Genomic DNA, 70,018 nt, shown 5'->3' with positions numbered 1-70,018 from the left:
AATCCCAGAATAAGTTTTATTAATCAAGGTAGGAAGCCAGACGCTGCAGCCATCACCAGGAGAGTTCTTTCTCCCCATCGCCTTTATCCTGTCATTTGTTTTGTTTGAACTACTTCAACTACAAAAGAGTTGAACATGCCTGAAGGTACATGGATCAAAGTAGTATGTAGAGGAAACAAACCTGCTTTAAAAATAAAAAGGAAAATTGTTTTAAAAAATTAAATTAGTGTGTATCACTTTCTCTAAAGCAAGGGAGTTCGCCCTAAGGAGTATATATCCAAAATGCCCTTTTCTGAACATGCGATTTAAAATTATATTCTCTTAGAGATTTTTTTCCTCCTTGAAACAACTCTGTGGTTTTGAACACTATGTTAAAATAATCCCAAGGAGCTCTGCTTCTGAACATTTAGGTCTGGAAAATCCTGTGTGAGGTGTAAGATTCCGGGGTGGTCTTTACAATGCAGATATGTTCCCATTTCTTCGAGTTGTGAGCTAAGAGAGATCCCTCTTATGAGAGGTTAAAGTATGCAACCTTGACTCCTTTCCAGAAGAATCTTGGCATTTCCCAAGTGGACTCATTTCCATTTTCTGAGTGGATCTAGTCCTTGTTCATCACTGAATAAAGTCCTGGTCCAACTCTTCGTCTACATTGCATTTTAGGAGAGGATCCCAGGCCCCTCTGATTGCTAGTATATGTATCTCCCCTTGGATCTATACATGATTTTTCAGAGGCGTTTCAGTATGAGGTTGGGATCATACACTTGAAAAGCATGAAATGCTGAGAACTGCTGCAGTGATGAAACAAAGTGCCTTTCTTAGTGGTTTGCTCCTGGTAGCGCGCTAGCTGGCCCAGCCCACGGGAAAACTGACCTGCCCTGGGCCTGGGGTCTGGGCTGGGGATCCAGAGACTGGAGATGGTCTGGTGCTCCAGGCTGCAAACCCCAGGTTCAGGCTACTGCTTTACCACTAACTGGTTTGTGTGTTTTGGGACAAGTCATTCAACTTCCCGGGCCTCAGTTTCTTCCTTTGTCAAATAAAATTCTCTCCTATTTTAAGTGCCACACTATAGGTGAAGTTCCATGTCGTAATTTCTGTAATCATTTTAAGAAACACATTCTTAGCACTTCCATGTGGTAATTTCTGTATCCATTTTAAGAACAAGGTTCTTCACACCGTCCACACTTTGGGATAACTGGGTAGCTTCTGGTTAAATCAGAATCCTTGAAATTTGGCCTGGGTATCAGCAGTTTTAAAAGGTCTATACATAGGGGCACCTGGGTGGCTCTGTGAGTTGAGGCCTCTGCCTTCGGCTCAGGTCGTGATCTCGGGGTCCTGGAATCGAGTCCTGCGTTGGTCTCTCTGCTCAGTGGGGAGCCTGCTTCCCTTCCTCTCTCTCTGCCTGCTTGTCATTTCTGTCTGTCAAATAAATAAATAAAACCTTTAAAAAAAAAAAAAAGTTTGGGGCGCCTGGGTGGCTCAGTGGCTTAAAGCCTCTGCCTTCGGCTCAGGTCATGATCCCAGGGTCCTGGGATCGAGCCCCGCATCGGGCTCTCTGCTCAGCATGGAGCAGAGAAAAAAAGGTTCTTCAAATACTGATTCTGATGAGAAGCCATGGTTAAAAATTGTTTTAATATGTAGGGTGTGTGTGTGTGCGTGTGTTTAAATTTTAGTGGGTGTTAAAAGAGGCAGGGTGTGCTCAGAGCTGCTTGTCCTTTATAGGAGGGGCGTGCAAGCAACTCGGGAGTGCGCCTGCTCTCAAATGAAAGAGAAATGCTTTGGGGACAAGGTGTCAATAGGCGGACATTTTCATCACAAAAGAAATGTGTTCTGCCTTCTCCTTCAGGCCTTCTGTGTTAGTAACGCGGCGTTAGGACCCAACACGTCCCAGCAGCGTCATCTTTGCCAACGCTGAGAAATTGCTGCCCTCTGTACAGAAGACGAGTTTTTAAAGCACCTAAATAATTGTCCAGGGTTTGCCTTTGATCCACGATCATTAATATCACTAATAAGCTCTCGAAAAGTGCGTGTGAATCTCAAGTTCACATGTGGCAGGGCAGTGGAAGAATGAACGCTTTTAAAATAGTTTGGCTCCGAAAGCACATCTGAAATAACCCTGTGGGAAAATCAGGAGAATTTCTCATCCTCCCAAGGATTACCTAGGATGAGATGCTGACCTTGTGTTTTAAGTTCAGTTACATTTCTTAAAACCTCATTCATTACGCAGCCTGATTTATTTTAGTGGGCGAAGTAGGCTGTGGGAGAGGACTCCGGTGAAGTAGAGTGTTCTTGTGGGCCTTTTGTTTTCGCCACAGTCCCCAAAAGATCATCTGTATTTCTTTAAAACACACATGCAGGCCAGCTTCCTCACGAGATTTACTACAGCTTTTCTCTCAGAAATTAGAGCTGAAGATTCTCTGGTCTTCAGGCTTCTAAGGCGATCAAGCCCCAGAAGGCCGAGTGTGCACGGGGTGAGCCGAGCGCTGACCTCTGCTGGGGAGAGGTCAGTTCAGCACACAGGACTCAAAAGGGAGGAAGAAAAAGCAACTCCTCAGCAGGGAGTTTGACTTGCTTCAGGGCAGAAGAGATTTTATAAATAAGTTCCCAGTCTCCCACGCCCTCTCACCGGCTCTTCTATGACTAGTCCTGTCTCCGCGCTTGGATACACACGCAGACACATGTGCACACGCACACATATACAGATGTATGCACACACACTGGCGTGTGGACGCAGATGGAGCTCTTACTTCCACTTGCTGCCTCATGTCCCTCTCCCCACCTGCCCCGGGAACTGTGGGTTGCCCTGGCAGAACCTTCTCCGGAGGAGGCAGGTGATGGATTGACTGGGAACTTTTCTAAGCCCAGTGGCTCATAAGGCCTTTTCTCTTCCTCCTTAACATGCTCAGCTGGTGAGAAGCATGCAGAAGGCTCTTTCCCAAACCCACTGTGGGTGCCCAGGAGGATTAATACCAGCCAATCCATTCCTGTTGTCAGAGAGAGAAGGTGGAATGGTGTATTAGGGTGACCTCCAGCCTTGATGTGGCAGACTGGGATGTGTCCCAGCAGGAGGCGCCTAGAAGGCCCTCTGTAACAATGCCAGAAGGAAGCATGGCTGGTGAAGCAACAGCCTGGCTTTGATTTGTGCCTTCCCCTTAAAATGCTGCTCCCCTGATGAGCCTTTTCCCAGTGCCTTCTGCTCGCCCGGTGACCATCTAGAGCAGAGTGGTGACTGCATGGGCAGACCCTGGGGCATCTGGTAAAGTGTCCTCTGGGGCTCCCCAGGGAAGAGTGCCCATCAGTATGAAAGCACTTCTGGGAGCAAGATCTTTCCATGGCAGAGATTCAGGGGATCTGCTATTGGGGTTCCTGTTTTGATGCTAATTATCTAGCTGGAAGAACCTTCTGGATCTCACCTAAAACCTCTATACAGGCTCAAAGACAAGAATACTGTCCATCTGTGAATTTTCCACATCAAATTGGCTCTGTTTTCTCTTGAAGATAGTATTCCTTAACACCGGTTTATCAAGTTATGTGTTCTGGATCCTGGTTGGATCCTGGTTGGATCCTGGTTCTGGATTCTGGATTCTGGATCCAGCCCGATTTGGGCTGTTGTTCTGCAAGTTTATAAGGTCTAATTCAGGCCCTGGTTAACACTTCAGGAAAGCTTGCTGAACTTGAGAGAAACCTAAACTTTCTGCCACTGGCTCTGCATGTTCATCTAGGCCAGTTGCCCATGAGGGCAGACTCAGGACAGGGGAGATGGTACAAGAGAAAGTTGGGCTTGATACTTAACTCTGACTCAGTCCAGAGCAAATGGCTGGCTGAGGAGGGAACTTCCTTCGAGGGAAAAGCTGCTTGGTGGTGGGGAGGCCATTACCAACTATTTCTGGGACGTCCGGTCCTCTGAAAACCTCATCAAGAAAACAAGTCAAACATCACATTCCGTAAGGAGAGAAAACTGACCCAAGACCTTGTGCCCTAAAGTCCTTCCAAGGCCAAGCACCTGGGTTTACCTCGTCTGGCTCTAACTATATAAAAGGGTAGGGAGGATGGATATGGAAGACAGAACCATGTTCGATTGCTATTATTTAGAGGCTGTCGAGAGCTGCCTACACTGGCAGACCACACACTTGTAGAATTTAATCAGGAACCAAGTTTTCGGGGCGCCTGGGTGGCTCAGTGGGTTAAGCCGCTGCCTTCGGCTCAGGTCATGATCTCAGGGTCCTGGGATCGAGTCCCGCATCGGGCTCTCTGCTTGGCAGGGAGCCTGCTTCCTCCTCTCTCTCTCTGCCTGCCTCTGTGCCTCTATGCCTACTTGTGATCTCTGTCAAATAAATAAATAAAATCTTTAAAAAAAAAAAAAAAAAAAAGGAACCAAGTTTTCTTGTGGTCCTATAGTTCATTCTTGTCTTGAATACACTTCTCTTTCTGTTGCACTGATAGCAGGCACTGAACTGATTTGGGGAAAAGCCAATGGTTTGTGTAACCGGAACCAAGACCACCACATGACGGAGCCTGGTACAGCTCCCGTTAGAGGAGAATTTCGCTGTTGCTGTGGAACAGCCACGCGCTTAGCACCTTGCAACATTGCAAATCAATGCTCTCACAGGTTCTGACACTTTTTACCTGGATCCTCTGCTCTGGGTCTCATGAGACTCAGATCAGGGTGTCGGTCAGGCTGTATCTTCATCTGGAGGCTCAACTAGGGAAAGACCCATTCCCAAGCTCCCTTGGGTTTTTTGACAAAATTCAGTTCCTTGCCATTTTAACACTGTGGACTCCAGCCTCCTGTTGGTGATCAGGGGAATTCACTCAGCAACTGGAGGCCATTCTCGGGTTTTTGCCCCATAGCCGCCTTTGTCTCAAGTATGGAGAAAGCCCCCCCCCTTATGCTGAACCTCTCACATTTTGTGTCTCTGACTTCTCCTGAGACCAGCCAGAGGGGAAAAAAACCCTGCTTTTAAAGAGCTCCTGTGATTAGGTCAGCCCCACTTGGAAAATCTCCATAATTTAAGGCCAACTAATTGGAGACTTTAATTACTTCTGCAAAATCCCTTCACAGCAGTACTTGGATTAGTGTTCAATCAAATAGCCAGGGCCCAGGAATCTCTGGGGGCCATCTTGGATTTTTGTCTACCTCCAGATCCAATGGCCCTTCCTTAGCTCTTCGCAGAGGGAGGCCCAGTTTAGTGGCAAGAACAGAGACTATCACTGGAATCTAGCTGGATTCCTTAATCTCTTAGTGGACTCTACATCCTGTCCCACAGAACACTTTTCTTTCTTCTTCTTACAGCCCTTTTCATGAATATGAACAGTGGCACACATTTATTATCATCATTTCACTGATGAGGAAACTAAGATGCAAAGAATTTTATGAACTCTCTGAAGTTAGTAAGTAGCAGAGCCTAGAATCCAGGTCTGTCCAACCCCAAAGGACAGAAATTCTGCTGTTGGGCTGCAGCTATGTGAGCTTAATACCGCAAAGGCAAAAAAACAAAACAAAACAAAAAAACACCATGCCAGAAATCGGGAAGGAAGAGCTGTGATTGGAATCAAGGAAGTCTGGCTCCAGAGCATATGCCTTTGCCACTCAGCAGACAGCCTGGCTTTGCATACCGAGAAGGTGAAAGCCAACAGGCTGCTCATCAGGCCCACGTGGAGGCACGGCACCCTGGAGGAAATGTTCAGTAACTCTTTTGTTGAATGTTGTACCAAGAGCTCCCAGGACATGCAGAAATACTGGGGTCGTGGCTGTGTAGGGAAAGGAGGTTTGGAGAGGTCTTGCCCACCCGCTTCAGACCTCTTCCCACTCTCTTTCCTTTCGCTCGCACTTTGTCCTTAGTTTTGTGCAAACCTGTAGCTGTTTCACATTTTTGCTCTCCCTTTCTGCATTGGGCCTTGCTTCCTTTTTAAAAAACACTTCCACACACCATCCTGGCAAAGCCGGAGAGAGAGCCCCTAGAGAGAGCCTGATTGTTAACGTCCTGAACTTGGAGAGTTTATGTTTTTAGTCTCCAGGTTGAGGTTTTTCCTAGTTGTTCAGCGTGGGTGCCTCAGCGCATAAGAAAATTTTTGCATAATATGTAGTTCTGGCTTATCCTGACACGACAAACAGGTTAAAGTTGACTTGTGGGATATATTCCTAATCCCTCTGTGGTGGGTGGGGAGAGCACGGAGGAGTAGGCTTTTTGGGGTGTTGGGTGGAGGAAGGAGAGCTGCCCATAGGCAGTGCCAGGAACTCCCAGATCTGCCTGTGCTGGCCCAGCTGTGCACTGGACAGGGTGAACTTCATTGCATTCAGGCTACGTGGATGTTAGTATTGTTCAATGCTTGGATGATTTTTCCATGAATAATCTGGAAGTAGCCTGCCGGGGGGAAGCAGGGGTGTTGAGGGAATATGGGATGAAGCCGAATCACAGTTGCCATCACCTGACACTGGCCAGGACCCTCCCAACCCCCTTTCATACATGGAGACCAGCACCAACGTCCTGAGAGGTGTAAGGAGTGTGTGCGTGCGTGTGTGTGTGCACATGCGTGTGTGTGCCTGCGGGTTCGTGCACAGAGGAGTAGGGTGTAGTGAGTGAGGCTGTCAGTTTCCTTTCTGAGCCTCTTTTCCTTCAGTCTTATGTTCTAGTTCTGTGAAGCAGAAACTGAGAAGGAAATCTGAAGCTGCCCAAGAACAAAGGAACCACCTCCAAAGGGACAGGGCTTAGTCAGCCTTTGGTTCAGAAAATACCTGTTGCTATCAGATTTATAAAGATGTCACTTTTCTAGGCGAAACCTGCGGGAGGCACCGCTCAGCCTGGGGACAGTGTCTCCTTGGCAGCTCTCTGCAGCCTCCCTTGAGGCTTTGCAGCCCCTTTTTGTTAATCACTGCTCTCCCAATTGTGTGCCTTTGAAATTCACACCAAAGGCAGGATCTGGACATAAATCTGGCAAATCCCCAGAAACTACAGCAACCCAAGCTGCAGGAGCTCGAGGTTCTAGTCTCGGCTGTTGCTAACCCTCTGTGTGGCCGTAGGCAAATCCTCCAACTTCACTAGGCCTCAGTTTCCTATCCTGGGAAAATAATGTGGGTTGGAGCCTTTGATGGGTAAGGTCTCCAATTGCATCACTGTCCAGTGAGTCTAAGACGGAGGCTTTTCAACTGCGCATGTCACGGCCCTGATGAAAGGAAGCCTCTCTGCACTCTTCAGGGTCAGAGTGGGAGCCAAATCTTTCGGTTGCCTGAGTAGTCATTAGGAAGCCAGCTGCAAACTTGGATTCCCCTCGGGGACCACAGAGCAGCCCCACTGGCCCTGCTGGGAGAGCTTCTCTTTAAAACAAAGCTGTTTCTTTCATGTTGCTGGCATCTGCTTTTGCTCTCCCGATAACTCAACCTTCAGGTGCCCTGGTGAGGATACTGCAGGGGAAGGGGCGGGGGCGGGGGGCGCGGTCAGGGAGGCAGCAGGCAGGTTCCTATTGGTTGGAGAGCCTTCACTCTCTCCAAGTTTTTTTCCCCCCGCCCGACTTGTGCGTATCACAGGTTAATACCAGACCCATGCCTAATGATACATAATTTAAGACTTGTAAAAGTTGCCTGGGACTTGAAAGAAACACACTCTAAGCCAGGAAGGTTGTGCCCGGCATGCAAGAGCAAGTAACAGAGGTGGAATTTATGTCCAAAGCAAGAGAGCCACGCCCTTTTGACACGCACTCAAAGGGTGCCATGCGGGCGTGCCATGGGACCTGGGGTCCCGTGAGCATCACCCCCACTTGCCCTTACTTTTAACCACCGTCGGAAGGCAGCTGTTCACAAAGGGAAATTCGTTATTTTTAATAGTCCCAGAAATGTCTCATGGATTTGAAGTGACGCAACAAGATTGCCCTAATGGTTTCTAACCTTTGTTTTTAACACTTCTGGGGCCGACACTCTACAGAACTGCCCTGGGGCACCCTTCTGCCTCCAGTACCCAAGCTGTCTGTTGGCATTGCTGGAGACTGACATAGCCCAGGCCGGGATGTTTAGCTGCTTGTGGGGTGGAAAAAAAAATGCTAAGAAAAATAATTGTTGTTTTTGCAAACTATCTATTTAAAAACAGAACCTCAGGAAGCAGATTTCTGTTCCAATGCTAGGATGAATCAGAGCTCACAAAGTATAAATACACATTAGCAGGAGGAGGCTTCCCATAACCCAGTGCTTGTGTGTCTTCCCAGACCAGGAACCTCTGAACTGCTGCTTCTTATTCCCAGTAGAGGCGAGGAGCCGCAGCCGAAGCGGAAATGATAGAAAACGTGGCCCAGCCCAAGTTGCAAGCTTCTGTAGGTCCATAGGAATTATTTTTATTTATTTATTTTTTTTACTCTTTAAAGACAACTGGTGTTTAGTGACACACTCGCTCACTTTTGGACAGACAGGTATACACTGTTGAGGAAGGTGGGAAACCCATGCTCTTGTTCCTTGGACTCCTGGGTACCTAAGAATTCTTACCAAATAAGTTAACTTTGACTCACTGACCCCTCAGATCAGCCAATAAACATGAAGCACTGAGACCACAACTTGCTCAAGGGGCAGTACAATTATTTTACTTAAAAATGATGTCAGGTGGCAATTTAGCAACAAACTGGCTTGCAGGCTAATTAATTCAGTTTAACAAGGAGGAAAAACATTGTAATTAATGAAGAGCTTATACTTTAGTGCTTCAGTAGAGTTGTTCTTAAATTTTACTACCCACAAGCCGGAGAAGAAGGGGAGGGAGGGAAGAGCTTGTTGAAAATACAGATTCCCTATCCCCACTCCTGGACCAGGCCTGGGACTCTACATGGAGAGAAACCCGCGGTCAAGTTATGCTTCTGATTGTTGCCCAGTCTCACTGGACTTGTAGTCAGTTAAGACAGAGCCACCACCCACTTTCCTGATTTTACATTGTCTAAGTCTAGACTCTCTCAGCACAGTCAGCTTCCAGTTAATTCCTTACTGGAGTTTCATGGTATGGTCTAATGCTGGGGCTCGAGTTGGTCACGTTTCTGGACGAAAAACTTATTTCTCTTCCAGGGTCTGCTTGAAGAGGGCCCAGAACATTAATGGAGAATGGGAAAGGTATGGAGTCCTTTCTTTTCCACGTCGTCCCCAAGATAACCAGAGCTCCCTTGCCTGATTACCTCTACCTGGAGAAAGGGGAAAACTGCCCCTTAGGATCAAGGGCCTGGCTTTGAGCCATGCCCAGAGGAGCCTGATCTCTGCCTTCTCACTACTGAGAAGTCTTCTTAAAACAAATGTGAATCTCAAGATCACGTCCCTCCTGGAATAAAGAATTGCAGAGGCTCATTAAACTTTTTGTTTTCCTCTTGGCACTAAAGCACTTGGCAACTACCCAAGGAATTCTGGGGTCCTGAAGAATCCAAGTTCACAAACCACTGGAGCAAGGTATTGCTTTGGGATGGGGTTTGAGTTGAGCACTGCTAAATCAGATGGTGTCCTGGCTCACTGGGTCTATACCGGAGCACTCCCTCCCTCCCAGCCACCCTACCTTCCAGAAACCAAATGTTCACTGGCAGAGATTAGGGACAGAAAGTACAGCTCCACCAGGGCAGGGAGATGTCGTGGGAATCCAGACTCGCTGGTGTCCAGGTCCTTTAGGCTGCCTTCCCAGCAAGCCCAGGCACACTGCTCTGAATTTTGACATTCTGACTCCTCAGTGCTCTCTGCTCAGGCACAAAAAGCTAGGGATATTTTTAAAGCCCGTCGCCCTTTCTTAAACAGACACCCATCAGAGAACAAAGTTCCTAGCCTGATGGAAGAAAACTTCCCCAAGAAAGAAGAAAAACCTATGCAAACCGGAGGTGGCAGGTGGCCGACTGTGCAACGCTGGGGGACAGCTCCAGGGAGGGTAAGCTTTGGCTTGCTCCTCAGCAGCAGAGGACTCCTGGCAGCTCCACGCCGCTGCTGGAAGCCATCCATGCGCCTGTCCCCGCGGCTCATCCCTGGCTACAGAGGCGCCAGAGGCGAAGCTTCCCCCGCCCCACATGTGGGGGGTGGCAGTGGGTGGGGGGGGGGGGAGGGCAGAGCTATTTGGCGTCTGGCACCAGCAGCCACAGGAAGAACCACAGCTCTCCTGTCCTCAACAGGTACAAATGGGCAACCTCTGGAACCTCCTTGAAGGCCAGCTACCCGGCACCCCACGGCTACGTGGTGAGGCCACCCAAACACGGACTCCCCAGGCACAAGTGAGGAGTAGATGGTTCTGACCCCAGAAGCTTCTAGCTACCACCTCCTGTGCATAAAACCACCCTGGAGGTGTGCGCGTGCACAGAAGCCACGAGGGTGTGGTCCAGATGGCAGGACATTAATATTAGTCCAAGTAACCAGGGAAAGAAAAAGAAAAAAAAAAGATTGAAGGCACCAAATCACCCTCTTCCTCCCTGAACACTAATTCCAAGCTTTTTAAAAACCCTTTTAGTATGGTGGGCATTTCCCGTGAGTGCTCACAAACAATTCACCTCCACACTACAGGCCGTTAACCCAGTGGTGTTTATTCAAGCAGTATTCACACTTGCTGTTGAGTAACAAGGGAATCAGGGCCCCCGAGATGGGGCTCGCACAGCTCTCTGGCTTCACAGCAGGCCAGGGTGGTGTGGTTTTTTTTTTTTTTTTTTTTTTTTTGGCTTTTTTTGTTGTTGTTGTTTTTTGGGAGAACGTCAGCTGAATTTTGTGGCTGAAAACGCTTTCAGTTTTCCCTCCGTGCCCCTGTCAAGCGCGGCCTATTTATCACACCCCGGTTACCAGAACAGACTCGGCGGGGTGGCAGGGGCACAAGGCAGAGCCAAGCAAAACTACATGAGCTCAGAAGAGGCCACACTGTTCCAGGTTTCATACAAAAAATTTAATAAATAGTACTTTTCAAAATTTATTGCCAGGAACAACACATCAGAGATGCATTTGTATGTTCATAACACTAATAGGACAATACAAAGTATCTTCACGGTCTCAGTGATGAGCCAACGAAATTAACTTTCATAAGCCTTTTTGATCTTCAACTTTGCAATAGCATTTTGATTTCCTCATTTAAGGCAGGCAGTGTACTCTATGGCAAATCTAAACAGTGATCTTACTGGACATTTTAAGGTTCAAGTATTCAACTAGCTTATAAGAATACTCCCTAAATGCAGTAGATAACGAAAAAAAAATCTACAAGTGGTTCAGTATTACATACGAATGGTGAAAAGAAATCAGAATTTACAAAATAAGATTGGTGTGCTTCCAACTTCACACAATTTGATATTTTTAATGATATTCAACCACTCACGTTTTGGCTACATAAAGTTGAAGCTCAAAGTTGTTCCCTTAAACTGCTGTGTAGCCAATCACCTGCCTGTCTCTTTTCAAGTCTAAAGCAGAGAAAAAAAAAAAAAAAAGAACCTGCTGTTCTAGACTAATTTTCAAACTGCCTCAGTCAGTCCTTAAAACGTGTTTTAAAGTGATGCTATAAAAGGTGTTTTAAACATCTGACGTCGTACAAAAAAAAAAAAAAATTCCACCAGTATTCCAGGCACTGAAGCCCATCCTATTGTTTTAAACTATTTTCAAACACCTTAATTTTGGCTTATAGGCAACACGTAGTAAGAAAATAAGTTCAAAAAAATAAAGCCATACACTTACAATGCTATCAAAAACCTTCAACTCTAAACACGTACATATAAATAAAAAGGAATGATGTTTTAAGGCTCTTGATTATTAAGTTAATAAATCAAATATACACAGTGATTAATAAAAAAGAATTATTTACATAACTATACAAAATTCTACTTTGACACATTTTTCCTCTTTAAATTCTTCATTTTACCAGCAACTGCTGACATCAAAGTCCCCCCTCCCCCAACAACATCAACAACAACAAAATACAATAAAAAAAATAAATAATAAACTCATTTGTGATAGTTGCTGTGGTTCTGAGCTGCAAAGGCACTTTCAAATACAGAACTACTTGTACGTCATCATAAAACCAATATACAAAAACAACTCAAGAGTCAATAAATATAAATAAAAACTATGATCCTAAGACTGCATCACCATTGGGACAGCTGGCAGAAGTGGGAGCTCAAGGCCCAGGGGCCGGGCGTTGTCCGGGGAGCCTGGTCCGAGAGCTGGCGGCTGTGGGCCGTGTGCGCCAGGGGGTGGGGGGCACTTTGGACTGGCTTTTTGCATAGCTGTGAGATGCAGCATTTGATTTCCCAGCCAACCACAGAAACTACCATTGCCAGTGTAAGCCAGCTTGTCAAAACTTAAATTAACACAGGAATTCTAAGTCAACGACAGCCTCAGACTGGACTAGGACACAACAGTTGAAGAACTACAAGCCCCCAGCACCCTCAGACTCTACCTAGCGGCGGCCGCGCCCGCGCTCTGCTATACGATGTACTCCATCCGGTTTAAGCTCTGGGCGCTTTCCAGGTCCCTGTTGTCCTGTTTGTTTGTCCAGTTTGGGTGTTTGGCTGGCGTGCCGTTGGGGGGCTTCTCCTCTCGGTCTACCAGCGTGTAGGCCGGCTGTTTGGCAAACCGGGCTTTCTGCTGGTGCTTGTCCATGTCGTCCTCCTCCACCTCAGAGTTGTGTGTCCTGATTTTTGACATTTTGGAGTTTTTGTTCTCGTAATCCTTGATGGGGACCGTGTTGGCCCCGTGCTTCTCGATGGGGTTTTTGATCTGGTTCAGCTGCTCCCGCACGTTGTTGGTGGTGTTGTCCTCGGAGGCCGAGCGAGCGTGGCTGCTGGGCTTCTGCCGCTTCCGCACGCACCAGTAGAAGGCCGTCACCAGGCAACAGATCCAAGCCACAGTCAAGACGGAGCTCAGCAGAGGAACCAGGAAATCTGTAAGGCGGGCACAAAACCAATGAGCTCTCAGAAGGAAAGGAAAAAAAAAGCCATCACATGAACAACAGAATACCAACACTGGTGTGGCTCCTGCCCGTCATTCCTAAAAGGGGTGCCATGGGGACAAGTCCCTTTTCACAACCACATATTGTCACTTCACAGCTTGATAAGCAAGTACAGGACTGGGGCCCTTGGGGACCCTGACACGTTTGTCCCCAAAGACCAGGCACAGCAGCAGCTCCTCGAGGCACCTGATGGCTCTGTGGAGAGGAGCATCTGGTTCAGTCCAGGAAAGTCTGGCTCCTCGGGCCGCAGCTCACTAGAGGATCTGGTTTGCAGCATGACCTGCAACCCGATCGGAGCACGCACAGCTCAGATGTCCCATATTCTCATGTACCCAGTTTCTCACCTCACTCGAACAATGAGGGTCAAAAGGTGAGCATGGCTGTCCCGCAGGGCCATCAGGCTGCCTACCAAACCCGTGTCTCACGGTGCTTAGGCCAGACTGTCCCACGACACCAGAATGCCACAGCAGGGTTTGCCTGGCCATGAGCTCAGGGCACAGCAATGCTCTGCCCTAGGGCTCCGCAGTGGACCTAGAGACGGTGCGTGTTTGGCAGTGGTGCCGGCTTCCGAGAGTGCAGTGTGGTGGCCAGGAAAGAAGGTACCTCTGCCCATCACCCCAGGACCTTAGTCATGGCAGCTGGCCTCTGTTTTCCCCAGTTATATGGTGGGGTGGGGGGCTGGGGGTGGTCCTCAAGAGGGGAAACTGTCAGCTAATGCCCCACCTGCTGGGTGGTGAGCCGAGATCTATCGGACAGTCCTCCCTCCAGGGCACCGTCCCCACCTGCCACCTACCTGTTCTGTTCTTCAGAGGCCGCCTCTGCACTCGCACTTCCGCCACGGCAGCAATAAGTGAGCTATTCCCATCCCTTTTACTAACGAGATCTATGATTTTGTCAGTGATCTCCTTGATCGGGTTTCCATCATCCCGGATGTCTTCGGCAGACTGGAAAAAGGAGAACGGTCAGCTGCACGGTCAGGGCAACACTCCACAGGAGCCATTACTAAAAGTTACTGAACACGTGTGCCACACTCACTTGCAGCGACCTCGCTCTGTCTGGACAGTGGCTAACTCAAGTTTGCGAACCACCCACAACCAAGTAATAATGAAGCGGGACTGGGTCTCGTACTTACAATAGCCACGTGTATTTCATTGTTCGCAGACGGGGAAGGCTCACAGGCTATGTAGATGGAATATTCGGCAGAAACATTCTTTAAGATATTCAGATTCCTCAATTCGCTACAAATGTGCTCTGTGGTGAGACCCTAGAATCACATTTGAAAACCACCCATGTAAGATACTGGAAGAAGAGGGAAAAAAACACAAAAAACAGCCGAGGTTTCCTTGGAAGTCAGGAATGGAAGCTCGACAAGCGCCTCGCTGGGGACGTTCCTGCTTCGGAACAAGCAGACACACACCGCCAGGCCTAACTGAAAAAGCGCTGGTTCCCTACCGGTGACATCATCTCCTTGTTGAAGGTGAACGTGATGTTGGCACAGTTCTCCTGGTAGTAGGGGTCGGAGGTGCACTTGGTCTTTACTGGCTGGAGACTGGAAGACCGGCACTCGCCCACACCCGTGCAGGGGCGGACGAAGCACTGGTCATCCAGGATCGGGATGCAGCTCTGCCCGCTGGGGCACTCACTGTGCCCTTTGTGGAGCAGGCAAGGTCGAGGGCCACACCAGACCTGGAGAGAGAGAGAGAGAGAGAAATGGAGAGGGCAGCTCAGGAGGAACGCCGGGCAGCAGCAAACCCAGCACGGGGGCGAGCGGCGCAAGCCCTCCTGCCGTACCTTGGAGCAGGCGATCCTTCCGTTCAGACACTGGCAGGCATTGCAGTCATCGTCCCACCTGGCTCCATCTGGTATCACACTCCCCACAGTGATACAAGGTCTCCCTGAAACTGCAAGGTAGGATGCCTGAGTGGAAAGGGTGTCCTTTTCTGTTAGGCGCTCTACTCTTCACTTCCTCCCTGTTAGGGAGGGATTACAGCTCTGCGCTGGGCCATGGGAGAACAGGTCTTCTTCCCTCACCGGCTGCCTCCGCACGTGGTCCCCTGACCACCGGGCTGTGCCAGGGCCGCCTTTGTGGGGGGGTGATGTGAGCAGAGTCGCTCACAGCTGAGCTTGGCCATTCGCCAGATAGGGCTACTGATCCACAGAGTGGGAGGAAGCGCCCAGAACAGACCTGAGCCCAGCCCGTAGCCCATTCTCACTACATCTGCCCCACATGCCCCGACCAACACGATGAATGCCTGCTGTAGGCCACGTCTTGGGATGGTTTGTCACAGAGCAGAACTGCCCGAGAGCCGGACTACAAACAGCTACCCTAGTTGTAGGGGGCCCCTTAGGCTTCCCCGGTCCCCGTGACTCCCTCTGCACATCCCCCCTCCATGTTCTCCCCCTAAGCACAGTGCGCGCTCGGGAACAGTCAGAGGGTAACCGCAGTGACTAGGGCCCGCTCGCCCCATAGGCAGCTGCAGGCTGACCCACATACCTTCCTGGCACTTGGCACCGCTGTGCCCTGGGGGACAGACGCACCGGTAGCCATTAATCTCATCCACACAGGTTGCCCCAAATGCACATGGTGAGGACTGGCATTCATTGATGTCTAGGAGAAGTGGAGATTAAGTTTAGGCTCCAGTGGGAAGCAGTGATGTTTTTTCTAAGGTTTTACTAACCTAACATACAGATAAAGCATATAGACCCTAAGTATAAGTTTACTGAGTTTAATGAGTTACATAACCAGCACCTAAATAAATCGATCATCAGTACCCCAAAAAGCACGTTACTGCCCCCCAAAGATCATTAGCCTGACTTTTGAGCAGCTGAGGGTCAGTTCAGGAGGCAGCAATTTTTGATGAAATAGGTTCCTTTTTATCAGATGGTACAACTTAGAGCAAGGACTGGCAAAGTTCTTATAAAGGGTCAAATATTTTAACCTTTGTGGGCCAATGGGCTTTGTCATTACTACTGTACCCTGTTGTAGCATGAAAGCAGCTTTAAGACAGTACATAAAGGAGTAGCTGTGTGCCAATAAAACTTTATTTACAAAAAGAGGCTGTGGGTCAAGGCAACAGTTTGCCAACACAATTTAGAAACATGAAATAGACCAAATCTACCGCCACTTAGTGCTGGAGACCAATCAGTCCCAGACTCAAGCACTAGTAAAATTTTAAATGATTTGGGATGAGAATGAAAATTATAGCTATCCCACCCAAACTAAAGGGCATATAAAAAGGTAGGAAAGGTCTCAAAATAAAAACCTTAAGCACCCTGAAAAACTGTACTGCCTGCCTCCTGTTTTAATCATTTCACCAAGGCCTGACCAAACCTTTGGAAACCACTAGACCCTAGTCCCATCCACTGCCGATAGCTCTGTCCTCTGTGGCTTATGTCCACGTGCCAATGACTTCAGCGTAGTCAAGGGGAAAAGCACTCTTTCCTTGCGGCCTCAGAATGGATTAATCGTCCAATTCTGTGGCTGGTAAACTCCCTCCCCTAGACGAGGGCCATACTACCGGGGGAAGGATCAGCAGGTATCTGGGAGCTTCTGGCCCTAGCCAGAACCTTAATGCCAGCTGGAGGTGGGACGTTATACACCTCTCAGGCAGGGCTAAAGGGAAGAGTGACTTTAACCATTTTCAAGATGAAAAGTGTTGGTCTGAGGGCTGGGAGTTAGGGGCAAGAACACCACTGGGGAAACCAACTCGGCCTGGTCCTTACTTATTCTGCAGTCAGGTCCAGCAAAGCCAGGGGCACACTCGCACCGGTACCAGTTGTCCCCATCTACACAGGTGCCACTGTTGTAACTAAGAAGAAAGCAAAGACCGCCTCAGTTACTGACCTCCCAATCCACGGATCCACGACTCCGCCAGCCAGTTCACGGGGCGCCATGCCAGTTACGTTAGGTGGCTCTCACCCCTGGACACACTCCCCATTGCCTGGGGAGCTTTAAAAATAATAGTGCCCGGGTCCCACCCCCAGAGGCGCTCAGTCACAGGTCTCCGTTGCAGTCTGGGCATCGGAACTTCTAAAAGCTCCCCAGGTGATCCTCGTGGACAGCCAAGGTGGAAAGTCTCAGCTCCCAACGGGGAGACAGCCTGGCTGATTAAAGTGTGGTCTGCGGACCAGCAGAACCAGTGTCCCCTGGGAATATGTGCCCCGGGCAGGGTCTGCAGCCCCACCCAGGCCTCCAGCAGCAGAACCTGCATTCCAGGCAAGATCCCAGGGGAATACCCATGCACAAAGTGTCCAAGAAAGGCTGGCTTCAAAGGTGGTCATGCTTACCAGGGATGAGGACTGCAGTCGTTGGTATCTGCAAAGTAAAAAGACGACTTAACACCGAGGCCTTCATCCGGCAAAGCAGTTTAAAACCGTATGTAGAAACACCCCTTGTTTCCCTAAGACCTGTCTGATAGAGTCGTAGTTTACACCAGCAAAAGGCGCTGACGACCTCTGTTCAATTGGAACCAGGCCTGCGCCACAAGTTTGTTCCCTATGCCGTGGGACACCCCACAGGAAGAGGCCCCGCTCAGGGCGGGCAGGGGGCTGTGAGAAGAGAAGGAAGACAGGCTGCTGGTCAGACCCACGCTGGGAGCGCAGACACCATCTGTCTCCACTTATCTCCTCGGCGACTTTCTCATGCCCAGGTCAGGGCTGCAGTCCATCAAGTGCGTTAGAACAGACCCAGGTGAAGCAGAAGCAGACATCAAACAGCTCTGCTTCTGGTTTCCATCGCGAGTCCCTGAGGGTGTCAGGCTGTGCTCCTGCAGCCCTTACAGAGTTCAGGGCATGTGGGGCAGAGGGACACTCACTCTGAGTACAGATGGGCCCCTCCCAGCCTTCTTTGCAGACACACGTGAAGGAGTCCCCGTTGACCACACAGGTGCCCCCATTGTGGCAAGGGTTGGGCAGGCAGCTGCTGTTCCGGGCTACAAGACAAGAACAGACAGGACCACCCTCCTTGAGGCTCCACGGACAGTCCCAGGAGCCAAGAAGCAGACCTGCTGGGAGAACAGTCCTAGGTGTCAAGACAGCCACGCCCACTGCCAACCCCACGTGGGGCAGAGCTACCTATGTTGCACGTCGTCCCTTCCCAGCCTCCAGGGCACAAGCACTTGAAAGCGTCCCCTTCATCATAGCAGGTGCCACCGTTGTTGCATGTGGCCTCGTCACACTGGCTGTCACCTGAAGGAGGGGGATCTCTGTGTGAGCCCCTGGCCAGCCCCCCCTCACAGAAGACAGGGAAGGCTGGAGGAGTTCCGGGGATGGAGGGGACCCCCCGCCAGCTACCACTTACGTGAGTGGCAGGTCTTTCCTTTCCACCCATTTTTACAGTCACAGTAAAAGTCGTTGACAAGGTCACGACACGAGCCCCCATTGTGGCAGGGATTCTGGCTGCAGTCATTAATGTCTAGAATCAAAGAGGAGACACCCAGCTCAAGAAGTTTCCAGAACTGTTCACGGCCTGGAAGAACCGCACCCCTTCCTATGGCCACCTCCACCCGCTGGTTTCCACTCCGAGGTCCAAGACCAGCTGAGCAATCCCGGGACTTTACTCTTCACACTTTCACTCTTCAGCAGGAGGAAAGGAGCCCTCAGCTGGGTTACTCGTAACCCCACAAGGTGGCAAGACAGGGAGAGGCCTCTGTCGCTGCCACGGAAGTTAACGTCAGCACAGGCAGAAATTATAATCAAAACAGAAAGAGGATTACATTCCCTGCAAGCAGGGGTCTTTGTCCTAATGACAGTCTGCCTTTACAGCTCCTCGCAGAAGCTCCTCCCTGGGGCCTGTCATAGGCACTCACAAACACTAACAGGACACAGGCGATGCTATCCCAGGACAAGAACAGTTGGGGTCTCAGGGCCTCCTTCCCATGAAAAAGACAAGCCTCCTGTGAGGATTCCCCTGCCCACCCCCACACCGAGCATCCCAGAGCTGTCTGGCCCAGAAAAGACCACACACTCACTGGTTTCACAGTAGGCCCCCTCCCAGCCATCACTGCAGATGCACTTGTAGGAGTTGACCCCATCGATGCAAGTGCCACCATTTTTACAGGGGTTGCTCTCACAGTCGTTAATATCTGTGAAACGAAGACAAAAAGCTGGTGAGTAAAGGACACCCGACGCCATAGCCAGGCACTGGTCTCAGGACCACCTCCTGAGAAAATGAGGGGCCAGGGGCTATCTCCACATTCTCAACTCCATCAGGACCCTTTCTCGAGTTCAACAGGCTGTTCATCAGGCAGAAGACTCCAGAGGATGCCTTGTCTGTCTCAGTGCCTCAGAGACTAAGCTGCTTGGAGGGAGCTGGGAAAAAATTCCTACGGAAAAGCGGGACCACCCAAACTAGTCAGATTCCAGAACATAAGTGTGCTGAAGGGTCAGAGGCGTCAGTGAGCTCATAAATTAAACCTAACTTGGTCTCGGGCCTTGGGTTGACTGGGAAGCCTCGCTGGCCTCAACTGTAATGACTCAAGCTCAAATGCTCCCCGAGCTGGGCAGAGGCGGGGTGAGGGGGCACCCTGCCCCATCCCCCGAGAGGGGTCTTACTTTCATGGCAGTATGTTCCAGTGAAGCCTTTGTTACAGTCACAGGTGAATTTGCCTCCCGACTGACTCTTGCACTTCCCGTGGGGACCACAGACGTTCGAGGAAATATACCGCACCCCCTCAGGTGTGTCGTTGGAAGCCATGGCCACTGTGCAGCTGTCAATCACTAGAAGACAGACTCGGGATTAGATCACGGCCACGGACCCCCGAGAGACATGGCATTCCTAAGCTGAGGACCTACACCAAGCTTGCTTTCCTGGAGACAGGCACCCTTTGGTTCATGAGGGTAAGAAGTCAAGAGGCACCTTGGGGCTGAGACTCTGGCAGTGGGCCACGTCACACTGTGACAGGCAAAGTTGAAACTCCAGGCAGACAGAATTTTGTTTGTTTTTAAGGCATTTTCCCCTGAGGTGGCTAAGAAGCCTACATGTCTGTGGGCCCTCTCCTCCCTGTGACATCTCCTCAGCCTGGCAGAAGCTTGCTAAAGGAAGCTGGACAGCTTCATTTCCTATGTAATCATACATAAGCTAGCAGGAAGGACCAAAGAACCTGTAAAGCTGTGTCACCTACTATAACAGCCCCGAGACACGTGTGGCTATTTAGGTGAATTAAAATTAAGTAAAGTCCCCCTTTCTAGTTGTACCAGTCACACTCAAGGCTCCTGGGGCTACCATACCCGACAGTGCAGATAGCAGACATTTCCACAGCTGCAGAAAGTTCTGGCAGTGCTGCTTTGAGGGCCATCTCTGTGCTGCAAACCAGAACAGGTATGCTCGCCCCTGAGCTACCTGGGGACCTGGCTCTACTACCGGCGGAGCCTGAATAAACGGCTTCCACATGTTCTGGCTTCCCTAAGCAGTCAGGTTAGGGTCTCTCCATCTCATCTGAACGGCCTCTGAGAATATCAAGGGGCAGCGGCCAATGGGGCAAGAGGCAGCAGCCATGCAGGGCAGCAGGCAGGGGAGGTACCTTCGCAGGGAGTGGTGCGACAGTGGTCTTTAAGGTGGGAGCAGTTCTTGCCCTCGTAGTCCTCGGGACACTTGCAGAAATAGTCACTGGCACGGTTGTAGCAGTGGGCGCCGTTCTGGCAGGGATTGGGCTCGCAATAATCTACGTCCAGCTGCGGGGCCAGGAGCAGGGAAGGGGGAGAGGAAACGGAGCTGTGATTATAACTGCTCTGGGGCGGCAGGCGCTGGAATCAGACCCCTTCACCTCCTTCCATTAGGAGAACACCCTACATGATACAGTTATGTCCCAGAGACTGTGCAGGGATGCACGGGCAAAACAGGGCGGAGTGGGAGAGGTCAGGGGCACAAAGTCAAATCGACAGGCTGCTGACACTAGGAAGAAAACCACTCCTCGGTGTCCTTCTACCTGCAGTCACCTAGAAGTCCCTGGTCACTGGATGTTAACCGACTTCATGGCGACTCCAGAGTAAGAAGGGAAGGGGATAGGAGAGGGAGCAGAGGAGGGGGCAGCAAGAGGAGGGAGCCCTGCTGTAGAAACTTGGCATATGGAGGTTCTAGCATCGCTCACCTGACAGAGGTTTCCAGAGAAACCAGTGGGACACAGACACTGGAATCTGTTGATTTCATTCTGACAGTGACCCCCATTCAAACAGGGGTTGCTGGCGCATTCATCGACCTCCCTCTCACAGTGATCGCCTGCATAGCCAGGTGGACAGATACAGCGATAACCATTAACCAAATCCTGGAAGAGGAGAAGGAGGGGGGAGAAACACATGCTTTTTTCTCTGCACTCCACAAACAGGGCTGCGGCAGTCCTGCGTGACTGCCGCGGTTCCGCTGATCCGCGGAGATCGCTCAGTGCCCAGCCTCTCGAAATGTTTGAGAGGAATTTCTATGTGCAGGCCTTCGACATGGCTCCCAAGAGGCTGGGGTGGGTAACATGAGCCCAAGTGAAATGTCCAGAGAATCACTCTCCACCTGCATTTTTAAATCTCACAGGGACCAAGCTCTCCCAGGGTCACATACACCTTACAGATTCGTGTCAATCAGTAAGGTTTTCATCTTTAAGCTAAGATTTACGTACCCGACAGGAGGCGTCATTCTGACACTGGCCAAGGCAGTCATTAATATCTGAAAAATAAACAAGTCATCATATTAAAGAGGCAATTTCCATTGAAGTTGGGCTTAATTGAAAAGTGTTCTCTGCTCAGGACAGATAAAAGCCTCAAATCAGAGTTCCTGTATGCTTCCCCTGGCATAAGGTTATTACACTGGGTGGGAACCCTCCCTCATTCCTCCAGACTGAGCAAGTGAACTTCACATCATTGTTTGAGCCACCTTATCAGCACATGGCTGTTTTACCGGCTAAGGAGCCTGATAAAGTGCCAGGTTTTCCCTTCTGCACTGATCCCTCCCTCTCCAAAAATACTGCCTCTCCGAGGTTCTCCTTTTACCACACTTCGAGCTGGAGCGGACATACAGGCCTAGAAAGCCTTCAGTACCAAAGTTTCACAGAAATCAAAATTGAAACAAAGGTACTCACTTATGTCACAATTCTGACCCGTCCAGCCTGGGAGGCAATCACAGTAGTAGCTTGCGATCAGATTCTTACAGGATTTGGCATTTACACAAGGTTTGGCCTCGCATTCATTTGCATCTGAAAGAAATGTGGAGGGGCAGTGAGAAATGGAGATTTACCCCCAATTCCCCCGCCCCCAGCCCTATTGATAGTTTCTCTGAACCAGGAGACATTTTAATAACCTAGCTAAATCAGATACTAGGTTCCCACTATTTGGAACAGCTGATCCCGCTCCCTAGCCATTACCCAATAAGGAATGCTAATTGATAACTTTCCGGCTGCTGGTTAACAACTGGCCTCCAATAGGAGAGCAGAAAGCCACCAGGCACTGCTGTGCTGAACTCAGTGCAGCCTAGTTGCTGGGATTTAAATGTGGCAGGAAGAATGCAGACAGCTCATTCCTCATGAGACCATCCCAGTTTGCAACGCAGCTGAACGCTCCTCAGACAGACGATTGACATGGTTCAAGGAATCTCATGACTTTCCCACAGGGCCTAAAAGAGCTAGGCCATTTGCATTCGAGTTCTCTCTCCCAGGCCCGGTGGACTCTTGACAATAAATTACTTTTTAACACGATGGTGTGCAAACCCACACCACTACCCACAGGCTCATCTTCCTCAACAGCCCGGCTCATCAAAGCCAACCCTGATGCAGGAATTTCCTTACCTAACTGGCACGTTTTGCCAGTCCACTGGGGTGGGCACACGCACTTGAATCCATTAACCAAGTCCTGGCAGGTGCCCCCGTGGGAACAGTTATTTGGAGAACAGTCATCAATGTCTGTTGGACAAAAGGGAAAAGGGCTGGCAATTTAATCTCCGTCCCTTTGACAATTAGATCATTTAATGCCAACCCTCACATGAGGAGCCTTCACTTAAGAGCCAGACACCTGCTCTAAGGGACTGCTGTGACGGTAAGGCCCGATTTTAGCTTTAAATCCTCCACTGCCCCAGTTCATTTAATCCCCAACCTAAGCAGCAGGGAAAGCCAGCTGGATCCCCAGAGCATCATCCCACTGGTAACACGGGACATCTAGCTCTGCCCACCTTTGATTTTTAAAGAAAAGTTTCAGCATGTCTCAAGGGTGGCTAAGAAAAGGCAAGGAAAAAGAAGTCTTCACTGGTAGAAAACTTCATTCTTATTAGCTCACAGAGCTTTCCCAAAATGACGCAGCTGGGGTCCCCACCCCCACTTCTGCCCGGGACTACAGTGGCCTCTTCCTTCATCCGCTGCCCACTTATGAAGGAGCAGGCTCGCTCTCTGAATCTGCTAATGGGTTCTTCACATTCAGAAGACATGGGAATTCTCCTGCCCCATATCAAGAGGACACAGAGAGGGAGTGGGGGTAATGATCCATCCTGCAAGAGGCAGGCAGGGCCACAGGGCCAGCCCCGGTGGCCTGACCCCCAAACCCCCGTTCTTCACCAGGCTGTCAGGGTGCTGACAACAGTGGTTCTCGGGCCTGGTTGCACCTCAGAAACCCAGGTGCTTGTTTAAGAATGTGGACTCCTTAGGGGCACCTGGGTGGCTCAGTGGATTAAGCTTCTGCCTTCAACTCAGGTCATGATCTCAGGGTCCTGGGATCGAGCCCCGCATCGGGCTCTCTGCTTGGCAGGGAACCTGCTTCCCTCTCTCTCTCTGCCTGCTTCTCTGCCTACTCGTGATCTCTGTCTGTCAAATAAATAAATAAAATCTAAAAAAAAAAAAAAGAATGTGGACTCCTTGATCCCGAAGGCAAACTGGGAATACCACATCTACAGGGTCCAGTCCAGCCCCCTGGCGGTTCTCCCATGCAGCCAGGCCTTGCAGCCACAACAACTCTGCACTGTAGCTTCCTCTCTGGGGGCCCCCTACCCCCCATGACCAAATTCAAAGGTGACAGCTTCCCTGCAGGCAGCTTCTCCATGGCTGCAAGGAGAACTAGGACTCGATTCAGAGAAGGCCGAGCTCCAGGGAGCACACAAGGACAGAGGTATCCACGCAGAAGTTTCCTCCAGGAACTAACTTAGGATGAGGAAGCAGGGAGACTCCCGGTGTCAAGGCTAGAAGCCCAAGCCGGGCCCCTCCCACCAGGACAGACCCGTCACAGAGACCTGACAATGAACCCAGCCCAGGTCCCAGCCCCCAACCCACGTATCTCAATACAGCGATCCTCAGGAAAAGACAGGCCAAAGCCCAGACTTACTTGTGGAACACGTGGGGCCCGTCCAGCCCGGAGAACACTCACACTCAAACCCCAGCGAGGTCTCCCTGCAGCTACCTCTATTGTGGCAGGGGTCAGACAGGCACGCGTGCTCCGCTGCAAAAACCAGGAGAGCAGTCAGCAAGGGACTCCCGCTTGGGGCCACCTCTGTCCTCTCCCTGCAGCCAAGTCCCACGCCTGGGCCACCAGCTCCAGCTCACTTCAGAAAAATGAAAGCAAGCATGTGCTGTATAACCCTGCTGAGTCTATGGGAGAAGGAAGGCCTCTCTCTCCCAAGTGTCTGCGGCCACATCCCAAGGCATTTCAGGGCTGGGGTCACCGTGCGGCAAACAGCCCCTCCATCCCCCATGCTAGGCAGCATCACCAGCTGGGAGACCCTTACGCTGCTTGCAGGAGGTCTCAAAGACCCACAGAACTGCTGGGATGACAAGACTTTGCTTCCAAGGCCGTTTTCATCCTTTAACAACTCCTTAAAGTGTGCTGTTATTTCTTAAGCTGAGTGTACCCGAAAATTAAATGAAGGGCTCTTGTGCCACCTGGACCACTTACCGATTTCACAGTTGGATCCCGAATAGCCCTCAGGGCACGAACACTGGTACTTGTCGGGACCCGTGTTGCTGCAGGTTCCCCCGTTGAGACAGGGCTGGCGGGTCCCGCAATAGTTGAGATCTGCCAGAGACCCGGGGAGGTCAGCGGCTCAGAGCGGGCCATACAGGCTGCTGAGCGGCCCTGTTTCTAGTGCTCCCCCCACCCACCCCCACCAGCCAGTCCTCTTTTGAAAAATAAAACCAGAAAAAAAAAAAAAATCCCAAACCACAAGTTAAAGGCAAATTCTAAGAGATTCAGAATGAAAAGCCTCTACAAATAAAAATAAATCAAAGTAAAATCCGGAGTACAGCTGCCCCACCCCTTCAGTTCGGCTGTGCCGCCACCATCCTGCCTCCCGCCCCGGTCCAGTCCCCTGGGAGTGTACCTTTGTCGCAGAGCTGGCCACCCCAGTTGGTCTCACAGAGGCACTGCCAGGGCTCGTTACAGGTGCCATGGACGCAGCCAGGGTGTGGGATGCACTTGTCACAGTACAGGCCCTGCCAGCCATACTGGCACCTGGGGACAGACCGCGCACACATGCCCCCCTTTAGTCCTTAGAACATTCGGGGAAATCTGCGCTATTTAAATGCAAGGTTAAGAATAAGTCCAGGTGTTTCCAGGGGCGCCTGGGTGGCTCAGTGGGTTCAAGCCTCTGCCTTTGGCTCAGGTCATGATCCCAGGATCCTGGGATCAAGCCCCGCATCAGGCTCTCTGCTGATCTCTCTGCCTGCCTCTCTGCCTACTTGTGATCTGTCTCTCTCTGTTGCAAATAAATAAATAAAATATTTAAGAAAAAAAAAAAAAGAAGTCCAGCCACTTCCAGTCTTCCTTCTTTCTTTTCTCTTATTTATTTATTTATTTATTTATTCATTTTTGTGGTGATAGGACAGTCAGACTTGCAAGGTTTGTGCGGGGGCTCTGTCTAAACAAACATTTTTGGTGGTTGGGCTGAGGTCCTCTCCCAGGCGACTCGTGACAAAAGCAGGGCTGTCTGGGGAGAGGCCGGCGGGGGCTGCCCTCACAAAGCCACTCTCTTCTCAGGCTCACAGGGCTGGGCGAGGGTGGGGGCGTGGAATAAATCAGTTCGCCCGGTCAGCTATGGAGGCCACGGAAGGACTCTGGGGTGACAAGAGCCATGTGAAAGTCTTCGCAAAGGCGGCCCGTCAGGAGCGTTTCCACAGCAGCCCAGCTCTTTGTCTAAACAGCAAGTCACGACCCCAGTGCGCAAAAATGCAACAAGACACCCAGGGTGGCAGGAAGCCGCCTCCTGAGGCTTTAGGAAATCAAAGGGGGAGGGTATGGGGGGGGGTGCGCACCCTCCTCTGGCAAAGAGGCAGTACAGGTCTCGGAACCCACAGGAGAGTGAGGAAAGCCACAGCACTTGGAACCAATCCCATAGATAATTTATGACCGACTACCGGGGCTGCTCACACTAATTCATTTCATACTTATTTCTCACTTTAGGGAGGGAAGAAAAAGGTCAACCCAGTTTATCTAGTATTGGGAAACAGAGTCAAGTTTCCTTTATAAGCGCCTCATTAATCGTACTCTTTGGAGGCCAAATGGTGCCTTTGATCCCCCAACAAAAACACAAACATAAACCTTCACCTGAGGTGGGGGAGAGGGCAGGGTCTCAGCAGCCACCCTCCCCCCCCTCAAGTTTCAAGCCCTTGGAAACTTTAACCACCCTCTCAAAACTCAAGCTTTGACAAACAGGAGAAAGCAAAGCCTGGTGCCGGAGGGGGTGAGCGTGAAACAGGGATGGGCAGAGCACTTTTAGAACAGGACCTGGGAAAAGCCACAGTAAGAACTACCAGCGCCCTCCCCCACCCCGAGCCACTCAGTAATAACTCTGCAAAACAGGCACCCTCAAGAAGGGAAGGCTTTCCGTTTCCAGAGAGCCAGAGGCAGGCTAGCTAATCCTTATCATGGGAAAATTATAGGGATCCCACTAATAGCTAATCACCCACGGCCAAGAGTCAACTTAACCCCTGAGAACACTGACTAACCACTTCCTAACTTCCACAAACAAGCCATCCACACCCAACTCAAAGAACAACCAGAATACGTGGTTTAAACTTAATCAGACGGAGGGTTCAGCTTTATGTAAAACAGAGCGGCAGTCTGAATGACTGTGATCATTCAGAGCAGTAAGAAAAAAAATAAATCCTGCAGTTTTTTTTAAACAGAGGGACACCTAGATAAGCGGGAGTGGGGGGAGGGGTTTCATTCAATAAAAGATTGATTAGCTTAGCTTGAAAGATATTAAGAGGGAGCTGATTTGGAAATAGCAGGATTCTTACTGTCTTTCTTACTCCCTTCCAAATTATGGATGGCTACACCTCTTCAATTTGCCTAATAAAAGCAAGAAGAGGCAGCTGAGGACCCAACCTCACCTCCTAATTAATGAGAGCTGGATCCCCAAGCATAAAGAAGAAACCACAAGAGGCCATGGATGACTTCAAAAGAAAACAAATAAAAATACTGACCCTAAAAGAGGCATCCACAAAGTTATCCCAGCTTAATAATATATGATTAAGGTTCTCATGAGAATTTGAAGTGACTTTCCTCCTACGATGATTCATCATTAAGTTTGATATTATTGGCAGGCTTGCAATAAAGCAAGCATGTGCACCCAGGAGAAGGAATCTAAGTCTACTTGGGAACGACAAAACCAATGAAGTTTTCTCATATGGGAATATGGAAAAAAAAAAAAAAAAACAAACAAACAATCAAAAACACCTCCTCTGTAATACATAATCCGTAAGACAGCTTACAGGTAACTCGCCATTCAACTATTTTGGGAGCGGGACACAACCTGAACTTCCTCAGCTAGAAGGTTCTGTTTTGATTTTCTTTCAAGGTAGGCAGAACAAGATGGGCTAGGAGACTATGCAAATGATGTGTGGGAAAATCGCACCTTAAGTAAATAAGGGCACCAGTGCGTGTCTGGGCAGGGAGTGGGAGGGAAGACTTCGAAAGAGAAAGGGCTAAATTCTGGAAACAAAGCCTGTTGTTCCGGCTGGGAGTGCCCTCCCCTGTGCAGTGGCTAGCCCATTCTGATGACAGTAGCAGAAATCGCAGTCGGTCTCCACTGATACTCATCTGAGCGCGGAGCAGGCCCAGAGAGGCTAAGAGTGCTGCTGACCTGACTTTCTCTACAACATCCTTAATTAAGGAGGGTGAAGGCAGGTGGATTCCTGCTCGGACTTTTGACAGCAGTGCTGTCAATTACATGCTCCGCTTCCACCAATGGGGCGGAGGATGAGAACATCCCCCTCCCAACCCCATCCTTCCAGAAAATAAGCTTCTCTCTGAAGTGCAGGAAGACACAATTCCAGATCAACCTGGTTTCATTTTACTTCCTGCTGCCTTAGTTCTGACTTCAGTCAGGCCTCTGAGCTCAGTGCCCCGCTTCCCCTCCCCTGGCTGCATAGGAGAGCAACAGATGCGGTAGGAGAGCTGCCACAGAGGAAACCACCCCCGCTCCGACCCTCTGCCGAGAATTCTTCCTAAAGCTGCAGTCTACCAGATACACTGAGCAGCATGATCCTTTGGGGGGGGCTCTCCAAGATACAGATTCCTGGGCCAGACCCTGGCCCGGGATTCAGTGGGTGTGAGGTGGCACCCAGGAATCAGCATTTCAATACTTTCTCTGTTAATTCGGGAAATTACTGACATGGGCACTGAAGTTTGGGGCAGCAATGCCCAAAGTATGGTCCCACCAGCAAGAGTGGGGTCACAGGATGGGGGGGGGGGACCCTTGACAGAAAGGCAGAGACTGGGGCCCACCCAGACCTATGGGATCAGGCTCTGCATCTTAACAGCACCAGGAAATGGGAGTTTGAGATAACACTGGTTCAGACGGTTTCATAAGCCTCCCTTGGCTCAAACCAGGGGGGCTTCTACGGCAAAAGTGATAGGCCCCAAGGATCCTTTCAGTGGCCCCCTCAATCTGCTAATCCTTCAGCTCTGGGAGGAGGGAGAGTGAAGTGTGAGACTGTGTCAAAATGCCACAGCCACCAACACCATTTCCTGACACAAGCCTCTTCCCAAATTGGCATCATGTCCATTTCAAGAAGGTTCCAAAAACTGTAATCACGAAGCAGTCGGGGTGGGTCTCGGTTTGGCTTCTGCATTGTCCGGGACCATAAAAGAACAGACTTCAAAGGCCAGCAGCAAAAGTCTACATTCATCAGGCTCAACTGACAAGATTCCAGCGCAGCCATTAACCTCTCAGCACCGGCCTGGCTCCCGCCTGCAAAGGGGCCAGGAGATTGTACTAATCCCATTCTAAAGAATGCTCCGCTGTCCCCTAGTGATGGGAAAAGTGGGGGAGGGCTGGGAGATGGGAAACCAGGCTGGGGGAGGAGACAGACTCCAAGAAACCCACATCCCTCCATCTCATCCATTAGCACTTTAAGAGGAAGATTATAAAAACGTGTTATCAATTTACAGAACAGTTAATACATGAAGTCACTGACTATGCCCAAAAGAGTTTTTTTTTTTTTCTTCTCTTCCAAGAGAGAAGTGTGCACATTCCACCAGACAGCTGGTATAATTTAATAAGCTTCGGATGTGCTTATTTGTTTTTTTTTTTTTTTAAAGCTTTCTTGTCCTCCTAAGAAAAAGAGGCATATTCACAATAAATTCAGTCCCTCTCTGGCACTAAAAGATTAATATTTTTTAAAAAGTTTAGTCATTTACCTGCAGTCACCTGGGAGTTTGCAAGACCCATGCTTGAGACTACAGCCCTGTCGGCAAATAGCTGCAAAAAAACAAAACAAAAAAAAAAAAAAGAAAACAAAAACAAACACAAAGATGAGTTAAGCACACTGTTTCTTGCACCACCACCGTCGAGAACGGCCTAGCACATGAAGCCTACAAAATCCACGACTCGAAGAGATCTCATGTCAAGTCCATTGTAAGGAGAGGAAGATGGGAGGTGCCCAAATAGCAAATCCAGCTTTAAACTTCAAGGCCATGCTAGCAGATCTTCAAAACATGATACTACTCAGGGACAAAACGCAGGCAAGTGGATGGGAGTGGGGGTCGGGTGGGAGGGGTCTTCATCCAATCTCTCTCAACAATAGCTACCCTGCTCCCTGTCAATTCCCACCCTCTCCAAAAGAACAGGAGCCATGATCCTTCCTCATCTCAACCACTCTGTCCCATGAGGGCACATTCAGAGGAGTCACAGCCTCCTTAAGCCCCACCCCCCCACCCCCTGAAAGGCCTGATGGCTCAAACATCCCATGGGACTAACAAAGCCAATTGGGCTGGCTTCATCTGGCAGGCTAATCCGGGGGCCAGATCGGGTGGTACTTTTACAAAGTATCCTTGCAAAGCAATTCTGCCTCAGTTATAAAACAAATTTAAACACGTGGTAAAAAATACTAAACATGGTTTTTAAGTAGTTGTTACTGATTTTTAGAACACCAACTACTTTAAGTACATTTGCCAATTCTTTCATTTGGATCCCAGAAATGCCATCCTTTTAGAACTCTAGTGATTTAAGAAAAGCTCAGGAGACCTGCAAATTCCTCTTTGTCCTGCCTTTCAGTCACAATTCAAAAACTCCCTTTTTAATTTGAGTACATCCTGAAAGAATTTACCAAATTAGGTGAAAGAAGCAGAATGCAGTCATGGTTCGTGAGGGCCTACCCTGGTCAACTAAAATTACCCATTTGCTATGAATTAGAAGGTTTGTAAAGGTACAAACCACAGATGATGATGTGAGCATCTGTGACTATGCAGTTAACTCCCTGAATCCCAGGAAGGGCTGGGACAGCCGAAAGTACATCTGCAAGCTTACATGGCTGTGATGGGTCTGAAAGCTCAGGTTCACCACTCTCCCCTGCCCCCTCAATGCCCCATGAAGCCTTGCCAAGAAGCCACCCTGAGCTCAGGGGTCATCATTTCCTACAAGATCACGAGTTGGGGCATGGAGCTAACCCTGTCCCATTTGGCATCTGTTTTGAGTCAGGTTTCTTAGAAGCAGAGCCTGAGACAGGGATCGGGGTACAGAAGGGAGCTGAAGGCAGCAGATGGGGCAGGGGAGAGAGCTGAGCAAGGGTCTCAGCTGGAGTCTGGCTTCAGCCTAATCCCAGGGGAACCCCTGGAGTGTGAACTGTAGCACAGGAGTGTGGGAGGGGCGCTGGCCTCTGTACCCCCATCCAGTCATTCATACACTGTGAGCTAGAAGGAAGAGGCATGGAGTGGCTGTTTGGCCAAGGCTAGTGCTCTAGAGAAGGAACAGCTGTGAGCTGTTAGCAGCTAGCACAGTGCGTGGGAGGGTGTGTGTGTGTGTGTGTGTATGTATGTATGTATGTATGTAGGGGGCACCAATAGCGTGTGTGTGTGTGTGTGTGTATGTATGTATGTATGTATGTAGGGGGCACCAATAGCATCTTTGGTCCTCAGGCCTAGAAAACAGCCCAAACACCAAACACTCCCCACAACCCGCAACCCGAGACAGACACTTGACTAGATGGGGAGAGAACGTGACTCCAATGGCGACAGCCACTCAGCAGTGATTATAACCCACCCAGCACAGGCCCACACACCTCTGTTACATTCTGGGCCCATCCAGCCCTCCATGCACGTTTTGTTGCCATTCTGGTCGCAGGCATAGTGTCCAAAGAAGTCATCTCGGGGTCGGCAGAACTTATTGCAGCCAAAGCCGTAGTAATAGTCGTCACAGGTGACACGGATCTGATATTCAAAGTGGGCAACCCCTGTGTTCTGCTTCAGCGTCTGCCACTGCCTGCTGGGGTTTATCATGCCCGAGTGCGAAGCCTTTTCAATAATGCTGTCAGGTTCTGGAAGCAAAAAGATAAATAAAAATCAAAAAGCAATGATTACGTTAACATTCACATCAAAGCCTTCTCCCCTGACCATTTTGCCTCTTTTTAATAATGGACACAAATGCACACCATGCAAAATGGAAACAGTACAAAAGGGCAGACAAAAAAAAAAAAAGGCAGACAAGTGCAAGGGCTGGCCCCCTCCCCAGAGGCAACGACCTTTTTAACGGGTGTGTAGTATTTCCCCATCCCAGAATATGACGAAACACGTTTACTAGTTGCGATACTTATTTTGACCTTTTACAATTCAGCAGAGCCACACCGAACATCTCTGTACCCATCTGCCCGCGTGCATGGTTCTAGCAGTAAGAGACCTTCTAGAAACGGAAGCACACCCGATCCGCGTCCATCCCCAGCCAGCCCCAAACTACTGTGAGTGAAGCCCCGCCGGCCTGTCTTTCCACCTGAACAGGAAACTGGGTTTCCTGATGGCGATGCCAACATTGCACAGGTTATCCAACTTTCTGATCTCTGCCTGATAGGGAAAGCAGCAGCTCTTACTTTAATTGGCATTTAATTAAGGGATGGTGAGCACCCTTCCACGTGGTTACAAAGCCACCTGTAGCTGTTCCTGTGAACTGTGACCGGTTTCTCTCCTTTGCCAAGTGTTCTATTGCATCGTTGGCCATTTGCAAAAGCCCTTTACATATTATAGAAAGCACCTGGTTCCAGGTAAAGGTTAGCAAGCCTGCTCTTCTGGTTTTAGAGTCTTGGGTCTTGCTTTAGAAAGACTTGGTCTACCTTCCCAACTCTTTACTGGAAGCCAAGGGGTAGTTTTTAGGAAGAATGATAAACTTTGCTACTGTCAGCTGGCCCTTGTGCCACAGACTTGATACGTCTCACCTTTCACCTTTGCCCAGAGGGCAGAGGAAGGAAAGTAACGCACCCCAGTTTAGAGACAGGTAGCTCGGGGGTTCTTCTGAGCCAAGTCATGCTCCTTCAAAGGTGCCTATTGAGAATGAACACACCCAGAGCTCGGGCAGCCAGCTCTCCCGAGGAGTAGGCAGTGGTCCTGCCCTGAGGTCCCTTGTCATCTAGTCTGAGAGAAGAGCCAGGTACAAACACAAACACAGATGCCCGGTGCCAGGAGTCCAGGGGAGGGATGTGAATAGAAGCGAGGCACGAAGTCAGAACCGCAGCCTGATCTGGGGTTTGTTTTCTTAAGCCTGCCAGCAGCAACCCTTTCCAGCCTCGTCAGGGGCGAGGCCTCCTCAGAGAGCCCATACTAGTACCTACTCACAACATCTGTGGTTCTTACCCACCCACACCCCTGTTTTTCTAGGCCCAGGGCCTGCGCTCATTTACAAGGTCATGCAAAGCCAACAGGTGACCAGGGGAGGAGGAGCTCCTGAGGGGCTCCATCCACACGACTCCCAGCTTCGCCCCGGCGTTCACCCTCCGGCTTTAACTGTCGTGTGGGCAGGACAAGCCTTGAACAAGCCCACATACCTGCAGACTTACACCCCAGCACGCACAGAACCACTCACAGATAACGCTTTCCGAAGTAAGTTTTACAAATAAACACAGGCCAAAGAATGACAAAAATGTCCCTCCATTAACTGTGTGTTTGCTCTGCTGATTCAATTAAGAAGTGTAGCGAGCTATTACCATGTGATTACGAGATCTTAATAAAGGAGTTATTTAAACACATGGCTCACAGGCCTCCAGCATCTCTGGGGCAGGTAACAACAAACAACCCAGATGCGAGTCCAGGGCAATCCTCAAGGCACAGGCCAACAGGTTGTTCACCGTAGTTCAGTAGGCTTTCCGCCTAGGTCTAGGAAACATGAAAACAATCGTTCTTGAAGCCTCCATGTGGCTAACAGGTCTGTAGAACTAACTTTGCAGCTGTGTGGCAGGCTTCTCCCAGCAGCCCAGAGGCAGGGAGTCAGGGGTGTGGGACACGCTCTCTGGCATCTGGGTCACAGAGATCATGTCTGCTGCCTGTTCTTCCAAGCTGCCGCCACCTGAATCGTACTTCCTGTCAGCTTGGGGCATAGAGGTGCATCTGGGCTGGGCTGGGGTGGGAGGGGGTAGTTCACTTGGGAATCCAGCTTGATGACTGGAAACAGAGGTTAGCAGACCCTCCTGTGATCTTCAGCTGTGTGAAGATGAAGCACAAAGGCCCCCACACCACAGCCTCGCAGGCCAAGGCGGATGGTAATGAGGTAAGTCAGAGCACAACCCCGGTGGCCGCACTGACCCAGAAACCTAGGACGGGAGCATGGTCGAGGAAAACCTGGTCTGAGGAAGCTTATTTGTGTTGATGCATCTCCTGAGCCGTCCCACAAACAAACTGACACCATTTGCCCTAGGGGAGACTGAAAAATCTGTACCCTTATCTACTGCAACTCTGAAACAGAAGAAGAGAAATGATCGCAGAGACGAAGGCCAGGAGGCCAGCCTTAGACATACTCTAACACACGAACAGCACCTGGGCTTCACCTGGGCCAGCCCCTCTCTGCAGAGCCCATGTGAGAAGAAATTCTCCATCCTAACACTCAGGGCTCGACCTCTAATCTGAAGCCAGGATTTTGGCAATTTGGCCCCCAAAGAGCAGCCAACTTCAACTGGGTTGCTCCACATCGTTGGCCTTTGTCTTCATGGAATACAGTCCCATGGGAGGGACAGAGGGTAAAAGTAATAAGAAAACATTCTAAGAAGAGAAAACAGCATGTGCAAGGGCCCTGCAGCAGGACAGAATAGGAGGATGCATCTGAGGACAGAACAGGGACTGGTAGGATAGGACCAGAATCTGGATATGGTAAAGGTCAATGTGGCACGTAGGATGGAGCTAGCAAGGAAAAAAGGTAACTGTGCAAAGTCTTTTGGGCCACACAAAGAGCTGTCCCAAGAGCAACAGGAAGCTGCCAAGTGGCTCTCTTAGGGAAGTTGATTATCAAATTAAATCAAGATGTACACCAGAAATGAACAGAGGATACTGTAGGTCAATCATATTTATATTAAAAAATGAAAAGGCCCTGGAAAGACCAGGATGGCAAAAGGTTGGAGAAAGCAGTGGAGGTGGGCCAGAGCAGATATGAAGGCACTGAATTCAGCCACGACCATAGGAGGTTGGGCATCAGCAGATGGTGACTTGGACCAGCACAGTGGCAGGGGACATGGTGGGAGGTGGCAGGACTCCAGTGAGGCCCTGGAGGGAAGATTGTTCAGAACCTGGAGGTAGATCTGACATGGATGCTCAGAGAAAGGGAAGTACAAGAGGGTGTCTTCCAGCTTTCTGGCTCATGGTACTAGGTGTTGAAATGCTGGTGCCAGTCATCCATGAAGGGCCCTAGGCAGGATCTAATTTGGAGAGAGAAGAAGCCAAATATGGTTTTGAACGTGAATTCAAGATCCTTTGGAAGCACTGTAAAAAGAGAGGCTGACTAAGCCAGTAGATAAACCGCTCCCTCCTCTTTGGGGTTCCCAAAGAGAGCTTCAAGGACCTGCAAAGGCATTCCAGGGGTTTGGGGCAACTCCTTTCTTCAAGAGTAGAGGTCTGAAAGTTCCTTCTCCCTACCCCAACTCTTTCCTGTGTCCTTCCTGTGACCTGCTGACTGCCTCCCCAGTGAAGAGATGCCCCAGAACCCCCAAACAGAGCTACCCTAAAGTACAGCAGCCGTGAGCAGCTCTGGAGAGGCACCAGTTGCCCTGGGGCACAGCTAGCTACCTGACCTGTGGGGTGAGGGAAGACCCAGAAAGGGCCCTGCAGAGGCTAGGGGTCCTGCACACCCTCACAGGTATCCTGAGCCAGCTCTTGCCAGGAGCCAGGTATCCATCCCAAGGATGTTCACGAGACCAGACTGTTTTAACATCTCAGCAGGAAGGGAAGAAGAGCATGTCTGCACCAGAATATCTGAAGCATCTCTCTCCCCCGCTCCCCAGCCCCCATCTTCCCAATGCTTAGTTACCATTGTAACGAGGTCACAGCGACACCAGGCTCACATCGTCTCCAATGTTTGTGGCGGGGAGGGTGGAGAGAACACACATGTGTCTGGGACTCTGACTGGCATCGGCCACCAACCGCAGCTGGTTACCCCCTTCCCCTCCCACCACACCACAGTGGAACAGGGGTGCCCCTCAGAGAGGAAGTCCACAGATCTGGGCTTCAGATGTCAAAGCAGGAGGAGTGACCCAAATAGCCTGGAGCCTCAGGCACACTGGGGCTCAGCAATAATTCCATGGCCCCAGGGTGGTTGGGGGGAGGGGTAGTGGGGGGGGTTGGTGACAAGCCAGACACAGCCCAAAGCAGCCTGTCTCACAAGTACCAAGCCCTCAGTGGGCCCACTCTGGGCACTCCCCATTCTCGGATCCCCTTTAAAAACAAAAAACAAAAAACAAAAAAAGGCATGTGGAGAAAACGAGGGGAAATGTTATCAACAGCAAAAACAAAGAACGGGTCAGTGAGGTAGAGAAACAAAAGGGAGGAGACCTTCAGAGGAGGGCAAAGACAAAGAGTTGGATCAACCCTTCCTCCTAAGCAGACTAAGGGATTTCAGTATGAATCAAGTTTTCCCAGGACAGCCGTCCAGATCCTGCCGGCAAAAGGGAAGCGTGCGGTTTCGGCGCGGGAGGGAAAGCGTCTTCGAGTCATAGTTAAGGAGCAAAGACTGCCCCTGGTAAGCCAGGCGGCTGCCATTGCCAGACACGCCCTCTGTGACCTCCCCACCAAAAGCCACCCCTCACAGCTCTGAAAAGCAACCCGCCCTGAACCCCTTGCCCTCTTTCACAAGGGGGGAGCAAGGCAGCCGTGGAGACTGTGAGGCTCTGGGACTCCACTTCAATGAAAGGGCGGCCATGCGCAGTGTGGGAAAGAAACCCCCAGCAGACCAGCTAGAGGCTCACCTGCCCACCAAGTGAAATTCAAGGTCGGTCTTTAGTTAGAGTCAGAGCCCAGCACCACCTTTGTGGGCTTCATCTTTCTGATGAGAGATTAAACACTCACTTAAAGTTTAAATGGACTTTTAAAAAGTCACTACTTTGATCCTTTCGATCCTTTCGCAGTCTACAAGGTTTTAAAGTTGTAAAACCATTAAGATCTCTATCCTGAAGATAATCTAGGCCCCATATTCAGGGACTCAGTTAACTGGGACTCTGTCCCGGCCACTTAATATTCCAGGCGGACCTTCTAGGGGAGGTTGTGGAAAGGACTCCTCAGAGCGGTTCGCCCTGGGGGTGGGGGTGGGGGTGGGGGGGGAAGAGGGGGGGATGGACGCAGAGAGCAGCGAGTGGTCCAAGTCCTCAGAAGCACCCAGCAGACAGATCCAACTCTGACACTGCCATACTCCAAGCACAGTGTTTCCAGAAGGGCACACCCGGAGAAGAGCCCACTGCTGGGATACTTACGGAGAGTGTCGTTACTGGAATCCCATGCCTCCACAAGCAAAGTATAGGACCTCTGCAACACAGAACAACAGCAGCTTAGTAGTCAGAAAGAGGGGTCGGCTCCCAAATGTCCTACTTGCTCGACCTCCCCCGCACACCTCACCAAACCAAACCGTGAAGCCAAAATGAAAACTCCGTTTTCAGTGGAACGGAGGTCACTCCCCTCATTGGCACCCACCCCCAGGCTGACTCCTTCTGCTGGGCAGGGCCCCACTGCGGTAGGTCATCGTCATCTTATGCAAGCAACCCAAAGTCATGATCAGGAGATACCACCTCCCTATAGGTGAACCCTCTACAGTTTCCCAAAACTTTCCAGGCCCCTAACTCTAGTGCATGAGGAAAAACACACACACACACACACACACACACACACACACACACACACACGAATTTTTTCTAAGCCAACATAACCAGGTATTTGCAGCTGTGGGCGGGGGTGGGGGGGGGGGGGTAATTCAGTGAGGGGCCGGGTATTGCTAAGGTTACACTTTGGACTCTGGTGGGGCAGTCCCTAGGGAGGCCCCCTTTTCCTTTTCAGAACCCCTTTGAAAGCCCTGTCTGTGCGAGACCATCTCAGCTCCCACAAGTATCAGGTGACTCTAGGAAGCTGGGGTGGGGGGTAAGTGCAAAGAGACTAAGACAAAGGCGGCGACCTAACTCGGGGTCCTTGGGGGACAGACTCTGGGGACAAAAGTACAAAAGGGAGAAATAACCACACACCCATGGGTTATAGCTATTGATGGGCTTATCTGTCAATAAGATCTAACATTCCAGGCATAATCAGAGTCCACCAACTAAACAAATTCCCTGGACACTGGCAGGATGCCAGCTATTATACTGAAGGCACCTTTTATCTTCCAGGCTTATCTCAGAATTCCACCCCCCACCCCCACAAATCCAAGCCATTAGCAAATTCCCGCTTTACTCCAATCTTCGTTTGTAATTTAGAATGAGGTCAGTCTCACAGAACACCAGGGTTTAAATAAACCTGCTATCTTGGCACTGGAGGACTATATCGGAGTGGGGTGGGGAGAAAAGGCCTCCCCCGTGTCCCTCTTGTCACCGTCAGATACCAATGCATCGGAAATAGCACATTGAGCACTTCACTCAAATAATACCCCGCCGCCAGAAACACTGTCACCAACAGAAGGCACCTACAAGGGGAGGCAAAAAAAGGAGCAAAAGGGGGTGAAAAAAAAAAAGAAGCTTCATTCATAACTCTAGGAAGCTTACGGCTCACACAGAAACACAGCGTGTTGTCTCCGAATATAAAAATATCTTGTGATAGACCCTGCCTTGGAATTCAGCCGAAATATGTTTCATACTCAAAGCAGAGTAGGATTCCATTTCGTTCACTGATAACTGTGGGAAAATGCTCAGAAAAGCAAGCAAAACCAGGCAAGCCAGGGCACATACCCAGCCCTCTCCTGTTTGGGGTCCAAATTCATTGTCGTCGTCGTTAACATTTTATTAGTAAAAGTTACACCTTATTTACAGCCTCTAAGTTTCCTGGGACCTACTACAAATTACAGGACTCTTCCCGGAGAGCAGCAAGAAATTACATTTCTCTCCCGATTGGAGGCGAGAGCCAAGTCCAAATGAGGCCAGATGTGGGGCTGATTCTGTATCATTAAGCCCTTGGATCGCTGGCCACGTCGAGACCCACGTTCTCCACTTCCACGTATTGTTGTAATTAATCCTCTGATTAAATGCATTGATACCCGTAGTCCTGACAGACTTGCACAAGCACTCAACGTGTCATAGACACAATCCCCACAGAAGGGGAAGGCGTGCCAGGACTGGGCTTCACGCTCAGAGGAGGAGGCATTCTCTCCCACCCCCCAGCACTTGCAAAAGAGCTTGAAAGACCAAGCTGTGTATCAGACTCCTCCTTGCCTGAGCCAGGAAGACCTCCGGAGGCACTGACCAACACTGCCCAACCTTAAGGGAAAAAAGGGACACAGAGCAGCACAGAGCTTGGGACTCCAAATGTCATGGTCTCCTGTGAATGGCTTTCTCAGAGGTAGACAAGGGGGTGAGGGCTGGGGGCTCCAGCTTTGCCAAAAAATAATAAATACGCAAGATGCCCTGACCATCTCTCTCCCTGGTTTCTGAGAAGGGCTTCTGGTTCTGGGCCTCACTTCCCGGGGCCGGAGGAGTCTTCCCACCCAGCCTTCAGAAGAAAGGATTCCCTCCAAGGCCCCTATTAGGAGGCTCTCTTACCTCCCACTCCATCCCCACACTATAGATCAACAATCAAGATAATTTGGTAATGATTATTAGCTGCTAGGAACTTTAATTTTTCCCAGGCCCACGCCTGACCTCTGTACATCCCAGAATATGCATCCAGACTCGGGAGAGTCAGACCATGCACTTTATGCCATCCTACTAGGCCAGAACCAGGCTGAAAAATCAGATGCAATCTGCTAGGATCATGTCATCCCCAATTGGTCACTGCAAATCTGACCCCAGCAGAGGCCAAGCCCCTGGGCAGCTCCCCCAAGGGCTTGGAAAGGGGGTGCCAGGCCAGGTGATGGGCAGGTGTCCAACTTAACCAGTTCATACAAAACTATCGCCCACAAGACACAAATAGAGAATACCTGGTTTTTTCTTGGTTTCCCACTACCACAGTAAGACTAGGAGAGGCCCCTTGCTTTCCTCTTTTTTCTTAAGTCTCCTCAGAGCAGCAAAGAGAACCTGCATGTGGGTTTGCACCTCCCCAGTCCCACACCTCCAGGCCCAGGGCAATCCGGCCCCAGAGCCGGTCTGGGAGCTGGTGCAGCAGGAAAGAGGCACGGCCAGCTCTCAGGACAACTTAGGAGAGGACTGCCGTGGCCTTTTACCTAGAGGAGGGCCCTGGCCTCCGGCTCCGCAGGCATCTCCAGGCGTCCCTGGGGCTGTGCGGCTGCAGGCGGGCAGGCGGCGGTTACCTTGGCACTGGGCAGAGTGGTAAGCACTTAATTGCCACATTAAGAAGGGGGATGTAAGAAACAAAGGTAATTGTGTTGGCAGCTGGGAACTTCCTTTTCCTGGCAACAGTGGCGGCCAAACCAAGCCCCAAGAAGAGGCTGCTGCCATTCCTGCCAAGCTGATGGACACAAACAAACCGCCATCCAAACGGCACGCGTGCGGCAGCCGAGGAGCCCACGCTCCGGGAGTGCCCGCCGTGCCTGGGGGGGGGGCGGGGAGGGGAGCCCTTTGTGCAAGGCGGTCGGCCCGGCCCCGGGCTGGTCAGGGGCCCTGCGCTCTGCTGACTCAACTGGCGCTTCCTGTCGCGGGCCCTGTATTAGCAGTATTTTTGGAGAGGCTGCATTATTCTCTGTAATCCTCGTTTCAGTCAATTCGGCCACGCTATTGTCCTGCCTGCGTCTGGGTGGCCACAGTATAAAATATTCCGGTCACAGACGTATGAAATAAAGGCTTCGGCGATCGCACGGGTGGGCGCACGCTCACTCGCCTACCCGCCCGCACAATTCACCGGGTCCCACGGCTGCGGCAAGGGGAGGCCTGAAGAAAGGACAACTGCCCCACAGTGGCCAGGCCCAGGAGACTTCAGCCAGAGACAGCAATTTAGTCTGGGGGGCTTGACATTTCAATAGAGTCCGATCTGGTTACAAAGGGCGATTTTCTCATGAAAGCCCACCTCAAAGCCTCCCCAAGGGGGCCCCACAGCTCATATCCAGATTGGAGGCTCTCCACGAGATGCCCCCACCCCCTTTCCCATCATTACCCTTACCTGTTTGAAAAGCATCCCACTGATAATTAAATGCACCAGTTACAAAAGGGTGGCGAGGTTAATAGATAGAATACCGAGAAGCCAGCCAAGCACAACCGTCCGGTTCACACAGAGCAAGCCTGAACAAGAAGCCTTTCTACTTATTTACCAAAAGTGCATAAAAACTGGGCTGAGCTGGTAGAGGACTCGGGAGTGTTTGACTATTTATGTACCATTTCTCACCACTGGGAGCCACACTGCAGAACTTCTTCCCTGCACAGACACAGCCTTGCCCCAGTGACAAATGTCACGGGCACCATGAAAACAAGGGCCGCAGGGCAGGGCAGTCCTCTCCTTGGTTGGAAACCAGCGAGGAGATCCCAAAGCTGCCACTCAGCACCACAAACCAGGTTAAAGGTGGGGCACTTTGAATGCGGAACCCCGTCCTGCCTCTACCACCATTCTAGAAAGCGCAAGAATCCTCACTACCCACGCATCCTAACGCATCTTCCTCAAGTCGTAAAGTAGGTCAAATGTATTTCATTCTAATTTTTTTTAAGTGTATTTCAAAGCTGGAGCCAAGTGTCCCTTCTATCAGAAGGAACACACTTAGAGAAGTTTATCAAGGGGGAATGCTCTGGAGTATTTGCCTTTATGGATGACCATGCTAACTACAGGCACATCCAGAGATCAGTTACAATGCAAGAATGCATAATCTGGAAAGCCGGACATTGGAACCAAGTGCTGGCCCTTTACGATGGGCTGGTGGCTGCTGGGAAGCCAGTCATGGCCTCCGTTTGCATCCCTATTTCCCAATCAGGAACAGGAAGGCTCCTTGTTGCCTTGGCTGCATTTCTTCATGAGTAACATTTTTTTCTTCCATGCTAAACCAGCCCACACACCTTCTACCCAAAGCGTCCCTTGCCCCTCTTTGCTATAAAGATTTTAGGCAGTATTCAGATCGCTGGTTTTCAGGGCAGTGACAAGCCTGAGAGAGGCTGCTGTCGTTCCTCCTCACCCCAGAGGCCTGTATGCCAAAAGCTTCACTGTTCTCTACACATGTGTGAAGTCCCTGTAGAATTATAGGTGTGCAGTTGGTGGGTCACAAATGCATAGAAGTACTGGAGGTTTGAATAAGTTGCTAAGAAACAAGACAATAAGAAGGAAGAAAACACAGAGCACTTTACACCTGGAAGAGAAAAAAAAGAATTAGAAACCAAAATACCCTGAATGGGAATTTCATTTGGGGAACAGCCATTCTGCAGACACTTAGCACAAAGTGAGCACAGGCCCACTTCCCCTGCACCCCCCACCAACCAAGCCTGGTTTTGCAATACAGACATGTCATTTCATCACTCTAATTTGACACAGGTGTCTGAGAGCCGAAGAGGTTTTCTCCACATGAGGAAAATCCCTTGCTCTGAGCACTTACAATCCTGGGTGCCGTTTGTCTGCATGGGTTGTAGAGACGGGCTGCAGAAAGGAGCCAGTTCAATGAGAACCCCATCCCTCCACCCTCCATGTGTCCACATCACACCTACAAGAGGCGCAGGAACCCAGAAACGCAGCAGAGGGCATGCAGACAGGAACATGTCAATTACATCCTGTGATGAATCTTGTGGGGACATCTCATTTACCCAAACCCCTGGCAGTTGTTCAATCAGGCCTTAAGTGTGATGGGGGGCCAAAGTTGGCATCTCACTGGTATGCAAAAAAAAAAATACTTCATTGGATTTCCCTGAACAATTCAGTTGTTCTCAGCAGCCTTTTATCACTGCCAATGCCATTTAGATAGGAGGCCAAGAAAAGACCAGATACGTCAACTACTGCCCCCCAGGTTTCTCTACATTCACTTCACTGTGGGGCCTGCAATGCATCAATTCAGCGAACTGGGGTTCTGCAGTTCCTAAAATGCTTTGGGGGCTGGGTACTGGTAAGTGCCCTAATGGATTTTTAATAAGCAGGTACTACCGGGACTTAGCACTAATTTTGGGACGTGCAACTTAACCATTTCAATGGCTTATAAATGGTTATTCCCAAATCACTTCCCGTTAAGCCCAATTACCTTCCATAATATATGTTCTTATCACTGGGTCCCCCTGATTGGAGGGTCATAAATCAGATCCGTTGCTTCGAGTCAAGGCCTTGTGAGCACAGCACGGATATGGGGATTAGAAATCACCAATGAGAACCATGAGCCGGGAGCTGGGCCAGTAGACAGCCACTGGAACATAATCAGATACTACCCAATGGGCAGACCCACCTTCAGAGAGCTCCCCACGTGGACACTGGAATGTGGACTAGATTTCAAATGTGACAGCTCATTTCCTCTTCTTTCTCTCTAGGACACGAACAGTTGTTTGATCGCAGTCGGTCATAATTCCCAACAAAAACCAAGAATTACACCACCTTTTAAACTGACCTTCCACCTTGCACCCTGGACAACGGCCCTTTCATGGTCAGCACACTGGGGAGGACCCAGGCGATCAGTGATTGTGACTGCCTAAGGGTCAGCTGTGCACGTGGCTGGAAGTCCAAGGTGGTTTGATATAAAAGCCAAACCAAACCAAACCAAAAAACCCATATCGTCTTTCCATCTTCAATTCTGTACCAAGTTCAGTTATCACTTATTCAAGTCGGTTTTAAATAGACATGCTTATTCATATTTAATTGCCAAACTGAATGAAACTGCTCTATGTAGTTCAATACCTAAGTGCTTTCACTTCGGTTAACACTCACCCTGGAATCATTCTTGAAAGTTACAGACTGTGGTGTTTCTCTAACCACACTCGGGAAAATAACTAAAACAATACACCTAAACGCCACTTTCTCTTGGGAAGTGAGGCTTATGTTTCACAGCAGGCCTTTTAAGGGGGGACAGGGTGGAGACTCATTTATGAGTGATACATGCATTTGGCCCAACTTCAAAAGAACCACACTCAGTAGCCCCAGTGGTCTCCCTATTCTAGAAAAGCGGAGAGTCTATTTCATGGTTGGTGACCCGCAGGCCCTGAAACCACAGAAGAGCCCCAACAAATCAATCGTCTCCTGCCCCACACACCGCTTCTGTTCATTTCCCATTTAGGACTCTGCCAAGTGTCAAATGGGGACAGACACACCTTCTAGGTCACTTTTCCAGAGCCAGTCCAGGGAGCAAGTCTCTCTGTTCTCATCCAAGCGGTCCTCTGACCCTACTCTCCAAAGTGAGCCTCAGCCAGGCCTGCAGCTTTTCCACATCACTAATAAGATTCCTTTTATGGTCTTGTGAAAGCAAGGGGCTCCGGACTGATCCTCAGGAGGGTGGAACCACCTGCAGGCCCCTTCCCCCCTAAACTCCAAACACAAGTTCAAGGGCAGTCAGTATTCACAGTTAACTTGGGCATAGTCAGATTAAAAAGTGGCCAGACTCTTTAAAGTTCTCCCTAGTAGGGGATTAACAAAGAAGATAAACACGCTTTGTAAAACTGCAATCCCACAACAGACACAGCCCTCCATTCTCTGAGAACTCTACATACAGTGGGTTTTTCTAAGTCCCTTTCAATGGTGTGCTTCCGATAACTGTCTTATCTCACCCACGGCAGAGGGCACTTTATAACGCCAGTTCCAGTAAATGCGGGCCTTGAGAGCCACCCCAAGATACACACACACACACACACACACACACACACACACGCACGCACCAAGGCACTCTCCCCCTCCCTCCCCTCCTGGCGATGCGAATCACAGCCCCAGCCCGCGGATAGGAGGCAGCAGAGCGCACCCCACCAGAGCACGTGGCGGACAGTATTCCCCCCGGGCACCGAGCTTCCCTCTCCTCCCCGCCCCCACAACCGCCCACCCTCGAAGCACGGGCTGGGCCAAGCCCCAGTCCTGGCGACGTGCCACGCCTCCTGGACAGCAGGAGCGGAGCAGAGGGCACAGCCTTTTCCCCTTTCCTCCCATTCTGCAATCACACTCGTCTTCCTTCTACCCAGTTTGGGATGTTGCAAGGGCCTCGTTGCAGGGTCGGTCCGCCAGGCCCGGGCCCTCGAGCGGCACCCAGGGTGGGGGTCCACGCACTTGCACGCTCAGCAGCCGCCTCGAGTGGGCCGCCCCTTTCAGGCCTTGACACGCCCCTGGAGGCTAGCGGGGGCCGGGCGCCCGCCGGACGAGGGCGCACCCCCGCCCTTCCCGGGGAAGTTTGCAAACACAGCTGGTTCCAGAGCCCGGGAACCGCTGGAAGTGAGGCCACAAGGGCTACACCGCGCGGGGGCGAGGGCAGGAAGGGGCCGGCAGGGGGCGGAGGCTCTCGGGCTCCCAGCTCCAGCCAAGGCCCAAAGACACCCCCCCCCCCACGCCCCAAGCGGCGGCCGCCCCCGCGTCCTTACATCCAGCCCCGAGCGCGTCCCCGCACGCCCCAAAGTCTCCCGGGGAGCAGCGGGAAACAGGCTCCCCCACACCCTCCAGGAAAGACACACCCGCCCTCCAGGCGGCTCACGAGAAAAGGGAGGGTGCCGACTTGGACGACGTTCGAAGGCCAAAGCTGCGCCGCGTTGCCTTCCACGGCGCATTGGGTTTAATTGGTTAAGCGAAGACCTTCTGTAATGACTCCCAGCTCGGGTTGGGGTGGGGTGTGGGGTGGTCACTCTAGGGCCTCCAAGTTGCAAGTTTAAACCTGGGAGCTCTGCCCCCACAAACCCCTGTGGGCATCCCACTTTTGTGCGCTTAGCAAAAAGCCTCGAAGACGGGGCCTGCTGAGATCTAACCCTGGAGTCTCGGCTGCTTAACACCCCGCCCCGCAAGACTTTTCCAGTTAGCGTGGAGTTTCAAGCCAAAGCCCTTTTAATCCCTCTCGCAAGAGAGAGAGCGGGACTTGGCAGGCGCGGGTGCGGACCGCGGCGGGCCTCCCTCACCGCGTCGCTCACTCACCGGCCAGGCGAAACTGAAAGGCAGCACGATGCGGTTGCGTTCGTTGCCACGACTGGCCTTGAGATTGAAGGTGTTGCCCCCGATGACAGGAGTGGAGCCCGAGCCGAAGCTGCAGGGCCCCCCGGCCGTGACGCGGGACTGGTACTCCTTGAGGCACACTTTGAAGTACGTGTCACACTCGTCGTGGGAGCACTTGCGGTCCCCCGGGTTCCGGACGCCGCCGCAGCAGTTCCCGTTCTGCAGCTCCCCGTTCACGTTCTGCATAGACAGGATCTCCAACTCGAACTGGCCGGAGGCCCCGCACACCTGCCGGCGAGGGAGGGAGGAAGGTCAGCGCAGGGGAAAGTTGTTTTCTTCGAGGGTGGAAGCAGCGACTCCCTCCCCGCCCGCCCCGACGAGCCCTCAACGCCAAGTGAAAATAATTTTGCAAAACTCAGTGCAAAGACTAAACGTGATTTCCCGGGCATGAAATGCACGAGTGCAGGAGAAATCGGACGACTGTCCCGGGGGAGAAGAGCGGAGAGAACGCAGCCCCCTTGCTCCACCTGGGGGGCGGGGGGCTTAGGAGGTCCGGGGCTTCCCCAGCCCAGGTGGAGCCTCCCGGGCGCAGGACCCAGCCGGGAGGCCGGGCGCCCGAGGGTTCCCAAGCCCGCTCTAGGCGCTCAACCGCAGGCGTCTAGGGAGCTGCGAGGGAAAGGAGAGGGCGGGCCGGGAGGGAGGCCCGGCGGGCTCCTACCTTGGCTCGCAGGGCGCAGAGCAGGGCTAGCAGGAGGCTCAGGGGGCGCCCGGGCCGGCCGCGCGTCCGTGGGGACCGCATCGCTGCGCCGCGCGCCGCAGGCACTCGGGACGCCGCCGCTGCTCGCGCTGGTTCTCCGGCCGGTGCTGCTGCCGGTGCTGCCGTCGCCGCTGCCCCTGCGGCCGCCGCGTCCCGGCTCTAATATACTCCGCCGATTGGAGCATGCACGACTGGAAAACAACACCACTTTTCAAAAGCCCTTTCAAGAGCGGCGCGTTCCAGAAGGCAAAGGGCCCGGCCTCCTTTTATTATTCTGATCGCTTCTTTGAGGCGCTCCCCCTCCTCTTCCACCTCCCGGCTTTCTTTCCTTCTCTCGCGCTCCCCTTCTTTTATTATTATGATTATACGCAGCCTTTTATTCCCTTTCAGATCAGCTGCTTAGAAAGAAGAGAGGGAGGGGAGAAAAAAAAAAAACCGAGCCCAGCTCGCGGGCCGGCCGCAGGTAACACAATGACGCGTGCCCGCCCGGCTTTCGGCGAGGGACTCGGAGAGCCCGTCTGGGAGCAGCGGCCCGGGCTGGCCACCTCTACCCTGCGCGCGAAGCAGGCGCATGCGCGCTTATTAATATTCATGAGGGGGCGTGTCGTGGCGCGACACGCCCCTTCCCTCTGGTTGATGGGGAGGGGGAGTACTGGGAGGAACTTGGAAGGAGCTGGGGGCTCTGGGACTCGCGGGACGGCTTCGACGTCCCAGGGCTCAGGGCGGACCCCCGCCCTCGGGAGCTTTGAGCCTGGAGGGAAGGGGGGCAGGGTGCGGCGAGGAACTTGCTAGGGTCCGCTGCTCAGAGACGCGCGGCGCCCCGTATCTCTCCAGGAGCCCCCTCGAACGCCTCGGGCCGGGCGCCTGTGCCCACCCGTCGGGGCCCCAGGTGTAGGCGCCGCGGCGCTGCCCGAGCGGTCGGAGCGGGGCAGCTTCCGCCTTCCGAGCCGCCTGCGTCAGCTGCGGCTTTCGCCCCAGGAGGAGGGCCTGCCCGCCGGGAGTCCGGCCCGCTTCCCGCGAGTGAGCGAGCCGCCCGGAGCGCGCTGCTGGCAGCAGTAGCGGCAGAGGCGGCGGCGGCGGCGGCGAGGCTGGCGGGCTTGCCGCTGTCTGCTCGCCCGGCGGAGGCGACCTGGGCAGGCGCTGCTGGGAACTTTTGAAAAACTTTCCCGGAGCCAGGCTTGCCGCAGATTCGAGGGGAAGCCTCGGCCGCGCCCCACCCCCTCCGCGATCCGAGTCTGCAAAGTCTCGGAGGCCTCCCGGCTTCTTTTCCAAACAGTGCCAGGGCAGAGGCTAGGTGGGGGAGGGCGGCGGACACACTGGGGTCTGCTCAGGTTTAGGGAGGGGCTGAGCGAGATGCTGATGGGCTTTGGCTCCGGCTGCCCAGCCCGCAGTGCCTGAATTGCACCTGTAGGCGGCCTCCGAGCCGCTCTCTGGGTGGCAAAGTCGAGCCTGGAAGGGACCGTCTCACCGCCATCGCCCTGCAGCAGAGCTTGGCTCTCTGGGGGTGGCAGTGGAAACCGATGCTGTTTTCCACCTTGAGGCGAGCCTCGCAGTTAACAGCGACACTCCTGGTCATAACCAAGGTCAAAGGAAACCTGCGGGCTGGCCAAAGCCTCTGCCAGCCCCCCTCACAGCAGACCTTCTGCTGCGTTTAGGGGACCTCTTGATTTCCATTGAAGGGAAAACAAAATTTTGGCCCTTATATTGGACATGTTCTGCGGAAAAGCGTTAACTATTCAGGGACAGGATCGTGGCTTGAGCCCTCTGAAACTGTGGGGCCTGATGGGCTGCAATGGGTGGAGGCACAATAGTTTCCAATATACTGAGTTATAAGTGCATAAAAGGTTGGCTAAATTGTGGTTATTTACTGCATTTAGTGGACAATATTTTCAGTGCCACATCTCATCACGCTGGGAATAAGGCAGCCAGTGGACTGCTTTACATTCATTCATAAGCCACTAAGGATGGTTTAGCAATCTTGGCATTTTAACGTCCCAGGAAATACTCCTAGGAAAGGGAACTTCGTGGTAATGTGTCCCATCTTGATGATCATTGGCAAGATAATCCGTATTTTGGAAGGGCCATAATCCAAGAGCAGAACAAATTTGCAGCTGTCATAGACAGTAGCAACCTGAGCATTTTGTCTTAATATGCCCCAGTCCATCCAGTTATCATCTGTAATTGCATCTAGATTTTTTTTTTCTCACCAAAGTTTCCGAACCAATCTTCTCTACCTCCTGTCTGCCTCCTTCTCCCTTGTCTTCCCAAATGTCCATTGGGGTGCTAAGTAATGGTTTAAAAGCAAAATGCTTGTGCTGGGGGGAAAAACACAATTCATGAAAGCTGATGAGGTCTTAAATTGCACACTCCTTGGAGTTCCCCATGTCTGAAACTGTCTTAATTCCGTGCCCCATGACTGGTCCCCCACACCCTGTTCAGGAAGGAGGCTGAGGCCTTCGGTTTGAATAGTTTAGATCCAGCCACCTGGATTGACCCAAAAGGGCCACCTGAGATTTCAGGTGCCTCCAGGTAGTAATCTGAACTGTAGATTACTGGGATCACCTCCAGGCCACAGCTGAGTTTAGCCTTCTTGACTCTTTTTCTCTTATTAAGAAAGAGAATGTAGATTTCTGGGGGTTGAAACTCTTTAGTGAACCCTGACAGGTATGTAAAATCACTAATAAACATAAAATTCACATGCCGAAGAGCACAGTGTTCCTCACCCTTCCTGAGCTTGGGAACCCACTAACTTGTGGGCTAGAGGGGATTCTTTGGAAAATTTTCAGTTGGGACTCTTCCAGCTAATTGGTACTCCCCCAAAAAGCCAGTCACGTTTACCACAAAAGACACCAAGTGGAACCTCTGCCCTCTACTTCCTTGCAGCCGGCTCTCAGCCTCACTCTTTGGAGAAGGGGGAACTACTGCGGAAAGAACTCAAGCAGGCAGATTCCCCCTTGGCCAAGTCACATCCTGCCTTTGCACATAGCAAGTGAACGTTCCAGAAAAAAACGCTTCTGTGGGAAGTGTCATGTTTAACCATTGCACCTACACCTGTGAGAAGGGGAGAGGTTTGTGGTCAGTTCCTGTCTGGACTGTCTCATGTGCTCTAATCATAACCATCCTGTGGTATCTTTAATTTTAAAGATGTATTTGTTTTAGAGAGAGCGAGCAGGGGGGAGGGGCAGAGGGAGAAAGAGAGAGAATCTCAAGCAGACTCCCCACTGAGCACAGAACCCCACATGGGGTTCGATCTCATGATTCTGAGATCATGACCTAAGCCAAAAATCAAGAGTCAGATGCTCGACCAACTGATCTCTCCCCCAGCTCCCCACTTTCTTTAGTTTTAAAAAAGATTTTTTTTTTTTACTTCTTCCACAAAACTTGCCCTGTTTTACTTAGTCATCCACGAAGAGCAGTCCTGAACCCCCGCCCCCACAAGCACCAAAGGCTTAATAAGAGACATTCAAGCTATAATAGCTGTATGTAAATGCATTTGGTCAACTTAAATGCCTTAGCTCTGTGATAAAAATCAGCAAATCAATATTTATTGGGAACTACATTACACCTAGCAACGTGGATGATCTCAAAAACATCCTACTAAATGAAAGAAGCCAGACGCAGAAGACTACCTACTGCGTGATGCTGTTTGAAGTTCTAGGACAGGCAAAACTACTTTGCAGTCAAAGAAAATGTTGATGGAAGGATGGAAATGAACTGGATAGTCTTGAGGCTTCCTCCAGGGGACGGATATTCTGTATCATGATAAGGGTTTGGGTTACACAGGTGTATACATTTATCAAAATTAATTAGTGCATTTAGGTTTGGTACATCTCCTGTGTTCAAAAGAGACAAAATTGTAGGGGTGCCTGGGTGGCTCGGTGGATTAAAGCTTCTGCCTTCAGCTCAGGTCAGGATCTCAGGGTCCTGGGATCCCGCACATGGGGCTCTCTGCTCAGCAGGGAGCCTGCTTCCCTCCCCCCTCTGCCTTCCTCTCTGCCTACTTGTAAGCTCTTCAAATAAATAAATATTTTTTTAAAAAAGAGAGAGACAAAATTGTAATAGTCCACTTGAGTGAATTAAATGGGTGCTGAAGTATATAGAGTGGAGCAAAAGGATATTTGCAGCTTGGAAATGAATTTAAACACGAGATTACGGACGGAGACAGGATAGCTGGCTGGCTGGATATACGCTGAAGCAAAACAGTGAAGGGCTAAGGGTAGGATCTAGATGGGGACATACAGTGTTCACATAAAATTCTTTCAGATGTCTCTGCCTGAAAATTTTCACTATAAAATGTTGAGAAAAATAGTTACCTGAATATGCCAGGTATTGCATACAGTGCCAGGACAGTGGACGACACCAAAACAGTGGACCTAAAGATTACAGAGAGGGGGACATGCCTGTAAGGGATCATGATAGTATAGGTTGTAGTAGTGAACAAAAGGGAGATCCTTATTTCCTCCCATTTCTTGTCTCCCTAATACCTTTCTTCTTTCCAATAAATAAGAGAAATTGGTCCAAATATATAAAGGGACCTGTAAAAAAAAATCCTTTAATATCTTCCTTTTTCTTGTTTGCACCATGTAGAGAAATTAAGGCAACTTCATGAGACTTGTTCCGTGGAAGAGCAGATGGTGACCTCTTTCTGTTCCTTTCCGGCAGAACCAAAGATGCTTCCATGTCCCAAGAGCTCCTCCTTCCTTCTACCAGTGTTCCCTCCACTCCTGAAAATGCAAACTCCTATAAACTCTGCCCAGGCAGCTCTCCGAGGAAGCATGTTCTCTGAGGAGACAATTCCCTTCGTGGGTGATTCTCCATCTTGCACATCACAAGCACTTCTGAGAAAAAGCTATGGGCAGCAAGTAAGACATGAAAAAATTCAGGGTAAAGTTATAGCTCCCACAGCAACCATAACCAGGCCGCAAGTTTATCCATTTAAGCATAAACTGAGGAGATCCAGCCCTCTTTTTTCAAAGCTTCTTTTCACATCCACAGGAGAGCTGAATTAATTTTCTTTGGAAACCAGAACTATGAATTTCTTGCAATATTAACAGTAATTTTGTATGAGCTTTCATTTAAAACACTGTTTTGGTTTGGGCTTGAGTTCAGGTATTTATAATTTTGCCTGTCCTGTCCCGATTCTGTCTCACAGACGTTATGTGGAAAGCTCTCAGGACAGAGTTCTGTGTCCACTGCCCCTTTAACAAGCCAGTGATCGAAAGTCACAAAAAACTCAAGATGCAAAATCCAGAAACCGTGGGACTGAATTCCTCATTTTATACCTTGAATTAAAACCAAAGATTCTGTATGACCTTTCATAGTTTTATGTAGTTTTATAGAAAAAAGTTCTACCTGTAAAATGTACCATTTTCTTACACTTGAGAACCTTTTTGAAAATAAAAAAAAATCTTATGTGTAAATTGCTGTTAAATTGCCTTCTCGAAACAATTATAAGTGATTCATTCACCCTCCTTTTTGCAGTGATGACGTAGTGAGTTTTCTGTTCTGTGAATGACACCTGAACAACTTGACCCACAGGTATTCTGGGATAGGATTAAAAAAAAAAAAAAAAAAGACCAAATTGGTCCATTTGTACAGTTGACTGATCTAAATGCAACTAACAATTTTCTGTAATTGCAAAGTGTGACTGAGCTCTTACAAACCTTTTCATCTCCTAAAAGGCTCTGGAAATTATACTCTCAGAAGCAGGTAGCATGTGGAACTACCCCAATACAATCCACTCCGTGAGCACCTTTTCATCTTGTTTGCATTCAGCCTTTGCAAACAGATGCAAACCCAAATCTGCCTCCAGATCTAAAAAAATTTTTAAGAATTACAGTAGTTGTTGGAACTTGGGGAAAGTTATCTGAGAAAATTTCAAAACATACATGAATGTGAGAGTCAAAGAAAGGTGATTACACCTGCCAATGGCACAAAAGCCATGGGCTTTCCACTCAGAGTATTTCATGTTTGGGTTAATGGTTCTCAATAAATTACAAGAGTATGTCTGTTCTTGACACTTTTGTTCTCAAGCCAGTGGTGCCTTTACTGATGCCCTTCTCTAAATTAGAAGTTATGAAGGACATGAAAAGTGGATGTTTGCAATACTTAAGTTTAGTTTTTCATGTGCAATGTAAATAGTTGTTTTTATTACTGTCTTTATGTCAAGAATGTTCAAGGATGGCTGAAGAAACATTCACTTGAGCACAGAAATATTGGCACAAGCACTACCTGCAAACTTCTAGATCCCTAGATATCAGTCATAACATACACAGATTTTTAGAAGCATCATTTAAAAATGATTTCAGAACATGTCAAAGTTTTATTTTTCTTTTGGAAATGAACTTAAGGCATAGAAAACTTAAAAAGATTATAAAGGAGAAAGTTTCGTTTCCAGAAGATGGTTATGGCATCCATGGAAGTGGCAATATTTTTTTTTTTCGAAGGCAGGTAACAACTAGAGAAGTCAATTACACTATCTTAGAATAGTTTGGCAGGAATTCATGTGAAGAGGAACAGAGGGGTTTAATAGCCCACACATGTGGGATGCCTGGGTGGCTCAGTCGTTAACCATCTGCCTTCGGCTCAGGTCATGATCCCTGAGTCCTGGGATCAAGACCTGCATTGGGTTCCCTGCTTGGCAGGAAGCCTGCTTCTCCCTCTCCCACTCCCCCTGCTTGTATTCCCTCTCTCGCTGTCTCTCTGTCAAATAAATAAATAAATCTTAAAAAAATAGATCACACATGTGATATGCCTTAATGGTGCCGTGCACCTTCTAAAAATACTAGAGCCACATTCTGAAGCTGCATTACTAGAAATGTAGATTAGCAATCAAGGAAAAACCATAGCTCTAGCATATTCTACACTAGCCTTAAAACAACTGAAGTGTTTTGACCAGGTCTGGGCACAACTGTTTTTTAAAATCGTGGTAAATAGACATAACATAAAATTTGCCGTCTTAACCATTTTTAAGTGTATGGTTCAATAGTAAGCTCATTTGTGTTGTGAAACCACTCTCCAGACCTCTTTCATCTTCCCAAAACGAAACTCTGTGCCCATTAACGACTCCCTATTCCTCCTCTCCCCCAATCCCTGGCAATCACCACCCTCCTTTCTACGAATTTGCCTACCCTAGCTATCTTGCATAAGTAGAATCAGACAGCATTTGTCCTTTTTTTTTTTTTTTTTTTAAGATTTATTTGTTTGGTGGGGAGAGCATAGCAGGTGGGGGAGAGGCAGAGGGAGAGGAAGAGAGAGGATCTCAAGTAGACTCTTTGCTGACCTTGAGCCCAACGTGGGGCTGGATTCCAAGACCCTGAGATCACGACCTGAGCCGAAATCAAGAGTCCGACACTTAACCAACTGAGCTGCCCAGATGCGCCAGCCTTTGTCTTTTTGTGACTGTCATTTGATTTATCATAGTGTCCTCAATATTCATCCATGTCATAGCCTATGTCAGAATCTCCTTCCTTTGTAAGACTAAATAATATTCCACTGTGTGTCTACACCAGCTTTTGATTATCCACTCACCCGCTGGCGGACATTTGGGTTGTTTCCATCTTCTGACTATTGTGACTAATGCTGCTATGAACATGGGTGTACAAATATCTCTTCAAAACGCTGCTTTCAATTATTTTGGATGTACGCTGGGCACCATTTTTAACAGTCATCTTGATAACTGGGCGATGCTCAGAAGAAGGTCGGCATTTTTAGACCTTTCACCCTAGCAGTTGAAGGCTTGGGTGTGTCTAATTGGAGGAGAGAGGGAAGGAGGGTTCTCAGCTGTCCACAGATTTGGAAAGGCTGACTTGAGTAAGAGCAGGCTTGAAATGCTGCGAACAGCACACAAAACTCAGTGGTTATAGGTTCCCAGAAAGCTGATTTTGACTGAGCAGAAAGACAAGCTTTGTCTTCTTAAGAGCTATTCCTTAATGTCATAGGCTGCCTTAGGGATGAGTGAGTCCCTGCCATTGAAGGTAATCAAACAGAGCTTGATGGGACCCTTGGACAGTGGCAGGAGACAGGGAGATTCCCCATCCTGGATGGGAGCCTGAACCAGGTGATTTCCTAGGAACCTCATCTTTAGGAGGCCATGGCAGGATTAGCAGGTAAGATGGCAATTCAGGTCCATACCGACAGAGAGAATCTAGGAGCCGTTTTTGACCAATGTGGTACTGATGCCACTGACTGAGGATTAGTAGAACCTGGTGTGCAGGGATGAGAACGGCATGGACCTGTCTGCTTTCTGAACTGACTTCTCAGGGATCCATCACACACATATTTGCCAAATGGCTGCAGCAAATAAGTCAAGTCTAAATGTCGCAGAGTTGATTGTTACAACCCTGGCTCGTTATTATCCTCTGTCCCTTGCTATTCTGAATGAGGTCCGAGAACCAGCAGCATTGGCATCCCCAGGGAACTTGATAGAAGTTTGGACTCTCAGCTTATTCCAGACCTTCTGAATCAGAATCTGCAATTTCAAATGCACATTAAGGTCTAAACTCCACCTAATACAGAAACAGTCTATGCTTCAGCAAAAGCTATCAAATGTTCTTTCCAGGAATGGTTGCAATACCATATTGCTGGGGAGAAGGGTTGGTTAGTCAAATCTATATTGGTTGTCCCATCAGCATCCTAATGGGAATTCCTCACTTTTATCCAAGTAATATGTTTATATACTGTCATTCTTTGTTTGTTAAGATTTTATTTATTTGAGAGAAAAAGAGTGAACACTAACAGGGGGAGAGGGAGGGCAGAGGGAGAAGCAGGTTCCCTGCTGACTGGGGAGCCCAATGCTGGGCTTGATCCCAGGACTCCAGGATCATGACCTGAGCCAAAGGCAGACACTTAATTGACTGAGCCTTCCAAGTGACACTCTACTGTCATATTCTAAAAAATTTGGGAGGCTTTCAGGTTAAATATGTATGTAAATAAATATTAGGACCAGGAAAACAGAGCTAAAAGAAGAAGACCAAGAACAGGGAGGAAAAGTAATAAATGGAGACAAGCATTACTTGTCTCCTTGAATGGAGTTGAATGTAACTCCTTGAATTGAGTTGAGAATTGGATGCTGAGCTTGCTTCCAGCCAAGCAGACCAAGAAAATAGCCATGAGATTAGCTTTACCCATACAGAGCCCCCAGCCAGTCCCTCAGGTGAAGCAAAGCTTTTCTTGGCATTTTGTTATGAAAAATATCCACACGTGTCGGTATATTGTTGTAGCTATTTGGAGGACTGGGATCTTACATAAGCGGGATGCTGAGAAATACAACAGTTTTCTGAGAACGATGTAGGATATATGATGGAAATTGAGGACCTGACACCAAAGCATGGATCCGGGAAAGCAGGGTGGGGTGGGGACAGGGATAAGGGAGAAATACATCTTTCTGAAAGTTTTGCTTAATCCAAACATGACCCCAACTATCTAGCACCATGGCTTTTTTTAAATACCTGCTTAGCAACTATTTATCGAGTCACTGAATAAATTCTCATGTGTAATAAACGATTAGGAACGAATTCCTAACAATTTAATTGTTCATATTCAAAAAATGTTCACAAATCGCCCTATCCAAAGACCGACCCAGTATGGGCCTTTGCTGCACAGCTTTTCTGAGGTAACCTCCCAGTTTATATGGTTGTAATTATTCAGCTCAGTAACACAGTGGGGGTTTTTTTGCCCCCCAATTATGTAAATTTCCCTCTTATAGAGATGTGTAGATTTTGCTGAAACTCAGTAAACTGTTTCTGGGGAGTAAAACCATTGACATAGAAGCACCCCCCCTTGTGTTCCCCCTCCATGAGGTAGGGTACTTATAAAATGCCTTTTTGAGCACCGAAGCAGTGAAATAAGCCATTTAGCTTTCTCAAAAATGTAAATTTTCCAAGATGGTAAAATGGCTAATCTGAAATCAAAAAGTACTACGCTTTGTTTTTTAAATGCCTTGACTTCTCCCAGACCGTAATAAGCTTATAAGCTTAGCTTCAGGGAATTTAAGTTTACTTCTCAAGCTGTCTTCAGCTATCCTTTCCTGCTCTCATAATCACAGATGCATCCCTGATTGATTAGGGGCAAAAATCACCCCGACTCTTTACCCCGCAGCCCCATAACCACAGACCACTTTGGGATATCATGTCTGGGGCTCCTCCCACCAGGAGGCGTGGCCTATTTTCCCTCCCCTGGAATGTGTGGGGGCCTCCTGAGTAGCCTTGGCTTAGAGAATGAAACACAGGTGCCGGTGGGCGGGCTGAGAGCCTTGGTCTTCTGAAATCTTGCTCATTTCCACAATCTCTTTAGCTTCAGGACTCTGCTATTGCCATGCGACAAGCTAGGTAGGCTAAGCTGCTGGAGAACTAGAGTGTATGGATGAGAACTGAGAGACGATCCCTGCAGGGGTCTTCCTTACCCGGTCAGCATCTGAGTGTTGACTACCTACACACAGCAAGAAGCCCAGATGAGGTCAGCCTACTCAGCCCATTTCAGCAGAACCTCCCAGCCAGTTCGTCCGATTTGTGAGAAACAACTGGTCTTTCAAGTCCTTAGGATTGGGGGCACCTGGGTGGTTCAGATGGAACCAAGCGTCTGCCTTCCGCTGGGGTCATGATCCTGGCGTCCAGGTATCGGAGCCCCACATCAGGCTTCCTGCTCAGCGGAGAGTCTGCTTTGCCCTTTCCGTCTGCCACTCCCCCTGCTTGTGCTATTTCACTCTCTTCTGTCAAATAAATAAATAAATAAAATCTTAAAAAAAAAAATCTGTAGGATTACGGCTGGCTTGTTATGCAGCACTGTTGTAACCCTAGATAACAGATATGTCCTGAGTGAGCATGAGTGAAATGTTAAAAAAAAGAGAAACACAGAAACGACGTGCAAGCCTGAAATAAGGGATGATTGCCACTAGCTAATCATAGCCTGGGGTGACCAATCTTACCTAACAGCCTCTGCTTGAGAGAGGAAGCTGGCAGGTGAGTTAAATTGGTGTTATTAAAGGAATCTGGGCTCTGCTCAAATTCTCTTAAAAAGTAAGGTATTTGCAGCCTCCCATAAGACAATCATGACAGAGACTCTTGTGATCATACACTTCGATGGAATCACTGGACATCTTCTTTCCCTTCTTCCCTACTGACTGCTAGCCACAGCGTGGAGAACATTTGCAGCTAACAGACTAATTCCTGTCCCAGAGAGGGGTAGGATGTTACATTCTCTACCAGTCACTTTGGATGATTCCTAAACCAGTATATGCCCATCATACTTATTATTGGCTTGCATCGTTTAATTCACTGTTCCATAAACTGGTAGAATAAGAATCTTAAAAAAAAAAAAAAGGTATCACTTCTTTGCAAACTGAGTTGAATATGACTTGATAAGAATAAATGTGAGGAGGGGCACCTGGGTGGCTCAGTGGGTGAAGCCTCTGCCTTCGGCTCAGGTCATGGGATTGAGCCCTGCATCAGGCTCTCTGCTCCTGTTTCCCCTCCCCCTCTGCTGCTTCTCTGCCTACTTGTGATCTTTCTCTTTCTGTCAAATAAATGAATAAAATCTTAAAAAATTAAATGTGAGTAGCTAAAAATATATTCTTGTTGAATGAACATGAGAAAGACAACTTGATTCCCAAGTGTCTTTTCAGTTTCATTCCAATTGAAAGAAACCCCAACTGAACATTATAAACAAGGTGCTATGGAGGAAATAGAAGGCAAGGCGGGCCACTTAGAAAACTTTGTCTTAGACCAGAAGCCGGGCAAATAAATAGCCATTTGTGGGATCTGTGTGTGTCATGTTTTATGATTCTGTCTTTAAATGACATTTTTGATTAACCAATTACTGGCCATGATTGCATCACTTAAGGTTTTATTGTGTTAGTAGAGCTTGGAGCAGTGCCTGACGCATAGCAGGATCATGGGAACTAGTTGCTGAATGAATCTGTTGAATGAATTACTTGCAAATTGCTGACAACATACAGCACAACCAAACCAGACCTGTTTCCATACACCAATGTGTTTCAATACTGATGGGAAAATCGGTACCCTAGAAGCTGGAGGAATGGCTTAGCTTTCCAGCAAACCTCTCTAAATATTGATTCTTGTATACCAGCTTGTCGAAGAAGGCTGAAATTGCAGGAGTTTCACGTTCCCTAAAAAGGTCCCACTAGCATGTATCACATTCACTGGGACGGTTTGTTAAATCAAACATTTCTAGGATCTACCATGGAGTTTCTGTTTAGTAAATCTGGTGTAGGACCGTAGAATTTGTATTTCTTTTTTTTTTTTTTTAAAGATTTTATGTATGCATTTGAACAAGAGAGAGAGAAAGAAACAGCAGAGTGGGAGGGGGACAGGGAGAGAGAGAATCTCAAACAGATTCCACACTGAGCATGGAGGCCGATGTGGGGCTCCATCCCAACACCCTGAGATCATGACCTGAGCTGAAACCAATGGGCAGACGATGCTTAACTGACTGTGCCACCCAGACAACCCTAGAATTTGTATTTCTTTTTTTTATATATATATTTTAAAATTTTTTATATACATATAATGTATTATTAGCCCCAGGGGTACAGGTGTGAATTGTCAGGGTTTACACACTTCACAGCACTAACCATAGTAGAATTTGTATTTCTAACATGCTTCCAGGTAATGCTATTCAGGGACCAAACTGTTAATCACAGACCTACAATAGCCTAAAAGTAAGCGATTACCAAGGTCATCTGGTCCTCCCCCTGTCCATCCACCTTCTCCAGCCCATCTAATTCCTTCAACAATTACTAAGTCGACCAAGAAGGTTGAGAACTCAAGTGGGGCAACTGAGATACAAAAACCTATGGTGTATTCTCAACAGTGTGGTTGGCTCCTTGTATTATGTAATTTAAACGTAACAGCAACACTATAAAGTTGACATTAATATCTCCATTTTACAGATGAGAAAACTAAGGGTCAAAGGTTATATACTTGTATAACTACTCACCCAAATAAGGCACACAGCGAGAAAGCAGTAGGGCTAAGAGTTCAGGGTGGGCCAAGACCAAAGGCCCCATTCTTTCCATAACAGCTAATGGGGATCTAAATGATGTCATTAGGATAGACCCTTGAATGTAAAGCAGGGCTGGTGTCTTGTTAAAAGGGCAAGTCCTTATTCTAGGGCCTTCTCTGGAGCAGGCCTGAGAGTATGCATTTCTCATAAGCTCCCAGGTGATGTCAAGGCTGCTGGTCCCTTAACACAATTGGAGAAGTGAGGCTCTGAACTCACTTGGTGGAGAGACTGGGATGTTCCTCGGCCGGAGAGGGAGGTCCTGAATGGCCCTTAATGTTGTCGTACACATAGTACAATTTGCCTTTTATTTTGTCAATGCGGAATTTGAAGAGGGATCACAAGGAAAATCTGTGTTAAAAGAATGAGCTTGAGGAGGAATGCCAAGGCCATACATTCTTCTTGAGAAAGTATTTAGCTAAGGGGAAGGAACTGGGTGCAGAGGAAGAAAAGCCACTGCTTGTGCCCTACCATGATAACTGGGAAGAAACCAGGGCATCGGGTCAGCTGTTCCCCAGCCACAGAAGCCTGATGGAAATCCACACTCTGCCCTCCTGGTTACCACCAAAAAAAGGAAAAAGGAGTGTGAATTATAGGGAAAGCCACTGCAAGGGCTGGGAGTTTCAAATCCTCTCTTCACACCTCTCGTGACACAACTGTGACTGGTTGATTCTCTTGACTTACCTGTAGTGAAATACACTCCTTTTGTGGGGTACTTCTGTGAGTTGTGACAAATGTAGACAGTCATGTCATTGCTGTTGAGATACAAATGTTCCATCGGCCCACACGCCCCCTCAGGCTGCCCCTTTGTACTCAGCTCCTCCCTCTGTGTCCTAGAGCTTTGCCTTTTCAAGAATGCTACAGACATGGAGGCCTACAGGGTTCAGCCTCTTGAGTCGGGCTTCTTTCACGTAACATAAGGCACTTGGGTTTCGTTCACGCTGTCCCGTGAATCAACACTTGGGTCGGTTTTTATTGCTGAGCAATATCCCGTTGGAGGGATGTACCACGGTGTAGTTGTCTGTTCCCAGGTGAGAGATCTTTGGGTTGCTTCAGTTCTTGGTGGTTATGAGTAAAGAGAGCTATAAACATTTAAATACAGGCTTCTGTGTGAACATAATCTTTAATTTCTCTTAGGTAAATACCAAGGAGTGAGTTTGCTGGGTCATTCAGAAAGGGTACGTTTATATTATAAATATATTATATATATTTATGTATATATAGTATATATATGTATGTGTGTGTATATATATATATATATAATAAATTGTTTTCCAGAGCGGCTCTACCATTTTGTGCCATGTCTTTCAATAGGCGAGTAATCTTTCTGAGCTGCATGCCATGAAGCGCCCCTAGGCTCCAGACACATGCAGTGTAGACAGTGTCCACTCTAGGATCTGAGGGAACTAGCTGCCGGGAGCATGAGCCGCCTGGGAGAAGGCGGAGGTCAGATGTTTCAGGAAAGTGAGGGAACCTGGGTTTACCTCCCCCAGCTCCTCCCAGCTTCCAGACCCATCTGCTGAGGCCTGCATGCCTCCTCCTTGAGGGGGGCTTTGAGCCCACCTCTCTCTCCCACAAGTGGGCAATCCTTAAAACACCACCCTCCTGGGTCAGGCTTTGTTGCCAGATAATGTGACTTTGAAAAGAAGTCCTTCCCCCTCCCCTCGAAAGGAGGCTAAGAAAGGATCTCAGATCAATCCTCTGCAGATACACCGAGTCACACAAAGCTCTAGCAAATCCTTTATTCTCTTCTTGGAGCAGCTGCTGTAGCAACACCCCAACCCCCTCCCGGGCTCTGCCCCCAGTGGAAACCTGAAAGCTATTCATATCATTTAATCCTGTGGAAAATCCTCTCCGCTCTCTCTCACCAAGGTGGGGTTGGCTGGAGGTAAACCTGGGCTTAATTCTTGTGCTGGGAAGGAGCTGAAAGGTGTCACATGATTTGACATCCTATTCAGGAAGCTGATTCTTCCCTAATCTAGAAGCTTCTACTCATACTCCTGTTTGAGAGGGGTTAAAATAAGGGCCTCAAGGAAAAGTAACATTTGGATTTTCTTTTAACATGCATTCACTTCAGAAAAGATAGCAAAAGATTAGAGATGGTTGGTGGCGGGGCTGGGAGGTGGGAATTGGGGGGAGCAGGGGTGTGGGGGATGGTGAGTAGATTTTCACCTATGGATTGTTAAGGATCTCTACCAAATTTTTATACTCTTAGACATGGCTAAAGGAATCTAAGACAATTTTACTCTACTGCCAAGCACAGCCACGGATCTTTTTTTTACTTTTTTTTTTTTAATTTAAAGTAATCTTTGCACCCAACATGAGACTCGAACTCACAGATCAAGAGCCATATGCTCTACGGACTGAGCCAGCCAGGCACCCTACAGCCACATACCTTGGGTCTCTCCCCTGCCACCAAGAACTGTGAGATATTATAGCTAAGTTCTTTAATTTTAAGAAACTTGATCATAAGATATGGCTACTTTCAGAATGAGCACCAAACCTATTCTTTTTATCCCAAAACTCACTGATACATGAGTAACATGCTCCCAGACCTTCTCAGGTCTTTCCAGGCTGCGAGAAAACTCCTCATAAGAGTTCCATAGTTCATACAGTTTCAGAGAAAGCAAAAGAACATAAGAAATTTCACCCATCCTTCAAACAATGCATTCCTTCTGTCTTGTTTCAGGATTCCAGCAGGATTCTTTATTAAGCTTCGGCTAATGTAGGATGGCCCAGGAGGCATACAGATATAAAGTTGTTCTGGGGTTTTGTAATCATAATGTACCCGAAAAAAAAAAATTAGAACTGTAGCAGGGAGACAGGGTTCACAATCTTCATTGCACACATTGAAATCACCTGGGGAGCCTTAAAAGGGATTGCTGCTGGACCCTATCCCCTGGAGAGTCTGCTTTAACTGGTCTACTTGACAGCCTTAGCACCGAGACCATTGAAATCTTCCAAGGAGGGTCAGGGTTGAAACTTGGCTCTGGCTTCACAAACTGTGTACTAAGAAGACGAACAAATCAATAACCTTCTCTTCTCCAAAAGGCCCATTGGATGTGGGTCTCATGGCCACTATGGGACAGGAAAGTTGGGTCAGGGGAAGCTTTAGGACCCATAACAGGATCTGCTATCTTAGGGAAAGAGAAACTGAGAATGCCACGTTGCCAAGAGGAGAATGGGATTGACTAAAGAAGGAGCCAGAAAGAGTGGGAGAGCCTTTAGGAGAATGTGTTCCTTGTGGATGTTGCTTCAGAGGGTAAAATTACTTTCACATGTATTTTGTCTTATGCTTACAGAGGCAACGAAGCATAAAGAATACAAGATAGACTTGGGTTAGAATCCCAGTTCTGCTACTTATTATCCCTGTAATCTTGGGCAAGCTCCTTAACCCTTCTCAGCCTCAGTTTTCCCATCTGTAGGATGGAAATAATAAATAGTAGTTTCCTCATAGGGAGGCTGGGAAAACTAAGTAACGTGTGTAAAATGCTTAATTCAATGCCTAGCAGATGGTAAGCTCTCTACAGGTTTTAACTGCCATTACCATTATCGTCACTGAGATCACTGTGGTCACTGTGGTGCGGGCGGTGGGGTGGAGATCTACGGTCAGTCTCAATCAAGGGATAAAAGGGAGAGAGGACTGAGTGAAGTTCTCCCCCCTCAACAGAGTAGAAACTAAAACATTCCAGAAACTAAAACTAAAGGAGCTCTTTGAAAAAGACATGATGTTCGATATATTTGAGCTCAGAGAGGCTTCATTTATCGCTGAAGAAGTGTGTAAGTGTTTGACATCTTTGGAAGGGACAGAGATAGAATGTAACCAAGGAGTGAGGCAGGTTATGACGCCAGTTGAAAAACTTGCTGTGTTGATTTGAGTTGAAATGGAGGCATCTCTGACTTTTGGATGGCGCTTGACCATCCACGAGAGCACAGAAGACAGGATCGGGGGCCAGGCCCTAAATAGTGGGGATGAGTCCTGGGCTTGAGTGAGCACACCCAGGAAAGAGGTGCAAGATGAGTGTGGAGGAGATACGGGTGTGTGTGTTTGAGAGGTTGTTAGTAAGTCATAAGCAGTAGAATGGAATGGGCACCTGGAAGGTGAAGTCAAGATGGGAGTCCCGAGGAGGCTGGTAAGAGTCCCCTCTTATCTGAGAGGGTTTGTTTAGTTTTCTGGCCCTTGAACCTATTTTTCCTTTGCGCTACCACATGAAAACTGAGAAGGGTGGCGGGAAGTATCCAGTGTTCCACCGAAGATCAAAGTTAATGGATCCCTGTTAGTTTTATGGCCTCACGCGAAGGCACAGGTGCAACCACCAAGCTCCCTTGTTACCCCAGGATCCTGGGCACCTGCTCTTTCCTACCCTTCCTTCTGCTGGGTCCTTGCTGCATTTACAAAGTCCTTCAGGGGTGGACCTCTTAGTCAGCTGCTGGACTATTCCCCAAGATTTCACGATTAGGTATACATAGGAATCGCTTTGAAAAATTGTGAAGCAGATTTGCTCCCCTCCCCCAGCCACAATTCAGATTCCACAAGTGTGGGGGGCAGGGGAGTTGGGAACCTGCTGTTAACAAGCTTCCAGCTGCAGCTGCTGGTCTGAGGTCCACGCTGCAAGTAGTCTACGCTCACCGACCTCAGGATTCTTGAGTGTATGCCGTTGCTTATCTGCGAGGAGGGGGATTCAACTTCAGTAAGTTCTCTGGAACTCTGGCCTCAAATGTTAGCCCTTTCAGAGGAGATTTGGGGTGTGATGGCCAAGTTCTTCCAAGGAGAGTCACCATTCCTTATTGTGTCCCACCAAAGCACGTGAGCTACAATGGTGTAAGATGGTGGTGGGCGTGCCCAGACAATTTTGTCAATTTAGTCTGTATGTCCTGTATTTTCGTGCCTGGGGAATCATCAAGAAGGAAGACACTCTCTTCTTCTCAATGAGGTTTTTGCCAATTTCGTCCACTCTGCTGAACTTACTTTGTAGTTTGAGCCTCAAAACCAAAACTCTCCACAAGGGATCCTTTGGTTTCTCTTTGCTCTGCCAGAATGAAAAATCCTCAATTTAGTTTGACCCCACCTTACTCTCTTTCTGGACCTAGCACTTACACAGTGTAGATGCAGTCTTTTTTAAAGACAAAATTGAATCTAAATGTTCTGCCAAAAAAAGCCCTCTGGTTTCTTCAAACGTGTGCACTTCTGAGGCTTGGTAACCAATGGGGGTGTAAGGTTCTGCTGGTTCTCAGAGGCTCAAAGGTCTTCCTATAGATGGCCACATGGAGAAATCAGATCAGCCCGAGTCTGGTGTAAACAAGTCCATCTTAATTCCTATTTAGGGTTTGTAACTGCTTGAATGGCTAAGAAACAGTGTGGAGTCATTTTACCTAACTAGTTTTATTTTGCGGACTCGCCACCTGTCCCCAAGGCAGCCTCCGCTGAGCGAGGGCCGGTGTCCCCACAAAAAGAGGTAGTTCTTCGGCAACAACTGGAGTTTATTTTGATCTCTATCTTTTGAAGCCAGAAACTGTTCATGTGTAACTTTAAAGAAAACCATGATTTTTTTTTTTTTTTTTTTTTTCCTAGAGCAAAGCTACAATTTGAAGGCAGGATTCTATTAAAAACAGACAAATAATTCCCATTCCTTCCTGGTCCTGGCTATTGTTTTCCTAAGTTTGTTTGGATTCCCAGATTGAATCCTGCTGGTTAACCCTCTGAAGAGAGGGTCCCGGTCACTGCCGTCCAGTGAGGTGATGGTCTCATAAGCTCCTTGGGGAACACATCCTGTTTCTCCATCAAAGAGGCATTTGGAGGATGTGGGAGAATGTCTCCTGTCTTCCCCATTCAGAGAGTCTTTATTTCCTCTTTCTGTTTTGTCTGTAGACTGCTTCAGCCCTAAGAAGAAATGTTGGTCAGGAACCAGTATCATGTACAGGTAATAAGTAGTAAACTATGTGATTGGTTTAAGAGACCTATGACCCTGCCCTCAACAAATATTCCCTTCACCCCATCCACGACATATACTCATCAAAGACAGTGGTCTGATACTCACAGGGTACGTTTAGATGACTTTCTATGACTTTCAATGCCTACCACTCTCCTTCCATGCCATGGCCAGCATCCCTCATCATGTGACCATGTATCCCTTTTCCCAGGGAGCCCTGATGTGCTCAGCATTCTTTCTGAAGCCGGTGTGCATTCATCACAGCTGGGATGCAACTTACTAACCATCCCTGAGTCAAGCACTGACTTTTCTTTTCAAAGGAAAATTTTTTGGTAATGGTGACCTAGTGACATGGTCATCTTGGTGTGATTTTGACTCTTTTTTTTCCCCCTACATCCACATGCTGGTTTAGACAGAGCACTGCCACACTGTCCTAGATGTCCTCGCTCGCTTTGTGGAGGGTTTAGGTTCTTGCCGATATGTGCAGAGGTAGTTGGCTGTGTATGCGAGTAAGCTCATGCTTGCTGAGAAAATTCCTAATTGAGAAATAATGAGAGGAAACTTTTTTTTCCCCCTCAGTCTAAACATGAAAGATCCACTGCTGATTAAATATATCTGGTAAGGAATCACTTCTCCTCAGCTTTAAACTGAAACCTCTAAAGCCTCTTTCCCAGAATATTCCAAATACAGACGGGCAAGTTGTATTATTTCCAAGTTGCCTTTTTCCTTAGGGAAAACGAGTGCCGTCTGAGACTTGCAGACACGGAGCTCTGCGCATCCTGATAAAGATAGGGACTTTAGGCTAGCAAAAAAATCCAAATAAACAGATTTTTCAAACAAACCAGCTTTCCTTTTGGTAGCTGAAAAGGAAACCCCACATCCAGGAGGAATGCAGATCAAAGCAGAGTCTACAAATGATGCAGAAACACATAAAATAACAAACAAGCCTGGTGGGAAGAGGGAACTTTTGGTAAAAGAATAGGCCTCTTCATATTACACTGAAATTGAATGCAAGATTGCAAGCAAAGATACATGAGTTGGGAATACAAAGCTATAGTTTCTTTCCCCTTTTTTGGAGCCGAGGGTATACCTTTAATAGGTCAGGTTGGAAGCCACTAAAAGCAACGGACAAAAGATAGGCCTCCTGTTGGAAATCTTGCCTCGTTTACCTTTTGCGGTCACCTCTGCCTTTCTCTTTCTGCGTGTAAAGTGGACAGAATAATCAGTCTGCTCTGGCTGTCGAGGTAGAAGTCGCATTACTGCGGTCGCCATGACTTCCATGTCCAAAGCTGAGCCTGTTTCACTCTTGCAAACCTGGTTCCATTTAAAAGCCTTCTCAGGCAACTTGGATTTTAAATTGTTGACATGATGACGTTTTCATTCAGAGGCCGTCCTTTTCCCTGGCATTAAAGTTTATTTGGGTTAAACTCTCAGTTGGATCGCAGTTAGCAAGGTACAAAACCGCTCTTAGGACACTTTATCCTTGGGAATGAAGCTCATTTAAATCCTATCTGTGTTGCGATAATGAGGTGCTAAGTGGCCACTGAAGCCTCAGAATACTTTTGGACGCTATTACTATTTAGAAACCAAGATTACTGTCAGTGCGAACGGTCTTATGCTTTTTAAGAACCATTGGAATGAATACTCTTTAAAGACCTTGAGGTGTTAAGTGCACATTTAGCTGAACTTCTAACTCGTATACTCCATCTGTGTGGAAAGGGGCGTTGATTGTCACTTTTAGGTAATTTTTAGTAACTTGCCACTCAAAGCAGCACTGGTATCACCTGGGACCATTACTTGGGGTACATTCTTCGGAGTGGAATTTCAGGTCACTGCGTATATTTATCTTCAGATATATTGGCTGCTTGACAAATTGTTCTTCCCAATGGTTGTATCAATTTACACTCCCACCTCTGGGTAATAATTCTGTTTCCTATCTCATATTCTCCCTGACAGTATTATCAGAACTCAAAAATTACTTTTACCAATTTTTGATGGATGGGAAATGGTATTTTCTTTCAATTTGAACTTTCCTTATTATTTGTGACATCAATCACCTTTTTATTTATTTATTTATTTATTAGTTTTTTTCTTCATTTATTTGACAGACAGAGATCACAGGCAGAAAGGAGAGGAGAAAGCAGGTTCCCCACTGAGCAGAGAGCCTGATGCGGGGCTCGATCCTAGGACCCTGGGATCATGACCTGAGACAAAGGCAGAGGCTTTAACCCACTGAGACGCCCAGACGCCCCTCGATTCCCTTTATAGATGATTACTGACATTTAGATTTCCTCCTGGGGAAAATCCTTCGCCCTCCTCTTTCCTTCTGAATTGCTTGTCGTCCTCTTGCAGATTTGTAGGAGTGAGATATGTATTCTGGATAGTAATTCTTTATTGTTACCAGCCCTGAAATTATCCTTCTCCAGTCTGCGGCCCAACTTTTTCACTTATTTAATGGTGTCTTTTAACATTATCAAAATGTTAAGTTTTAATGCAGTTGAATTTATTGATCTCTATTTTTGTGATGTGTGGGGTTCTTTGTGGGTGTTGTTAGGAAACTCCTTTGCCTAAAATCATAAGCAGGTTCTCCTATATTGTCACCATTAGGCCTTTAGACCACCTGGGATGGGTTCTTGTAGGTAGTGTAATGCAGGGATCTAATTACATGTGTGATGAGCTATCTCCCCAGCACCATTAGTACGTGGTCCATTGTTTCCTCTGTATTCTATAATGCCTCTTCTGTTACATGTCAGGTTTGGTATGAACAAGACCATTTCAAGGATCTGTGTCCTACTGACTTCTGTTTATCTTTGTGCCAATGCCACATTGCATTCATCACTATTCACTGTACATAAAAATACTAGATTTTAGTAAATTAATTTCTCCATTCACCTTCATTCATTCATTCTTTTTTTTTTATAACTAAAAATTTATTAAGGAAACAAAACCAGTGCTGCAAATGGGACAGAGAGGAGATGGGTCTCCCACACACTTAATCAAAAGGCACTATTTTTGTGCCTTTGCCCAATAATCTGATTGTCAAGATTCATGAAGAACTGTGTGGACATTTTCGTTGGAATTACATTAAAATTTTATTTTAATTTGCAGACTGATATTCTCACAATTTTGTCATCCCACCCCTGAACACGGTATATTGCTCTGTTTATTTAAGTTATTTATTAATGCCTCTTGATAAAGAATTTATCTATAAAATCCTTGCATATCTTTTGGTAGGTTCTTAGTTACCTTGTATTTTTTTGTTGCTGTCAGTTTTTATTGTTTTCACCGAGAACTCTGACATATGTTTGTATTTATGTTGCAAGTTTGAAATGTATTAGGTGCTCAGAGGGTTATCTAAAATACAGTTCTTGCCTTTGTATCTCACCTTCTTATTGAAGAGCAAAGACAGATGTCGTATCCATCATTTTCAGACTTAGTTGATGCTAACTAAGTAGTAGAGCAAGAGGAAGAGTCCATAGGTAAACTGGTTTAGTTGGAGAAGAACTTCATAAGAGAGAAGGAGCCAGGAAGTTGAGATGTGTTTTGATAAAGAATTGAAATGCGTAAGTTCAGAGAAAGCCTATGAACATAAACATGTATTTAGGTGACAGAGAGTTGAGGATAAGGAGAAAGAAGACTGTGGCCAGACTCTGGATGGCCTTGAATGCCACAATAGAGAGCTTGGGTTTTGGCTTCTCCTCCATAGGGAGTCTTCCAAAGTTGGGTGATATGTTGCACTGTGATAATCTGACCATTCCCTTTCTGCAGAGAGGCAAGCTGGCCAGGAGTAATAGACTTATCTTGTGATAAATCTTGTAAGTTCATTTTGGTACAGAGCTGTGTGTGAATTGAGACAAAATGGTTGTTCAACATGACATAAAATGGATTAAAGCAAGTTTTAGAGTCAGTATCAATCTCAAACATTACAAAAACCTAGAATTCAAAGAACAGCCAAAGTTGGGAGGCCCAAGGCCTACACAAAGTGTGTCCTCTTGTACTTGCATTTTCTTTTCTAAATAGTGTTTTATTAACAGGATTTTCCAATGGATTCTTCTTGGGGCTTCCTGAGACATGGTAGAAGTATGGGCTGGAGCTGACTGAGCCATGGGAAATGACCTCTTGGTATCTGTGACCTTCTTCAAAAAGTCCTCATTATTCTCCATAGCCAAGTGATTTATATTCTTGCCCCTCAAAATTTCTTTTCAGTTTCACTGAAAGATCTGCATGCTCTTTTCTCCATTAAGCATCTGGCATTCAGTTTCCCAAAAGAGCTAGAGTATGATAGAAAGAGAGACACATCTCAGCGTCCTTGGCATTGTTGAATTGAAAGTGATGGGCAGCGCGGGGTTGGGGTACTGACAGGACCTGGAGTTGAGGTGTTGCTGCCCACTGTCAGAGGGGACCTCAAGGATGTGCGATTTTGTCTTTTTAAAGCTCAGGGGACACTCTCTGAAGTAGCCAAGGGGCATGCTTGCCAGGCCCATCCCAGCTCCACAGAAATCCAAGGAGCTTTCATATTCTGAGGGTGTTGATGTTCCAGGAAGACAGAAACAGACAACTCTGCTGCATGTTTCATTCTCAAAAGCAACAAAAAGGCCCTGGCCCAAGTGCCAGCTGCTACC

At 48.6% G+C, this 70,018-nt stretch overlaps 1 protein-coding gene across 1 annotated transcript; it reads right to left on the bottom strand.

The window, feature by feature from the left end:
* Nucleotides 1-10,837: 10,837 nt before the first annotated feature.
* JAG1 (jagged canonical Notch ligand 1) lies at nt 10,838-47,011 on the bottom strand. Its single transcript, XM_004751569.3, has 26 exons — nt 46,411-47,011; nt 45,675-45,980; nt 37,013-37,064; nt 31,364-31,618; nt 29,505-29,565; nt 25,183-25,313; nt 24,759-24,878; nt 24,192-24,305; nt 22,673-22,786; nt 21,971-22,084; nt 21,512-21,558; nt 20,996-21,169; nt 20,429-20,579; nt 19,461-19,625; nt 18,878-18,991; nt 18,208-18,321; nt 17,982-18,095; nt 17,723-17,839; nt 17,196-17,223; nt 16,632-16,717; nt 15,403-15,516; nt 14,700-14,809; nt 14,361-14,594; nt 14,041-14,172; nt 13,702-13,852; nt 10,838-12,840 (listed from the first exon to the last, which is right to left on the bottom strand). Exons 1-26 carry the CDS (start codon nt 46,489-46,491, stop codon nt 12,383-12,385), a joined length of 3,657 nt encoding a protein of 1,218 aa, XP_004751626.2. The 5' UTR covers nt 46,492-47,011; the 3' UTR covers nt 10,838-12,382.
* Between the last annotated feature and the right edge of the window lie 23,007 nt (nt 47,012-70,018).

The sequence above is a fragment of the Mustela putorius genome, unplaced genomic scaffold (genome assembly GCF_011764305.1).
Source record: "Mustela putorius furo isolate JIRA1106 unplaced genomic scaffold, ASM1176430v1.1 tig00000874_pilon_pilon_pilon, whole genome shotgun sequence".
Classification (NCBI taxonomy): Eukaryota; Metazoa; Chordata; class Mammalia; order Carnivora; family Mustelidae; genus Mustela; species Mustela putorius.
This window is presented reverse-complemented; position numbering and strand designations above follow the sequence as displayed.

Bases quoted from the DNA above. Each gene is read 5' to 3' on its own strand.
- JAG1 (XM_004751569.3), bottom strand. From the start codon at position 46,491: ATGCGGTCCCCACGGACGCGCGGCCGGCCCGGGCGCCCCCTGAGCCTC. The intron at 18,322-18,877 runs GTGAGTGTGTGG...CTTTGATTCTAG, and splicing joins GGGGGCCTACTGTGAAACCA to ACATTAATGACTGCAGCCAG. The intron at 13,853-14,040 runs GTAAGTACGAGA...TCCTTTTTCCAG, and splicing joins ATGAAATACACGTGGCTATT to TCTGCCGAAGACATCCGGGA.